This window comes from Alnus glutinosa, chromosome 9 (genome assembly GCF_958979055.1).
Source record: "Alnus glutinosa chromosome 9, dhAlnGlut1.1, whole genome shotgun sequence".
NCBI lineage: Eukaryota > Viridiplantae > Streptophyta > Magnoliopsida > Fagales > Betulaceae > Alnus > Alnus glutinosa.
Genome location: NC_084894.1, coordinates 10981604 through 11037421, shown reverse-complemented (window position 1 = coordinate 11037421; position 55818 = coordinate 10981604). Strand labels below are relative to the sequence as shown.

The window sequence follows — 55818 nt, the reverse complement described above, 5'->3', positions numbered from 1 at the left end:
AAAATTTAGAAAAAAAAAAAAAAAAAAAAAAAAAAAAAAAAAAAAGAACAATAACAAGAAGAAAAGAAAAAAAAAAAAAAAAAAGAAGCAATTTGAACAAAAAAATATATATAAATTAGGAAATAGGGTAAAAAAAAATGCAAAGAAATAACAAAATCATAGAAAATAAAGTATAAAAAAAAAAAAAAAAAAGTAAAATGATAACCACTAATATAATAGAAATAACTTCTTTTTTTATATATACTTTTTCTAGTTCAATGAAATTTATAAGTATAGAAAAAAACTCCGATCAAATAGATATTTTTTATTTCAACCATCATTCTTATATATAGCGTAAAATAAACTACTTTTTCAATAAAAATAAAAAATAATATATAAATTTTCAATGCAAAAATAAGGATAGAAAATCGAATCAGAAAAACAGAAGCACATAAAATAAATACAAACATATTATTTACAATTCTATTGAACACAGGCTCGGCAAACTTAAAAGGCAAACTAAAAAAACAAAGACTATAACAGTATTACAAACAAAAAAGTTTCAGCAATTGCAAAAATTTTGCTTTCTTTGCTTTGAGCACCATTCTCTGGTAATGTAACCAACATTGCAGTTTTGCATAGCCACAAACAATTACTTCTCCATATATTTATTTAAGAAAGCGAGAGATATTTGAGTGACTTTTGACATTTCTCAAAGAAAAAAAAAATTGACATTTGACTGTTTGAGGTTTAGTTTGTAATGGACATTTAGTGGGAGGGGAAACCATGTTTGAGTAAAAGATTTTACTTAAAGAAAGAGGTAGAAATTAGTGAGAATTTAATGATAACAAAATTAGACGTTTCTATTTATTTTTTATTCAACGGAAGAGAGTTAATTAATAATATTTAACGCACCGTTTATTTCACTTGAAATACATGGAGCAGTTCTGTTTTACTTTTTTTCTTTTAGTTTTACTCAGAAGAAGAGAAAGATGTAGAAATTAGTGAGAATTTAATGGCAAAAAAAAATTGACGTTTCTATTCATTTTTTATTCAATATAAGAGAGTTAATTAGTCATATTAAATGCACCGTTTATTTTACTTGAAATATATGGACCGGTTTAGTTTTACTTAAATTACTAGTTTTTTACTTAAATGATCGGTTCAATGTTTAAAAAGTATGGGTTCATGCCACGCGTCACTATTTTAAAGAAGAACTCGACTTTTATATATATATATATATATATATTTTAATAAAATTTTAATCAATTCAGCTGCAGAAAGTTTCTCGACACGGTGCGAAATAATCGTCCATCTGGAGATTTTTATTTTTTTTTATTTTTTATTTTTTTTTTAGATAAAAATAATAATAATAAAAAAAAAATAAATAAATCGGTAGAGGCAGCCCACGTGCCAAGACCACTTGTGCATCAGTTATCAAACTTTTCATGGGTATTGCCGTAGTGGTCCCACCTTCGCTTTCTTGTTCCTTATCTTCTTTAATTTCATCATTTTTCTTGTCTTTTTTCTATTTGGCCTTTTTATTATAGACTCAACACCTTTTTCTACTAACTCTTTTTTTTTTTTTTCTTTCTATTATTTAAATCGTTTGGTAAACGAAGTACTTTTTCTTGACTAAAAACAAAAGGAAAAGATGAAAAATAAATAAATTAATAAAAGAAAGGAAAAGAAACTTCAATTAAGGTATAACTTATTATTTTTATTTTTTATAAAATTTTTTAAAAAAAAGAAAAAAGAAAAAAGAAAAGAAGAAGCTACAATAATAGAGGGGTGGGGACCCAATAAACATCCCCAAAACAGTTATTACATAGCCAAAAACTAAGATTAATTTTAAAACGAGAAATGGGTATAATCAAATTCAGTTCTATAAGTCATTGACAAAAGGCCGAAAAGATGGCCACTTTAAAGGTGGTATGTGGTGCTGTCCGAAGACTAGACAATTGAGAAAAATGGTGCATTGTCGGTAATTGCGATAAGTCGGTCGATGAAGATCACCTATCCCGCTTCCTTTTACAAAGGAGCAAGCTGTACAACAGCTCCAAACAAAGGAGAGGACTCGATCCCGCTTTATTGACGAAGGAGGTGGGGAGGGACTCGTGGAGGGAAGACCTACAACTGAACACCACCGAAGAGGTGGCGCGTGTACCTCACACGATGGTGGAGTGGGTGACGCATGGGCCTTACACACCGGTGGAGAGGCGGGCTAACAACAACTCGTGGTGGATTTGGGGGTGGGAAAGCTAATGGAGGGGTGCATGCATGGCGAAGATGAACTAGTTACGGTAGATCTTGTTAGGGTTTATGCTTTAAAAACCAAATCCTATTGTATGACATTTTGGTTTATTCAATAAAGTTATTTATCCTTATGAATTTTAATAAGAACATTGGGCATATAATTGTAGAATGCATATTATTTTGTACATATACATGTAGTCCTTGAGTAATATTGAATATGGTTTGAGGTGTATTAATAAGATTTATATACAAAGATCTAAACCATAAACCTTGTAACTGGAATGTCAATACTGGAATTGGTGACATTCCATTTGATAAGACTATAACATATTAATCATGATAATTTTTCTTGATCACGAAAGTGGAGACTTATGATTGATGTGATGGTGTGGTGACAATGCACTAAATGGACTACGCGAGTTGTTATTCTTTTATAACTACTGTCAATATGAATAACTTAAACTCACGATTGCTTATAATATTGACTCTCGTTAAATCAGACGGAATATACGTTTATTTGACGTTAAAGGACGAAAATAACCTTAAAAATACAAAATTAAAAAAATACAAAAACTACAAAACTAAATTTTAAAAAATAAGAATTAAATAAAAAAACTAAATGTGTGTGTGTGTGTGTGTGTGTGTGTGTGTGTGTGTGTGTGTGTCTATATATATATATATATATATATATATATATATATATATATATATATATATATATATATATATATATATATATATATATATATATATATATATATAAGGGTGTTCGTCTACCCAACCCCAAGCGCTTTTTCTATGAGTTTAGGGGGTGGCTGATCCACCTCCTAGGGTATGGTTCCGCCACCAACCCAAATATATATATATTTTTTTAAAAAAAAAAAAATAATTTTTAGGGTATTTAAGTGAATTTAGTTTTCAAACTTGAGTATTTTCGTCATTTTACATTTTTTTTTTTTTTTAAAAAAAAAAAAATGATTTTGACTAACGAATTGGGGTTTTTGTCTCAAAAAATGATAGTTCAATACGGTCGAGTGTAACAGATGTCAAATCATGGGAGAAATGTAATTAAATGTACTAAATGAAATATAATTTAAAGAGTATAAGAATAATCAATAGATTAAATTGGCTACTTAATGATTAAGCGGTAGTGAATTAAAGTAACAGTTTTATTTATTACTTTAATTCAAATATGGATAATTTAATGGAGGAGTCAATTGCAATTATAAGATGTCATTAAGATTTTTGATCAATCAAAATAAATACTAAAATCCTATTACAAGTTTTTAGTAAAATAAATTGTAATTAATAGTAACCTAGGACAAGCCATGAGATGACAAGTGTCTTAAGCCTATTAAAGCTAGTTTTATTTTTCCTTTAGGTCCCTAGTCCATTCCCAAACTAATTATTATCCCTTATTGGGCTTGACCTAATTACACAAGGAGAAACCCTACGTGGCTATCTATTATAGTGAGTGTAGTTAAGTTTTTCAAGTCCTGCTTTCACAAGAACACTTAATCTTACATTGACTTGGAAATAAAAGCCTATTTAAAGGGTGTTTGTGTAGGCATTACAGCATACGCTCTTGCTCTCATAATTAAGGTGTGGGCATTAGAGGTCTCAAAAACCTAGCCTACACTTCTGGATTAAAAGAGGATTAAGATGAATCAAATCAGTCGCTACACCAAGTGCTTGCCAATTTTAGATATAGCTCTCATGTCTGTTCAATTTTTTTTTGCATGATCTGTTGCTATGCTTTCATGATTATTGTTCTTGGGTTTTTCCGATGTATCTTTGAGATATGAGAAATGATTTTTTTTATATCTCTTATAGATCTTATGTACATATCTTTTTTAAATTAACTATTGAATCTGTAGGACCTACATGTGGATCTTACAGATCAAATAGTTGATTTAAAAAAGATATGTACATGAAATGTACAAAAGATGTATGTGTATCATGTCTTTTGAGATATATTCAAACATATCTATCTTCCATCTTCCCACAAAATGAGAGAACAAAAAAACAAAAAAAAAAGAGAGGAAGAAGGCGAAGAGAAATAGAGAAAAGAGAGAATAGAGGAGGAAGAAAGTGGAGGGAAGGAGTGAGAAACAAAGAATTCTCCCTCCTCCCAAAAGCTTCAAATAGAAGGGGGGAGAAGAGATTCAGATTGTAATGTCCAAGACATTAATTAAGAGTTTAAAACATGAATTACTAAATTAGATTAATTAAGGGATTAAGATAAAATGAGGGAAAAACACTTAGAAAATGCTCAAAGGATATTTTCTGTGAAGCGTGTCTGGACGGACCAAGTAGTGTGTCTGGACGGGCTTGGCAGAAAGACTATGTCCGCAGCTGTGTCCGAATGGGCCAGCGGATGCAGTATTCAGTGAGTTCCAAACCTCACGTGTGTCCGGACGGACCAAACCCTTATAGAAAGTTCAGTTTGCGATTCCTCATGCTCGTGTCCGGACAGGTTAATTATGTGTCTGGACAAGCTGTGTTTTAAACCAAGAATGAGCTCTTTACAGCTCATTTCTTCGAAACTTCTCTTCCCTCATGCCATTTTCTCTATTTTTCTTAGGGTTTTGCTACAAAACCTTAGATTCTGGTATATTGAAGCGTCCAATCTAAAAGTCGACCCTGGAGACGTGATCCTCGAAGCAAGATCTACGTTTTCACCGTTTAGTTTGAGGTAAATTCAAAAATTCATGTTTCTCTAGATTTTTGGTTGATTTTTTAGGGATTGAGCCTAATCTCTTAATGTTCTTTAGGTATTGTGCGTCTTGGAGTGTTCTTAATCATCTCCAAACTTTGGGTCTCATTTTGGTGAAGATTTAAGGTAAAGGTCCCTAAACCCTAGTTTTGTCTAAGTGGTTTAAGTTGGTGTTTTTGGTATCTAACCCTAAGATAATTTTATGGGTTGGTATTATTTGTTGTTAGGATATCAAATGAAACCCTATAAATTCTATGGGTTTTCCATGAGTTAGCCCTTGAGCAATTCAAAAGCTAGTTGGGAGTTTACAGTTAGAAATACTAATGTGTTTTGTAATGTGATGATGCAGCATCACGTTGTAAGGCTTTCGTTAAGGATTCTTCTTTAAGCCTCGTACCGAGCAGCCAAAGTGAGTATATTACTCACTGAGAACTTGTTGTGATTTATGCTAAGAAAATAATATGTTTTAATTACTTCAAGCCAATGTAATTTTAGATAACTGCTTGAGATGTTTTCGATACTTCCAACTATATTGAGAAATTCTTTGAAGATGTTTACTAGATTTGAGATATGAACATGAAATGATGCTTTGAGTTATGATTAAGGAATGATATTTGAGACATGTTTTGAAGAGATTGATGTTAAGTTAAGATTTCATAATGTGTTGGAAAATATGTGAAGAACATGATGTTAGTTGAACATGACAGTATGGAAGCATGAGCATGAATGTATATATGTAATGATTGTGGAGCCAAAGTTGCCTCCAAGGTAAAAGTAAAAGTAAAGGGAACCGAAGTTATCTCCATAATGAATAGCATGGGCCGAAGTTGTCCCCTATTATGATGCTAATATGAGCCGAAGTTGTCTCCTATTATGACGGCATGCACGACATGAGTTTTAACGATGTTTTCTAAGATTTTGATGCTAGACGTATTAATATGTCTATGTGTCTTGATGGGACAAAGTTATTTATATATATATATATTTCTATTCGACTATTTTGCATATGATTTGAATGATGTTTGATTTGGATGTGCCTATATACGTGTGTATATTCTTTGAAGTTGTGGAATATATGTATGCTTGTATGACCAGGTTATGATGTCAATAATTTTCATATATGATTGATGTTATGTCTTGACGTGCCTGTATACTTATATTCTCCGAAGTTGTGGAATATCTGTATGCTCGTATAACCAAGCAATGAGGGCATTGATATATGAGTATGTGTGTATAATGTAGTAAGACTTTCCTATTTATGTGTACCTGTGTATACTCTTATTAGCTACGAAACATTTTAAAACAGAAACATCATGTTACCGGTAGCTATTATTGTAAACATACAGTAGAAATAAAATGATTGACTCATTGTGAAAACCAATGTGTATTATACTCCTGAGTTGGTGAACTCATGCTTTCACCTATTCGAACGTGACTGCCGCCACGATCGTGTAGATGCTGATGCTTTGACTGTAGGTACCGCAGACGTCTACGATGACCCTGTGGCTATGTATTTGGGATATTACGACTGAAGTTCCTCACTCGGATTGTAAATGTGTCGGACTTGAACAGTCCACTTTTATAGTTATTTTGTTTATGGCTTGTATCGTGTGTGACATGTATATTGTACAGACATTCTTTTGTGTAATTAGCACTCTTTTTAAGCTTTAAACAAATAGACAAATGTATGGCTCTGTTGTTTATAACATATCACCTTAGTGACTATATATAATGCATTCACTTATGACTAAATCTTCGAGTTCTTAGTCAAAAACATATATATATATATATATGATGCTAAAAAATTAAGAAAAATTACAATTTAACCCCCCAAACTACCAGCCGTTTTGTAAGTAGCCTCACGAACTACCAACGCTTGGACTCTGGCTCCCAAAACTACCAAAAAGTTTCAAAAAGGTCAATTTTGTTGAAATATGCCTATAATACCCCCGTCATGTGTCATTTTTTAATTAAAAAAATAATAAAAACTAAAAAAACTAAAATTTTATTTTTTAAAAAAAGAAAATGGGTGTTAAGGGGTGGCATGCGAGCCACCCCTAGAGGTGGACGAGAGAGCCAGTCGGGATATCTAACCGGTACACCACTTTTCCCACTTGTTGAAGAATCTGGAAAGGGCCATAAAAGCGAGGCGACAGCTTCAAAGTTTAAAGATGTGCGACAGACATTTGACGATATGGCAGTAACTGTAAGTAAAACCAAGCTCCTATGTCAAAATTTCTTTCCAAGCGCTTCAAATCTGCATATTTCTTCATGTGATTCTAACTATTTTCGTAGGTTCTGCTTTAGAAGATTCAGCAACTCATCTCGATTCTTCAACTGATCTTCAATGGCTGGAAGTTGAGTGGTACCCGGCATATAGGTAATGAGGCGGGGTGGTAAGTAGCCATACATAGCTTGAAAACGAGTAATTTTACTTGAATGATGATTTGATGTGTTATAGCAAATTCGGCCAGTGGTAGCCACTGAGTCCAATCATTAGGTTTATCATTCACCATGCATCTGAGGTAGTTCTCCACACACTTGTTCACTGCTTCTGACTGCCCATCTTTTTGATGATGATATGCAGTGCTGAATGCTAAAATTACTCCTTGCACCTTGAATAATTATGTCCAAAACTTACTTGTAAATTTTGTATCTCTATCAAAAATGTTGGAATTAGGTAGGCCATGTAATTTGAATATCCGTTTGACAAATATTTGTGCTAATGAGCTAGTTGTATTTGGATGTGCTAGAGATAGGAAATAGGCATATTTAATTAGCCATTCTACATTCACCCAGACTACACTATGACCCTTAGAGAGAGGAAGACCCTCTATAAAATTCATTGATATACTGTATCATGGCCTTTCTGGAATTGGTAAGGGTTGCAACTGCCTTGCATGTGAAATATTCTTTGCTTTGACCCTTTGACATACATCACATTCTCTAACAAATGCTTTAATATCTACTTTCATGCTTGGCCAAAAGAAATCCCTTCGAGCCCTGTGAGTAGTCTTATCATAACCAGCATGACCTGCAATAAGGCTAGCATGTACATACTGTAAAATTGATGCTTTAATGGCTCCCTAACATATAATCTCTTCTTATATAGCAAGATATCTTCTTTCATTGTATATCTATTGTCTGTGGAAGTGCCTTCTTGAATTTGTTTGAGTAGTGATAATATCTGAGGATCTTGATCATAGCTACTCTTTACGTCAGACAACCAATCCAATGTAGGATAAGATATGACTGAGAGAGATACCTCTTGTAAATTTTCCTCATCCTTGCGGGAGAGAGCATCAGCCACCGTGTTGTCCCGCCTTTTTTTATATTCCACCATAAAATCGTACCCTAGAAGCTTGGAAACCCACCTCTACTGCATTGGGGTTCTTATTTTCTGTTCTAGAATAAACTTGAGACTTTGATGGTCTGTTTTGATCTTAAATGGATGACCTAAAAGATAAGGTCTCCATTTTTTAACTATTGAGACCAAAGCCACCAATTCTTTTCCATAAGTCGACATTAAAAGGAATCTGCCTTTCAAGGCTTGACTGAAAAACGCTATAGGTCTTTGGCACTGCATTAGCACTGCACCAATACCCTTTCCTGAGGCATCACATTCTATAAAAAATGGTAGATTAAAATCTGGTAAGGCTAAAATGGGAGGATGAGTGACTGCCTCTTTTAATTATTCAAAAGCTTTTATAGCCTCTGTTGTCCAATGGAAAGCATTCTTCTTCAATAACCCAGTTAGGACTGCATCAATTGTACCATAACCCTTGATGAATTTTTGTTAATAGCCTGTAAGACCAAGGAAACCCCTTAATGCTTTTAAGAATTTAGGGATAGGCCATTCCACCATAGCCTTTAGTTTAACACCATTTGCCTTGACCCTTTCATCTAAAATGAGGTGGCCTAAATAAGCAATCTCAGCACACCCGAATATGCATTTGCTCTTTTTTGCATAGAGTTGATGCTTCCTTAGAATTTTCGAAGTATGTTCTAAATGCCATAGATGTTCCTGCTAGTTTTGACTGTACACTAGTATATCATCAAAAAAGACTAAGATGAATTTCCTCAAGTATGGTTGAAAGATATCATTCATCAAACTTTGAAAAGTTGATGGAGCATTCAACCCAAAGGGCATTACTAATGTTAGTTTTTTATTGGCAGCATTTTGTTGACAAAATCACTATTATGTAATGTTGCTGCTTTGAGAGAAGTCGGATCCCAAGAAACCGTCCGGACGATGTGGTGTTTCCGTCCGAACGCTCATCAGTTAGCAACATCCGTCTAGACGGCAAGAACTTTCCATCCGGACGCCCATTAGTGTCTAGAAACTTCGAACTGTTCAAGATTGCATCCGTCCGGATGTAATGGAAAATCGTCCGGACGCTATTAAGAGTTCGAGAAGAATCCAATGTTCAAGTGCATCCATCCGGACGACGTGGCAACACCGTCTGGACACCATTCAGAGTTCAACAAGCAATAGGGTTTCTGTCTCAGACACAGATATGGGAAGATAGTTGCAAACCGTCCGGACGATGTGGTGTTACCGTCCGGACGCTATCCTTGGTAAGGCAAGTCGTACAGCAGAAGTGCAACCGTCCAGACGCTAGGGCAACACCGTCCAGATGCGGCCTTGATATGGAAGCTTTCAGCGCTATTTTGAAAAGGCGGTTGCAGTTGATCGTCCGAACGCTCGGTCAAGCCGTCCGGACGCCCTCTAGTATTTTGATCATAACTTTATGCTCAAATATCGGATTGGGATGAAATTGGCGTCATTGGAAAGCTAACAAAAATATATACAACCTGATTATCCATACGGCCAAGAGAAATGTCTGAACGCGCGCCCAAAACCGTCCGGATACATTTCAGGCTTCCTGGAAGATTTATGCGAACGTCTCAGTGTTTTTATCATAACTCTCTGCTCGAATTTCGGATTGAGACAAAATTGGTGTCGTTGGAAGGTTAAGAAAAAATCATACAATTTGTATGCCTGGACGACGTCTGGACAGTCCACCTTCCAGACGGAAAGAGAGTAGCGTCCGGACGGCCTCCAGATATGCGCTGTTTCTGAAGGATATTGCAAAAATCCGTTCAGACGAGGCTAACTTCCGTCCGGACGCTCGACAGATAGAGTCCAACTTTCAGCAGTTTTTAAGGTCTCTTAAAGCCTATAAATTGGGGGCTCTAGGTCTGCGTTTTGAACAGAATTCGGTGGTGAATTCCATAGTACTTTGAGAGGGTGTTTAGGGAGAATCGAAGATCCGCTAGCTCTCAAGCCGTTGCCAGTGTATTTTCGTTGTTCGTGTGAAGTCTATCTTAGGGGTCGGCTCTAAGGTAAAGGAATCCATCAAAAACCCCTTCAGGTGGAAGATCTGGTTGGGAAGCGTTCGTGTTGGGCTACACGTCAGAGTTAAATGTATGACTACTGCATAGGATTATGTGAGTACGGGTGTCTTGTAACTAGCTTTGTTTTTGGATTGTGGATTTCCTGGGTTTGGCTGCTCCAGAGTGATTTTTTTTTTTTTTTTCTCTTCATAGAGTTTTCACTTCGTAACAAATATCTTGTCTCATTTAAATTTCGCATTTAAGATATTTGTTTGCACACAAACACACACTTGGTTTGTTTTAGAAGTCAATAAATTATTTTCAATTGGTATCAGAGCTTGGTACACTCTGTTTTAGATTTATTTCTTGAGTGTGAACTTATCTATTTTATGACTTCTATTTTTTTATTACACCTTTTTATCATGGATTTCTCTCAATTATCTGAAGAAAATTATAATATTGAACTCTCTAAAGTTTTTGCTAAATTGGATAAAATTATTTCTCCTAAAGAGCTCAAAAAGGTGAAGCAAGAAAAAGAGTCTTTGAATTATAATTATCTGAATCACATGTTTTGATTGACTCTTTGAAATCTGAGAATACCATACTTTTTGATATTGTTGATGCACTAGAGAATAAATTAAAAGAATCAGAGGATCTCTTGAAAAAATTATTTAGTAATAATTTGAAAAGCATGCTTTGTACTCATACAGATATTTCTAACAAGCCTGATTTAATTGTTAATTATTTAAGTACTTCTACTTCACATGCTTCTGATTCTGAATTAGATTCTATTGATATTAAACCTATGATAAAACATACAGCTTGTTTAAATAATTCTTTCTTAACTAATCATGTGATGCCTAACTCCAAGGAATCAGGAATACAAGGTAAGTTTATTCCTAAGTGTCATAATTGTGGGAAGATTGGTCATATTAGGCCAAATTATTATTTGTTGAAATCCCACAGACCTTGGATTAAGCAGGATGCTCTGAGGAGAAGTGAAGTTAAAGATTCTTCCTCATCAAAATATGTCCCTCAGCATGGGTGTAACGACCCAAGGAAAAGTGCTAGCCACATCTGCGCTATCACTCCAAAAGGACTAGTCAATTTGAAACTTTTCCAATAATCCATTATAAAGCCCAGTTTCACCTAGTAACTAGGCAATGTGGGACTTAACACCCATGAGTATCTTTATAAACTACTCACTCTGTGAACTATTCATCTCTTCCCAATATGGGACCGGGGTGTTACAAACTCCCCCCCTTAAACCCTTGACGTCCTCGTCAGGGCCATGTCATGCGGTGCTCTAGTACCACATGACCTGGCGTTACGAGGTGGCTCTGATATCATTTATAACGACTCAAGACTTGCTATGAATTAGCAAAGAAAAGGACATAACAAACATTAACTCTTATGTGTCTAGTACAGGAAAAGAAAAAAATTCAAACAAAGGACCCTTTGGGAATGACACTCGACTGTAGCCAAAAAAAGGAAAGGAAAAATGATACAAAATGATAATATCAAGGCAGAAAGCAATTTATGCCTAGAAACCTGCTATGGTTGAAAAAAAGGCAAAGGAAAAAAAAAAAAAAGAATAGAAAAGAACAACACTAGTCAGGGCTACACAACAAAGTAAATTCTCGGCTGTAGCAAAACTACTACAAGCCGACTGCAATACAAGAGAGAAAGAGAAGGAGAACAACTTCCAATATGGGACCGGGGTGTTACAATGGGAGACATATAAAAGGTAAGGACAATATTGTTTGTAAGAATGCTAACCATATTTCTGCAGAGAAAGTCAAGCAGCATTCCAACAAAAGAAGCTTGCCCACCTGTCATCACTGCGGCATCACCGGTCACATCCGACCCAAATGTCCACAGCTCCTAGCTCAAAAGAAGAAGACACAGAGGAAATTGCCTACTAAGACCACATCATGTACTCTACCTTCAGCGGGACATCAGGTTCCATGGCATCAGCGGCAACAACGGTATGTTCCGAAGAACACATCAAGGCACTACAAGAAAAAGCCGCAAAAGCCCAATAGCAACCATGCCTATGCAAGATTGCTGAGCTTGGTACAAGGGATGCTAAGGAGAATGGACAGTATGAGCAATACCTGATCACATCTTCCACAGGTACACCAGGGTTGGGTCAGAAAGGATGAGACCATTCACCCCATGAGGGGGAGTGAACTCACCTAGTATAGGTGCAGTCTCACCATGCTTAGGATTTTGGTTCCTAAATCTTAGTGCACACCAGGTATGTTTGCATTGCATTGATTGTTATATCTTATATCCTATTTTTGCCTTGGACTCTGTTTGAGGAACCACCTTTTCTATCCCAAGATTTTCTCTTGGTTACTTTGAGAATTTTCTGTAGGTACATTCTAGGAATGATAGAGAAAGCATGTCATTGCTATTCTGTCTTGGTATAGTCAAACCTCTCTCACTGAGGACAGGTTTGCTCTTACCTACATGCTTTGTCTAGACATATGTTCCTTTCCTTTTAAGTATGTCTTTGTTGTTTTTGTCTTTTATTTTTCAAAAAAAAAAAAAATTGGGGGAGAAGATGTAGAATTTTTATTTTTTTTTAGAGTTGCTTTTCAGATATTGTATGTGTTTTTGCTTGATATCTCAATTCATTGTGCATTAATTGAGTATGCTTATATATGATTGAGAGTTTATATCTGATATCTGCGAAGTTTTCCTGTGCATCTTAATTCTAGATAGTTGCTTTTCTCATGCGATGAAAAATTGTGCACTATCCAAAGCTTCCTTAAGGAATTTTTTTCTCTGACTTTTAGCTTCTAGAAATTCTAATGAGAGAGATTTTTTTGTTAAGATGGTCAAATTGACCAACTCACTAGTTGAAACTAGAACCCATAAATTTTGACATTCTTTCTAGGTTGAAGCACCAAGTGATAAAAAACATTCAAAACTGAATAAAAATAGATAAATAAAAAGATCCACTGCTTTTGTGCTATAAATCTGTTCTTGAACTTGTCCATATAGAAACAATCAGTGACCAAATCCTTGCGAAAATAGACGGTCACTAAAGGACGAAGTAAAAGAAAAGTGCTGCAATTTAGAGGGAGTGTATCGGATGAGGGTGGCTAGGCCTTAGTAAAATAAGGTTTGACTTTTGACTGATCTAACATTGATTTTCTCTCTTATTTGAAAAATCTGGTTGCTTTAAGTCATATCAGTGAACTTCATACTTTATTGAGAAAGTTTTCACACACACACGCATTGCATGAGTTAAGTTTACTATTGAAAAATTTCTATTTGCAGGGAAACTTTTGAGTTTATTGACTCTTAACTTTCAATTATATCTTGGTATATTTTTGAAATGTTATTTGACTATTTTATCAGTTATTTATGCATGCATGTTCTGAAGCTAACGTTAGGAAATTTTTGTTCTGCATATTTCCCTCTGCTTTTCAGCTTCTAGTGTGAAGCGTCTAGGCGGACACGTTCTTGCGTCTGGACGCGCTCGGCTCTGTCGATCTCTTATCTGATAGCATGCCGTCCGGACGAGTATGTACCACGTTCGGACGCGAGCTTTTTGCTTTCTCTGCCAAACACACACACAGTACTTTTTGTCTGTTCTATCATGTTGTGTAGTGTGTGTTTTCTCTTGGACTAATCTTGAGATTTTGGCATTCTCTGCACATCTTTTCTCATCCCCAGGTATTTCCTTTGACTTTCCTTATTCTCTTAAGCTTTGGTTCTTTTTAGAATATTGGAATCTTTAATTGATTATGATTTGAGAGATTGTGCATGAATATCTTTTTCTGTCTTTTATTTTGGATGGATATTACTAATCTGTGTCTTTTGGATTGTTATATCTACTTTTGTATTTCTTTATGCATCCAATTGATAGCCATCATAATACCACATTATTTTTGAAACTAACAAGATCTAATATTTCATTGTGGTGTTATTTTTGAATAGATTTCTGTTTAAATATTTTCAGGAATATGTTGTCCAGCGGCTTCCAGCATAGTGTCAGACAGAGGGCTCTTTGGAAAACTGACCAGTGTTGAAATCATATGCTCGAGAGATCTCAAATTTTAGATGAGCTCTTTCCCCCTGCTCATACAGAGTCTTCCATAACCTTTTCCTCTAGATCTGCACCAGCTAGAGATTCAGGGTTGAATCTTCTTTATCATCTTGCAGACCACTTGTCTAGAGGATTTATTTTTGCGGATGATCAGTTTCAGGCAAGAAGACTCAAGTGACTAAAACTTTTCAGTCTATGGTTTCCCGGCTTCAGGAGCTAGAAGTCGAAGTAGTCCAAATCCAGCTTTTTATACGGTTTTCTCTCAATTACTTGATTTCAGTGGATCAACAGGATTTGGTACTTGGAGGATTTTTGTTTCCTCTCTTTTGGGCCACTTGCAGACTCTTCTCTAGTTTCCTATTGTTTTGGATTTTAGAACGTTTTTGTCTGTGGATTTTATATACTCTATTTACCCTTGTTCTGTTGAGACATCAAGGGGGAGTATTTTATTACTGTGGTCCTTCTCATACTCTATTTTATCATTTGTCCCTTTGAGACAAAAAGGGGGAGTATTTGTTTAGTTTGGACTGGGAATGTATTTTTAATCGGTCTAGTGATTTTTGTCCTAGAATGGCCAAAGGGGGAGTTTGTTAATTTTTTATTGGCTGCATTCTGTTGACAAAATCACTATTATGTAATGTTGCTGCTTTCACAGGGATGTCGTATATTTCAGAGTTTTCAGATATTCAGAGTTTATTTCTCTGATGTGGAAAGAGCTGTATTATGACAAAGTTGCAAGTGTCACAAGCTTCATGAAGGCTATTTTAGTGTTCAAGGAAGATTCTGTACAGATTCCAACTCAAAGAAGTCGGATCCCAAGAAACCGTTCGGACGATGTGGTGTTCCCGTCCGGACGCTCATCAGTTAACAACATCCGTCCAGACGACGAGAACTTTTTGTCCTGACACCTATCAGTGTCTAGAAACTTTGAACTGTTCAAGATTGCATCCGTCTGGACGTTATGGCAAATCGTTCGGACGCTATTAAGAGTTTGAGAAGAATCTAGTGTTCAAGTGCATTCGTCCGGACGACGTGGCAATACCGTCCGGACGCCATTCAGAGTTCGACAAGCAATAGAGTTTCTGTCTCAAACACAGATATGGGAAGACAACTGCAAACCGGCTGGACGATGTGGTGTTCCTGTCCGGACGCTATCCTTGGTAAGGCAAGTCTTACAACAGAAGTGCAACCGTTCAGACGAGGCCTTGATATGGAAGCTTTCAGCGCTATTTTGAAAAAGCGGTTGCAATTGATCGTCCGGACGCTCGGTCAAGCCGTCCGAATGCCCTGTAGTATTTCGATCATAACTTTCTGCTCAAATATCGGACTGGGATGAAATTGGCATAATTGGAAAGCTAATGAAAAGATATACAACCTAACTATCCAGACGACCAAGAGAAATGTCTGGACGCGCACCCAAAACTGTCTGGACGCAATTCAGGCTTCCAGAAAGATTTATGTCCACGTCTCAGTGTTTTTATTATAACTCTTTGCTCGAGTATCGAATTGAGACGAAATTGGTGTCATTGGAAAGCTAAGAAAAAATCATACAACTTGTATGTCCGGACAATGTCTGGACGGACCACCGTCCAGACAGAAAGAGAGTAGCACCCGGACGGCTTCCAAATATGCGTTGTTTTTGAAGGATATCGCAGAAATCCGTCCGGATGAGGCTAACTTCCATCCAGACGCTAGACAGACAGAGTCCGATTTTCAACAGTTTTTAAGGTCTCTTAAAGCCTATAAATAGGGGGCTATAGGTCTGTGTTTTGAACAGAATTTGGTGGTGAATTCCATAGTGCTTTGAGAGGGTGTTTAGGGAGAATCGAAGATCCACTAGCTCTCAAGCCGTTGCCAGTGTGTGTTCGTTGTTCGTGTGAAGTCTATCTTAGGGGCCGGCCCTAAGGTAAAGGAATCCATCAAAAACCCATTCAGGTGGAAGATCTGGTTGGGAAGTGTTTGTGTTGGGCTACACGTTAGAGTTAAAGGCATGACTACTGCATAGGGTTATGTGAGTACAAGTGTCTTGTAACTAGCTTTGTTTTTGGATAGTGAATTTCCTGGTTTGGCTGCCCCGGAGTGGTTTTTTTTTCTTCATAGAGTTTCCACTTTGTAACAAATATCTTGTCTCATTTAAATTCCGCATTTAAGATATTTGTTTACACACAAAAACACACTTAGTTTGTTTTAGAAGTCAATAAATTATTTTCAACTAAAAACTCGTAGTGACCCTCATGAGTTCTAAATGTTGTCTTAGGCACATCTTTCTGATTAATTCTGATGGTGATCGGATCGTAAGTCCAGTTTAAAATAAAGTCTAGAGCCATGTAACTCATCCAATAGCTCATCAATAACCAGTATTGGAAATTTGTCTTTGATTGTCTCATTATTAAGTGCACGGTAGTCCATACACATCCTTTGAGACCCATCTGCCTTACGAACCAGTAATATGGGAGAGGAAAAGGGGCTTTGACTAGGACCAATGCCACTGATGCCAACAACTCTTGGACAATCTTTTCTATTTCCTCCTTTTGGAAATAAGGATATCGGTATGGCCGAACACAAACTAGCTTAGCATCATTTTTTAGAACAATTGCATGGTCATGAGACCTGCTAGGAGGCAGCCCTTGAGGCTCTGCAAAAACATCTTCAAATTGGCCCAATAATTCTGTGACAACAGTGACTTTAACTGGATGAGTAGAATCTTCTACATTCTCTAGAAGTTGTAACATAAGACCCTTGTGATTTTCATTTTGAGGACTGAGAGTCTTTGATTCTTCCCATAATATTACTGCTGCTAACCTTTATAAAAGACAATGCTGCTGACCAAATGTAAATTCCATGGTAAGGTCTTTAAAATTCCATAGAATAGAACCTAAAGTTACCAGCCACTGGATTCCGAGTACCATGTCACAACCGGCCAAAACAATAACATAGGAGTCTATGCTGAAAACATGGTTATTCATTTTAACCTTTAAACCACTACACTTTCCTTCACTCACAACAATATCACCATTGGCCACTTGCACTTTAATAATATTGTCATTGTTCACCAACAATTGGACTTTTTTGACAATGGCAGAATCTAAAAATTTATGAGTACTCCCACTGTCAATGAGAATAACAATTTTCTGATTGCCAATTCTGCCAATTATCCTCATTGTCTTAGGATGATTGCTACCAGTGATAGCATGTAGAGAAATTTTAGGGTTAGCTTCACGGTAACAAAATTCCATAAGATCTGCTTTCAGGCATTCCATTGCTAACAAACTGTCCACTGGAATTTCATTATCCAAAATTTCTGCAATCTCAATTATGAACAATTTAGGAACTACACATCAATGCCTTGGGCTCCATTTAGAGTCACAATTATAACATAATCTATTTTTTCTTCTCTCTTCCATTTGCAATGGAGAAATTTTCTGAACATGAACAAAAGCCTTCTGTGTACTACCCATTCCCTGATTTCCAGTATTAACCCCCACCTTTTGTGTATTAGAAATACTGAAATTCACAATAGAACTCCTATAATTCCTCCTTCCCGTGAGAACATGTTCCTTTTGAATTTTAGCTAGCCCGAAAGCTTCTAGTAAAGTGGGAGGGTTAAACATTTTAATTGGCAACTGAATTTCATCTTTAAGACCACTTGAAGAGCAACTCAACTTATTGTGATCAGAAATTCCCCTTAATATGTTACTAATTGCCTCAAAATTTTCCTTGTAATCCTCCACAATAGAATATTGTTTTAACCTCATTAAGGTCTCCATTGGGTCAGCATAAGAGGATGGACCGAATCTGGTTAACAATGCATTTGCAAACCCTTCCCATAAATTAAACAAATTTGATTCCGACATATCTTGGTACCAAATTAAAGCTTTCCCTTCCATATGAATGGCAGCCAACCTTAACATTTGTTTATAAGGTGTATTATGATAGTCTACAAATTGTTCTACTTCAGATGACCATTTAGACGGATCATTCCCATCAAATCTTGGAAAATCAACTCTAATTGACCTTGGTGTTATGCCTCATTGATCATCAATGTTTTGCTCCTTTCCTGCATATGTTTCTTCTTGATTTTGCAGCTAAGTTTGATTGTCGCCATGGAATGATCTTCTTGAAAAGAATTCCCCACGTTGCTACCAACCATCATATCTGGGAGGATGATGTTGAAATCCCTCATTCATGCCCTCCAGATGAGGATGTTGTTGAAAGTCAGCATTCCTACCTTTGTGATACTTCAATCAGCCATTTTATGCCCTCCTGGTTTTGGAATCTTGGTTCTTTGAAATCTTGAAAGTTATAACCCGTCTCCTCAACTTGAATAAAGAGATCATTCAGCTGAATTGGTGCTTTATCTTTTGCATTTCCAAAATGGATTGGTATTGGGTTTTCTTTGTCAGCACCTCCATTTGCAGCAATAGTTGGAATTGTTAGATTTCTTTCAACTGGAGCTTGAGAGCTCTTATCTCATAAGTGAAATTGGAGGTAATGGACTTCAGAATATCTTCAAACTTCTTGCTACTTTCTGCTTCCATTTGTCTTCTATTTTCCTTATTTCTTTCCACGGTTTTCTTCAATGTAGTCAAATTGTCGGTCAATTGATTCATTCTTGTTCTGTTAGTCATGGCAACTCATGTCTCCAAGGAAAAAACTTGCTTAGATTCCAATTTGTAACACTGTTGTAGTTACATAGGGTATTTTGGGTATAATTCTGTAAGTAAGAACAAAGGGAATTGAATGGAAGAAGTTGTGAAAAATAAACGACTTCTAATTTTAACAAGTGTGTGCAAAAGTGTGCAACAAAATATCACAATGCGGAAAATAAAGAAACAGATATTTTGTTGACGAAGTGGAAACTCAATTAAGAGAAAAACTACTCCGGAGCAGCCAAACCTAGGATATCCACTGTTCAGAAGACAAAGCCAGTTACAAAACAGTAGCACTCACATACCCTTATGTAGTGGTCGTACCTTGAACTCTAACGTCTAACCCAACACGAACGCTTCCCAACCAAGTCTCCTACTTGAAAGGGTCTTTAATGGAATCATTTACCTTAGGGCCAACCCCTAAGAGACTTCAGTTCAGCACAGCAACAACACTTGGCAACGACTTTGAGAGAGACTAACTTAGCACAATAACTCTAAAATATAACTCTCTAAGCACTACGGAATTCAATACTGAATTCTTATAATTCTCAAGCCTAGGGGCCTCTATTTATAGGCTACAGGTTCAAATGAGCATCTGACTTGAAATACCTAGGCGTCATCCGGACAGTAGACAAAAGGCGTCCGGACGGACAACTGTGCAATTGGCTTTCCAAATTTCGCAGAAATTCTTTCCTGAATTGAGCCACGTCTAGATGGTGTTGCCCTGTTGTTCGGACGGTCGCACTTTAGTTGCACGCAATTTCCATATCAAGCGTGTCCGGACCATAACATCTGTCGTCTGGACGGTTGATCTGATGCACGCAATTTCCATATATGAAGCTTGAGCGTCCAGACCATGAAAACTAATGTCCAGACGTTTGGATTTTGAATGCACGACTTGCCTTATGAATGAGCGTGTCCGGACGGGAACACACATCGTTCAAACGGTTGCAGCTGTCTTCTCATATCTGTGTTTTGGAAAGAAACCCCATAACTGATCGAACACTTGACGGCGTCCAGACTTGCTGCTGAGACGTCTGGATGGATGCAAGCTGGGGCAGTTCAAAGCTTCTCGACACAGGGGAAGGTCTAGACGGAAAGTTCTTGCTTGTCCGGACGGATGATGCTTGGACAGTTGAGCGTCCAAACGGTATAACACATCGTCCGGATGGCTGCAAGGGATCTGATTTCTCTAACTTGTAAACTGTGCAGAATCTTCTATATGAACCTTGAATAACTGAATCCCTGTTTAAAAAGCATCATTACATAGAAGTGATTTTGTTCAACAGATTGTAGCCAATCATAAACTAACAAGTTGTATTGTAATCAAACGAATGAAAAAAACAAGTATTGATCTGATTCGAGATAGATCATACCTTCTATTTATGAACTAAGCTATTACAAGTTACTAACAATTCACATGCATTTTCTATTACAGGGAAGCATGCTTTATATAATTCTTCCAAGCCCAAATAACTAATAGATTCCTATTCGACCAGCCCAGTTGTGATAACCGACCCAAATAGTTGCAGCCCATATCCAACTGATGCTCGACAATCTAACATACCAATCTCTGAATGACACATAAGCCACCTTATCCTTATCTTTATCTTGGAAAACAGCTCACTTGCACTAATTGATCTGCTATTGCCTTATCCCCAGAATTTCGCATCTGACGACACGTTACATCTTACAACGAATCTCTAGGTTTTGATTTGAATACCCTCCCCGGATGAACCTTCTCGAATGACTCTTCCACTATCCTTCTCCATACAAGATTGGTGACACATTCTTCATTAAAAATTTGACGATTGGAACAATCTTGGCCATCTTTCATTAGGAATTCAAAGATCAAAGCCGAGGTCACTAGACTAATCATATATATATATAAAAGCCGAGTTTTTCCTTAGAATGGCATAAAATAGTAACACGTGGCATGAACCCATACTTTTTAGTGTCTAAATCGGTCATTTAAATACTGAACCGGTCTTTTAAATAAAATCGAACCGGTCTATTTAATCTCTCTCTCTCTCTCTCTCTCTCTCTCTCTCTCTCTCAATTAATGATATAAGTATGACTCTTTGATATTTTTATATTTTTGGTTGAAATCTAAATATAACCGGTCTATTTAATCTCTCTCTCTCTCTCTCTCTCTCAATTAATGATATAAGTATGATTCTTCGGTATTTTTATATTTTTGGTTGAAATCTAAATATGTTTCCATTTTGTTTGTGAAATTTGTGATTGAACAATTCTTCATTTGAATGTTTATGAGATTTTTTTTTGTTCATTTGCTTTTTTGAATGTTCAAAATTATATAGGATTGAAATATAATAGAATTCACACCAACATTAAAAAAAATTCCTAGTAATTTTCTATTTTATATTTTGATAATCAAAATCGTGGTTTTCTTCTTGCTATTTTTCTTCTTCATACTTATTTTCATTCTAAACTACACCTATGTGAACAAATATTTTAACATGTTTTAATTTATATGAATTAAACTAAAAATAAGGGTTTTATGTATTAATTGATTTAAATGTTTTATGAGATATTTGTTTTTCTTTTATGTGATTTTTACGATTTTCACTTATTTTTTGTAAGTGTTATTCTGCTTTTGAAAGTCAAAAAATGCAAAATTTTATTTGATTATTGTGCACAAAAGGAATATAAATGCTTTTAAAAACACTAAAGAGTTAATTAAACATTAAATTTGAAATTTTTTTTTTTAATGTTCAAAATTATATGGATTTTATTTTTATTGAAAGAGTTCTAACTTAGAGTTGGCCTAGAATTAGGACACGTGACATGAATCCATACTTTTAAATATTGAACCGGCCATTTGAGTAAAAAACTGGTAATTTAAGTAAAACTAAACCGGTCTGTGTATTTCAAGTAAAATAAATAGTGCATTTAATATGACTAATTAACTATGTTATATTGAATAAAAAATGAATAGAAACGTTAAATTTTTTTTGTCGTTAAATCCTCACTAATTTCTACCTCTTTCTCTTCCTTTAAGTAAAACTGGAAAAAAAAAAAAAAAAAAAAAGAAGTAAAATTGAACTGCTTTATGTATTTCAAGTGAAATAAACAGCGCGTTTAATATTCCTAATCAAATTTCTTCCATTGAATAGAAAATGAATAGAAACATTTAATTTTGTTGTCATTAAATTCTCACTAATTTCTACATCTCTCTCTTCCTTTAAGTAAAATCTTTTACTCTAACACCGCTTCCCCTCCCATTAAATGTCCGTTACAAACTAAACCTCAAAGAGTCAAATGTCAGTTTTTTTTTTTTTTCTTTGGGAAATGTCAAAAGTCACTCCAATATCTCTTGCTTTCTCAAATAAATATACGGAGAAATAATGGTTTGTGGCTATGCAAAACTGCAATGTTATTTACATTACCGGAGAGTGGTGCTCAAAGCAAAGAGAGTGAAGTTTTTGCTATTGTTGGAACTTTTTTGTTTCTAATACTGCTATAGCCTTTTTTTTTTTTTGGTTTGTCTTTCAAGTAAAATAAATGGTGCATTTAATATGACTAATTAACTATCTTATATTGAACAAAAAATGAATAGAAACGTCAAATTTTTTTTTTGTCATTAAATCCTCACTAATTTCTACCTCTTTCTCTACCTTTAAGTAAAACTGAAAAAAAAAAAAGAAAAAAAAAGAAAAAAAAAGAAGGGTAAATTGAACTGCTCCATGTATTTCAAGTGAAATAAACGGTGCGTTTAATATTCCTAATCAAATATCTTCAATTGAATAGAAAATGAATAGAAACATTTAATTAGGGTTGGCAATTTTTGACACGACCCGCAAACCCGACACGAACACGACACGGGAAAATAGGGTTAGGGTTTACTGTAATCTGGTTCGGGTCATAATCGGGTCAACCCGATTATGACCCGATTACAATCGTGTCTGGCGGGTCAACCCGCGGGTTGACCCGCCAGACACGATTCTGACCCGGTTACTATTAAAAAAAAAAAAAAACCCACCCGAAACAAAAGCTACGAAATGCCCATGTACATTTGTTATTCTCATTTCTCATTCACTGTCCACTGATACTCACAATCTCACTAACCCTAGCCCAGGAGCCCGCCGCTAGCCGCCTGACCACCAAGTTCGCCAACCATCCGGACGGACCCGCCTTTTCCCCCTTTCTCTGTGCCAACCTTTTCCCTCCCCCCTCTCAAACCTACGAATGCCGGAGAAGATTGACTTGCCCTCAGAAGATGATAAACCCACGACCGCCAGAAGTGTTTCTGTTTGATTCAAAACCGGAGTCGGCAAGGGAGGAGAACGGAAGACAGACCCGCGTCTAATTCACGACTGGAAGAGCTTGATCGGTTGAACCATGAACGCCGGAAGACCCACGACTCGCATCTCATTTCTTTTCAATTTTTTGTTCTCACTTTCACAGTTTCACGCCTCCTTCGCGAATCAACCTTCACAGTTCACATAGCCTCACGAATTAACCTGTTTTCAGTTTTTTTTTTTTTTTTTTTTTTTTTTTTTTTTTTTTTTTTTTTTTTTCAGAGCTTAATCGTGTCGATTTAGGTGAATTTTCCATTAGATCTGTTACTGTTAGCGCTTGTATAGTTGTATTGGTTTTGTTTTGATAAACAATGGGTTCTCTACTTCTCAAAATCTCAGTCTTCTCTGAACAAATTGGGTTTGTTGGTTTGGTTGAAGGTAAACGTGTTACTCGGGTTGTGTTCGAGTAACACATTTTGCAGGTGGGTCGTGTTCGGTTTCAGGTTTTCAACCCGATTAATAATCGGGTCGGGTTCGTGTCTGACCCGATTGTGTAATCGGGTCATCCGGGTCGACACGAACCCAACCCACCGACCCGGATTGCCAACCCTACATTTAATTTTGTTGTTATTAAATTCTCACTAATTTCTACCTCTTTCTCTTCCTTTAAGTAAAATCTTTTACTCTAACATTGTTTCTCCTCCCACTAAATGTCCATTACAAACTAAACCTCAAAGAGTCAAATGTCAGTTTTTTTTTTTTTTTTTAGAAAATGTCAAAAGTCACTTCAATATCTTTCGCTTTCTCAAATAAATATATGGAGAAGTAATGGGTTGTGGCTATGCAAAACTGCAATGTTGTTTACATTACCGAAGAGTGGTGCTCAAAGCAAAGAGAGCGAAGTTTTTGCTATTGTTGGAACCTTTTTGTTTGTAATACTGCTATAGCCTTTTTTTTTTTTTTTTTTTTTTTTTTTTTTTTTTTTTTAAGTTTGTCCTTCAAGTTTGTCGGGGCTGTGTTCAATAGAATTGTAAATAATATGTTTGTATTTATTTTATGTACTTCTGTTTTTCTGATTTGATTTTCTATCCTTATTTTTGCATTGATAATTTATATTATTATTATTATTATTTTTTTGTTGAAAAAGTAGTTTCTTTTACGCTATATATAAGAATGGTGGTTGAATTAAAAAATATCTATCTGACCGTAGTTTCTTCCTATACCTACAAATTTCTTTGGAACTGGAAAAAGCATATAAAAAAAAATAGTTATTTTCTATTATATTAGTGGTTATCATTTTACATTTTTTTTTTTACTTTATTTTCTATGATTTTGTTCTTTCTTTACATTTTTTTTTGTCCCTATTTCCTAATTTATATTATTTTTTTGTTCAAATTGCTTTTTTTTTTTTTTTTTTTTTTTTTTTTTTTTTTTTTTTTTTTCCTTTTCTAAATTTTACATTGAATTCAAGGAAACCATGGAGAGAGAGAGTTTACATTAATTGTCGTTTGAGTACGAGGTATGACGATTTTTTAATTTACAATGTTCATTGATTTTTTTTTCCTGTATAATGCACATTGTTAACGTGCTTTGATAGACAATATTGATTTTCAAGATTTCATATGAACCGGAAAAGTATATGGAAAAGAAAACTCTAATTTATTCTGTTAGTATTTTTTATTTTTTGTCTATATTTTCTATGGTTCTCTTATTTCATTTCCTCTCTTCTTCTTTTTTTTCTTTATTTTTCTTTATTTTTTATGTAATTAATATATTATTTTTCATTCAAATTACTTATTTTATATTTTGTAAATTTTACATTAAATTCAAGAAAATGATGGTGAGAGAGAGTTTCCTATGGTTGTTTTTTGTACGGGGTATGATGATTTTTTAGCGTATTATGTTTATTGAGTAGTTTTTTTATTACTTTGTATAATACAAAAAAGATAACACTATTATATGGACAGAAATTTCCTACAAACCAGTTTGTAGGAAATTTCTTACAATCCACATATAAGATTGACATGTGTCATTTGACATGTGAGAATCATATGTTATTTAAATAGTATGTACTAGTAGCATTAACAAAAAAAAAAATGTATTTCTCACATGTTTAAAGGATACATGTCTTTTTTAAATGTGAGTTGTAAAAAATTTCCTATAAACCAGTTTATAAGAAACTTTTGTCCCTATTATATTATATTAGTGTTTTTCAGTTTTTATTTTTTATCTATATTTTCTATACTTCTCTTCTTCCATTTTTTTTTTATTATTATTATTATGAAACTAAATTATAAGAAAGAATCCCGTACATAACACGGGTTACGAGCTAGTAAATTCTAATCCATGAGTCTCTTTGGTTAGCCTCACTAAGGTAATTTTTTTTTGTTTTTTGTTTTTTTAAAAAAGAATTATATTCGTTAATGTATTTTAAATGATATTTTTTTATCTAAAAATTATTTTAATGCGACATAAATGTGAATTATTATTATTTTTTTTTGATAATTGTTTGTTAATTTGTTTATGTTAAAAAAAAAAATAGAAGACAAACAAATGACCAGAAAAGTTTGTTGGTTGAACAGTAAATTATTTTCCGCGGATTAAAAAAAAAAGAAGAAAAAACACATAAATTCCTGTGATTGTGACACCAGTAAGTGGCAGCTGGTGTGTACTGTTCAGTCTGTACTGATCTTGCTCTTGAACTTGTTAAAGCATCGAGTTCAGCAAGAGTTCTCAGCTTCTGTCTCTGAGAAATGGCGGTGCAGAGTGAAACCAGAAACGGTCTGGTTTTTGCTGTTAATGGAGAGAGGTTTGAGCTCTCCAGCGTTGACCCTTCAACTACCGTGCTGGAGTTCTTGCGTTCCCAGACTCGCTTCAAGAGTGTCAAGCTCGGCTGTGGTGAAGGTTGGTTTCTGTCTGTGTGTTTGTTGGTTTGTTACTTTATGTTACACCATTAGAATTCATGTGTGAGGGATGTTGGGTTTCATCTGGGTTACATTTCCTTGGATTGGATAATTGAGTTTTCTTCTTCTTCTTGTGATACCAAGTATATTGCAAGGTGTAATAACTGCACTCTTTGATATGGACTCTTAGTGTTTCATTTGGCTTGAATAATGGGCTTTTGACATTATTGAGAACATGGGCTTTGTTTTCTATGTCTTTGTATACGTATATAAGAAAGTTTTTTTAATCGATGGTTTGCTTCTGATTGATTTTACTCTTAGGCAAATGGATTGGAAGATGTTCTTGGTTAACTTGTCGAGGACAATCTGTGTTGTTCTTCTCTTACAGTACTGGATGGTTGTTTGGCCTGATCATATTTTTGTTTGTTTGCTAAGAAAACAGAGGAAAAAAAAGTGGTTATAATTTGGAATCTTGGATTATCATCATTATCTGGGACCTTAGGGACTAATATCCTACACTGTGCGTCTTGACTTCGTAATTGAGTGTTGAATAATTGAGGTGATTTTTTTTTTCCTTCTCTGCAAAGTAAAGTACGATAAAGCTGTAATTCAAATTCTCCTTTTTGTTTTGGTATTTCCAGCAACCAAGCAATCTGTTTCTGTTATTCTGATGATTCTGAAACTTGATTTATGTCAGCTTTTCAATAATCTTACTATGCCTGGAAATGGATTTGTTTAGCATATAAATTATCTCCAAATAACTTAGAAATGATATCTTTAGATGGTCTATAATTTATGATTGCAGGTGGTTGCGGTGCTTGTGTCGTTCTACTTTCAATGTATGACCCTGTACTTGACCAGGTTGAGGATTTTACAGCAAGTTCATGTCTCACTCTACTTTGCAGTGTAAATGGTTGCTCTATTACAACAAGTGAAGGCCTTGGAAATAGCAAAGATGGGTTCCACCCAATTCATCAAAGGTTCACTGGTTTCCATGCTTCTCAATGTGGGTTTTGTACTCCTGGAATGTGTGTTTCACTCTTTGGGGCCCTGGTCAATGCTGAAAAGACCAATCGGCTAGAGCCCTCTCCTGGATTCTCCAAGCTGACAGTTTCTGAAGCCGAAAAGGCTATTTCAGGAAATCTCTGTCGCTGTACTGGGTATAGATCAATAGCTGATGCCTGCAAGAGTTTTGCAGCTGATGCTGATATTGAGGATTTGGGCTTAAACTCTTTTTGGAGAAATGGAGATAGTAAAGAAGTTAAAATAAATAGATTACCTTTCTATAACCGGAATAAAGAGATTTCTACATTTCCTGAGTTCTTGAAGAAGGAAATCAGGTCTTCCATGCTTTTGGATTCTAAAAGATTTATTTGGTACAATCCTGTTAGTGTCAAGGATCTTCAAAGCTTATTGGAGTCCATCGAGGCTGATAATGGAAGCTTGATTAAATTAGTTTCTGGTAACACGGGAATGGGTTATTACAAGGAATTATATCGCTATGACAGATACATTGATATAAGGCATATTCCTGAGCTCTCATCAATTAGAAAAGAACCAACAGGGATTGAGATTGGAGCAACTGTGACAATCTCTAAAGCGATTGAAGCTTTAAAGAAAGAAAACAAATGTGAAGTTCACTCAAAGGGTGAGATGGTGTTCGAAAAGATTGCCAACCACATGGAGAAGATTGCTTCAGGGTTCGTCCGGAATACGGCTAGTGTAGGGGGAAATTTGGTGATGGCACAAAGGAGACATTTTCCGTCTGATATTGCTACCGTACTTCTTGCTGTGGGTTCAATGGTAGATCTAATGAACGGTCCTAGACGTGAAAAGATTATGTTGGAAGAGTTTCTGGAAAGGCCTCCGTTGGATTCCAAAACTGTACTTCTAAGTGTTAAAATCCCAAATTGGGAATCGATAAAAAATATTTCTTGTGAAACTAACACTATGTTGCTGTTTGAAACCTATCGAGCTGCACCACGACCTCTTGGAAATGCATTGCCCTATTTAAATGCTGCTTTCTTGGCTGAACTTTCTCGATGTAAACCTTCTGATGAAATTATTATAAATAACTGTCAGCTGGCTTTTGGTGCTTACGGGGCTAAACATGCAATCAGAGCAAAAAAGCTGGAGGAATTTTTAGCGGGCAAAATTTTAAGTGTAGGTGTTTTATATGAAGCTATCAAATTAGTTAGAGCAACTGTAATACCTGAAGATGGCACTTCCTCTCCTGCTTACAGGTCAAGCTTGGCCATAGGTTTTCTTTTTGATTTCTTTAGCCCCTTAATTGACAATAGGGGTGAAATTTCTAATGGTTTGTTGGATGGATATATGAGTAATATTTTGGTCAAGGATTCCAAAATAAACCACAATTATGTCCAGCTTGATCATAATAAAACCCAAACTTTGCTATCATCTGCTAAGCAGGTGCTTGGATTGAGTACAGAGTATCATCCAGTTGGTGAGCCAATTACAAAATCTGGAGCTTCCATCCAAGCTTCTGGTTTGTTATACTGCTCGTGATTATGTGCATCATAAACATGGTTTTCTTCTATTTATTTATTTAGATTATGTTCTATCATGTCATTTATTTCTAGCATCCTTTTGCTCTTTACTGGTGTCATGTTTGTTGTTTGAAACTTGACCCATGCATTAAAGGCTTGAATGGATTGGACAATTTTTTTTGATAAGTAAGTTTTGTTTTATTGAAAGCGTAAGGCGCCCCTACGTACACTGGAAGTATACAACATGAAACACCTAACTAGAACAAGAAAAAGAAGCAAGAAAATCAGCAAAGCTGATGGATAAAGGGTACAAAAAAGCCATCGACCAGAGATACAAAACACCTAAGGTTTCTTTCTCTCCAAATACACCAAAATAAGCATATAGACACCATCTTCCGCGTTGTAGCGCTCCTTGATCTCCCAAACTTCTACCAACAAGCAACTAGGTCTAGCACACTCTTAGGCATGACCAAAGAAATACCAAAGCGAGAGAAGATGTTGTTCCACAAAGCGGAGGCCACATCACAATGCAGAAGAATATGGTCCACTGATTCCCCATTTCGCTTGCATAGGCAGCATCTATCTACAATGATTATGTGCCTCTTCCTGAGATTGTCCAAAGTAAGGATTTTACCTAAAGCTGCAGACCATGTGAAGAAAGTTGCCCTCGGGGGTGCCTGAGACCGCCACACACTCTTCCAAGGGAACCGAGTTCCACCAGAACACGTCAAGGAACCAAAATAATTCTTAACCCTGAACACACCTTTCTTGGAAGAAACCCAACTAAGGCAGTCTGCCCGATCTCTATTCACCTTGGTAGAGTGCAAAACCTGAAAGAAAGAGGCCAAAACATCTACTTCCCAATCATGCGCCTCTTTAACAAAGCTCACATTCCACTGAATGGACCTGCCCAAAATCACTATATTCTCAGCCACTGACGCATCCTTCACTCGAGCAATACCAAAGAGATCAGGAAACAATTCAAACTTTTAACTTACAAGGTTCTCTAAATTTGCCTTTTCTCCAACTTTGAGCTTGTTAGAATGCATGCTATAATAAGTGGTACTATTCTGGAAGAAAACTAAGTGAGGTGTCCTAGTGAGGTGTCCCTACTAGCTGTAATTCTCAGAAATATTCCTCACACTATTGTAATTACTCTCTATATGGAATGAATAGCAGAGGGCAGGATATAGAAAAAAATCAGCTCTTCCTTTTGTACATTTTCTTCTATTTTGATTAACATGGAATCAGAGCTTGGGTGTCCCTACCAGCTGTGATTCTCAGGAATATTCCTTACTCTATTGTATCTACTCCTATATATATGGAATGATAGCAAAGGGCAGGATATTGAAAAAAATCAGCTCCTCCTTTCGTACATTTTCTTCTATTTTGATTAACATGGAATTAGAGTTTGGGATTTGAATATTTCCTTGTTTATGATAAATTGATTCTTCACATTTTTCCTTTTTTTCTTTTTTCTTCTCCCTGTTTTTTTTTTCATTGTTGCTTTTAGGTTGTTATGACCTTGGGTTGTTCGATTCCAGCATTTGTATAATGCTGGAAGGTGTATGAAGCCTATGTGGTGGCATGTAATCTTCATCACCATTGTTGTCGTTGGTCTTATGGTAGTGGAATAATAGAACCAATTTGATGTTTGCTAGGTTTATTGATTAGTTGACGTGAAAATTATACCCAGGTCGTTGGTTTTGGTTGGTCAGCATTTCTGTGGCTATTCTTGGTTAAATTGCGGTGGTTGATGGTGTTTTCCGATAGCTCTAGTATTTCGTGGCGGTCACTGATCGTTATTTGTGGTGTTTTGATAGTTGGATGGTTTGCAAGAGATTGTGTGAATACTGTAAAGGTGGTCGATGGAAGTCTCTGAGCATCGCTGGAGAGATTGCTCACCGGAGTTGACAGGGAAGCACCTTATTTGGCTACGAGTGTTACTTCCTCCTTATCCAGGATCTGAATAACCTTATTCGGGTTTGTTATTCTAGTAATCGTTGGGCTTGTTTGGTTGCATCGGCTTCCTTTGTTTATCAGTTGAGCTTTTTTATTTTTATTTATTTATCTATTGGGCTGTTCATCGAAGCTTGCGCCGCATTCCACTGTTTGAGCCTAGTTAGCATCATTCGCCCAGCGTAGCTTCTATTGGGTTATTCATTCAATTTGGAATAAAATCAAGTCAAATTAGGTCCAACCGTTCCATCTGAGTTCAACCCAATCCATCCGAACTCGACCCATCGCTGAACTTATCTTGTCTTGTCTCGGCCGATACAGACTGATCTGATTGTGTTTTGGCTGATTCATAATTTTGGTGACCGGTATTGATCATTTCTGAGCTGGTACAGTTCAAGTTTCTTCTGATTTTAACAAGTTTTTACCGGTTTAGTGGTTTCCCAGCTGATTCAGTGATTTTTTGGCCGGTTCAACGATTTTTTGGTTGGTTCATAGCATATGCCAGCTGGTTCAGGGCATATTTCAACCAGTTCAATGGTGTTCTAGTCCGGTTTACGTTGATTCAATTCAGTTCAGTACACTTGTGGCTGGTTCTTGCTATTTATTGGCCAATTCAGCAGTTTTCAGCCCATTTGACTGTAGTTTGAGGTCGTTTCTCAACTTTTTCTCCACTTGATTGTAATTTTGAGTTTTCTACTTGTTGATTGATACTATGGCTACTAGACCTGAACTCATCTCCTCCATGTCTACTTTAAATTCTCCTATGACATCTATTAAATTTAATTGTAAAAATTACATTTGTTGGGCACAATGAGTAGAGATATTCTTGAGACAAAAGAGATTATTTGATCACCTCTTATCTAACAAGCCGAAATCTTTTGAGTTGGCGACTGATACGACCTCAGACGCCTTGATTACTTCTTTCAGCTGTCTCAACGAGTTTTTGGGATCAAGAGGATAATCTGGTCATGCCCCTCATGCTTTGTAGCATAGAACCTAGTATTGGGACCACTTTGTTACACCTTTGATCTATAAAAGCCATTTGGGAGCGTTTGCAACATATCTATTCTGGAGTCGAAACGTCACTCGCTTGTTTGCAGTAAGCAAGCTGTACTTTGGTATTGAGCAAGGTAATCCAAGTTTGACGAAATATTATTCTCAGGTCATGGTTGTCCTTGAGGAGAGGAACATGTGTCAACCACTCACGAATGATATCACTAAAATGGAGAAGCAGCGCCATGATATGGATGTGGTCCACTTTCTCATTTGTTTGAAGTCCGAGTATGAGCCCGTCCGAGAATGTGGGATGTTGTTTGGGGTGGGTCGGTGTTGAGGTGTTTGTTTCTCGTATACTTCGTGTGTACTAGGGGCGCCTTACGCTGTTATTTATAAAATTTGCATTTACTTATATAAAAAAAGAGTATGAGCCTGTTCGTGCACAACTCTTATGTATCTTTGACCTTCCCTTTGTTCATGAGCTTTATTCCCTACTTTAGCGCATTACTCTTTTTTATGTGGACTTGGGTCCTGGTGAGTGCCCTGCCCTTGTTGCCTCTCGTCGTAATTCTTGTGGATCACGTGGAGGTCATAGTAGATGAGGTGGCCATAGTGTGCATGGTGATTGTGACTCCCGGGGAGGCGGCCGCAACAATCATTCAATGGATTACTATTGGGATCTCCTTGGCAAACCCACTGGGTCTGCCAATCAGACCTTTTCCCAAGATGATTCCACTCCCGCTTTTGGCTCCGCCACTTTCTTCATTGTAATTCAGAAGACCGAGTTGATCTCCATACTGTGAGATGAGTATGCTCAGCTCCTTGCTCATTAGAAGTGGGCTTCTTCTTCCTCCACAACAACACTTGCCCAGTGAGGTAATGCATCCCATTGTCTCTTATCCTCTACTTCTGACCCATGGGTCATCGATTCTGGTGTGACTGAACGTATGATTGGTGCGTCCACTCATCTTTCTGATTATCATATTGTCACATCACCTCAGAGTGTTCCTCTAGCCAATGGTTCCTTAGTGACCGTTCAAGGCTCTAAAACTACTCATCTTTGTCCCAATCTTGAGTAATTATCTGTTTTACACATTTCTGGTTTTCCCTTTAATTTGTTATCCATTGGTATGATCACAAAAGATCTTTAGTGTTCTGTTAGCTTTTTCCCGTCTCTATGTATTTTTCAGGATTTCGAGATGAAGATGATGATTGGTATGGGGCATGAGGTTGGTGGTCTCTACTATCTGGATTTTTCTCCCACCTTACCTCCACAAGCTCTTCAATCCTCGTTCACTCATTTTCATTCGTCTCTTGCCATTTTGAAGCATCAAGTAGGGAGTCTTGGTCATATATCATCTTTTTGATGTGAAACTTGTCAGTTTAGTAAACACCATTGTGTGTCGGTCGGGTCTCCAACCCATTTGAATTAGTTCACTCCGATGTATGGGGACCTTTTAGTGTTATACCAAACAAAATTTTAGTACTTTGTTAATTTTGTTGATGATTACTCCCGAATGACTTGGTTGTTCTTAATGAAAAATTGATACGAGTTAATGACAGCGTTTCAACTTTTTCGTAAGGAGATCAAAACTCAATTTGGCCAGAAAATTTGAATGCTAAGATCCAAAATGCCAAAGGATATGTTTCTCATTCCTTTGCTTCCTATGTATTTGATAAAGACATTATCCACTAGACCACTTGTCCTCACACACCACTACAGAATGGTGTTGCTGAACGCAAGAATCGACACCTACTTGATGTTGCCTAAGCTCTCCTATTTCATATGCATGTGCCCAAACGTTTTTGGAGTGATGCAACCCTCACTGCATGTAATCTCATCAACCACATGCCTTGCACTATCTTTGATGGACTTGCCCCTTACTCCATGTTGTTTCCTTCCTCTCAAGTCTTTTCTTTGCCTCGAGTTTTCGGGTGTGTTTGTTATGTCTACAATCTTGGACCTGGTTTTAACAAACTTGATCCTTGCTCCACTAAGTGTGTCTTTCTTGGTTATTCACAGACTTAGAAGGGATATTGATGTTACTCTCCAGCCTTACAATGCTACTTTACAAGCTCTGATGTTACCTTTGTTGAGTCTCAGTCCTATTTCCATGGTGTTAGTTCTCCTTAGGACTATTAATTCGAACCTCCTACATCTTTTATCCCATTTCCGGCCCCCAACCTTTACCTTTCTCTTCTATTGCTACACCTCCCATCGTGTCTCTACCTTCAATGGCCCCAACTCCATTACCAGTCTATTCTAGACGTCACGGCCGACAGCTTCAATGCCCTCTTTCTTATCCTCAGCGTCTAGAGATCTTGTATCATCTATTGACTTTGATTCACTTCCCATTGCTCTTCGGAAAGGTACCCCTTCCTGTGTTAGAATCACTAAGTATCCCATTGGTAATTTTGTTGCTTGTGAGTCTTTATCTCCTTCCCTTTCCCGTTTTATTTCCACCATTTCTAGTGTTTCCATTCCAAAGACCATTAGGATGCATTATCTGACTCTAGTTGGCGGAAAGCAATGGAATTGGAGATGATAGCTTCACATCAGAATGGGACATGGGATCTTATTCCCTTGTTGTCTGGGAAATATGATTTTGGTTGTACATGGGTGTATATTGTCAAGTTTCATCTAGATGGTTCTGCTGATCGGCTTAAGGCTTGGTTGGTTGCAAAAGGCTATACTCAAACTTATGGTATTGACTATGATTAGACATTCTCTCTTGTGCCAAGATCTCTTCTATTCGTGTTTTGATTTCTCTTGTTGCCAACCTTGATTGGCCTCTCTATCAGTTGGATGTCCGGAATTGACTTCTTTCATGGTGATTTACTTGAGGAGATCTATATGGAGCAACCACCTGTATTTGTTGCTCAGGGGGAGTATTGGAGTAGTGTTTGCAAATTGAATAAGGCATTATATGGTCGTAAGTAGTCACTGAGGGCATGATTTGGAAAATTCTCTTAAGTAGTAATGGATTTTGGTGTCCTCCATCGTTGTTAGACAGATCACTTGGTTTTTCACTTACATATTGATGTTGAGAACATATTAGTGGTTGTTTACATAAATGACATCGTGATTACTGGAAGTGACTTTGGGGGAATCACCTGATTGAAACAGTTTTTGCAGCAACGCTTCCACTCCAAAGTTTGGGAAAACTTAGGTACTTCTTGGGAAGCGAAGTTGCAAGATCTAAGAAAGGTATCATCAATATATGTACTTGATATCTTGAAGAGACCGGATTGTTAGGTGCTCAGCCTGTTGATACTCCTATGGATCCAAATTAGAAACTCTTGAGAGATGGGGACCTATTTCCAAATCCTAGCAGATACCGTCGATTGGTTGGAAACCTCAATTATCTAACTATCACAAGACCAGATATCTCATATGCAGTTAGTGTGGTGAGTCAATTCTTAGAGGCTCCGAGACACTCACATTGGGACGCTGCTATTCGTATTGTTCAATATCTGAAGATTGCCCTAGGCCAAGGCTTACTATTTAGGAGGACTGGTCATCTCAAGGTAGAAGGCTTTACTGATGTTGATTGGGTAGGTTCACTATTAGACAGAAGGCCCACTACTAGATATTGTACCTTTTTGGGAGGAAACTCATAAAATGGAAAAGTAACAAGCAGAGTTTAGTGGCCTGATCAAGTGTAGATGCAGAGTATAAAGTGATGGGTCATATTGCTAGTGAGCTAACTTGGTTTCAACATTTTCTACAGAAGATAGGCTTCCTAACACCTACTCCCATTCCACTACCTTGTGATAACAAGCTGCTCTATGCATCGCCTCCAATCTCGTGTTCCATGAAAGGACTACGCACATTGAGGTTGTCTGTCACTTCGTCTGAGACAAGATATTGAGTGGAGATATAGCCCCACATCATTTGTGAAGTTTGAGGATCAACTCGCCGATATCTTCACAAAGTCATTATGTAAGAGTCTATTAGAATTTATCTGTTCCTAGCTAGGCTTATATGACATATATGCTTCAGCTTGAGGGGGAGTGTTAGAATGTGGTACTACTTTGGAAGAAAACTTATATGAGGTGTTCCTACCAGCTGTCGTTCTCAAGAATATTCCTCTCTATTGTAACCACTTCTATACATATTGAATGAATAGCAGAGGGCTGGATATAGAACAAATCAGCTCCTCCTTTCATACATTTTTTTCTAGTTTGATTAACAGAGCTAAAGTTTTAACTGGTGTTAAAATCATTTCTCTTTTTCTTGGGAAATTACTGCAAGCAAGCATGTTCATAAATTACCCCAGATAGGAACTTTCCCCCATACCTCCTTATGTTACTGGTTACATAGGTTATCTGCTTCATTATGGTCAATTATACTATCTAGCCTAGACAACAATGATTTGTATACTTCCCGTGTATAAGGGTTGTGCCCGTCTGCGCTTTCAATGAATTAAATTGCAATTACTTATTAAAAAGAAAAAAACAGTGATTGATCAGACCACACTTCTTTTTCTTTTTCTTTTTGTTACATCCATTCAACTTCTGCTGCAAGCTCTTAAATTAAACTAGATGGCTCACTCATACCGTTCATTTTGTAGGTGAGGCTATCTATGTGGATGACATTCCTTCACCAGCAAATTGCCTATATGGATCATTCATTTGTAGCACAGAACCTTTGGCACGGGTAAGGGGCGTAAAATTCCAGCCTAAACCATATCCAGATGGACTGGCTGCTGTTATTACTTATAAAGACATCCCCACAGGTGGAGAGAATATAGGATCAAAGACCATATTTGGTACTGAACCCTTATTTGCTGGGGAGCTTACAGAGTGTGCTGGTCAGCGTCTTGCCTTTGTGGTAATTCCATGATTCCATTATTCTTGTCTAGGAACATGTGGTCTTCATTTCCATTAATTGCACCCCTCTGCACTTTTTAATGAGATTTTATTACTTATCAAAAAAAAAAAAATGGATAATATAGAAATGAATTTACTTCCTTTTTGAGGTTTCTGCATGATCTACTCATTAAAATGACTTTGTAGGTTGCAGATACACAGAAGCATGCAGATATGGCCATAAAATTCGCAGTGGTTGATTATGATATGGAAAATCTTGAACCTCCTATTCTCTCTGTTGAAGAGGCTGTTGAGAGATCTAGCCTTTTTGAGGTTCCTTCTTTCATTTACCCAAAACAAGTTGGTGATATATTGGAAGGAATGGCTGAAGCTGATCTGAAGATTGTTTCTGCTGAGGTACTCGTCATCTATATGCCATTTTTTTTTTTTGCTTCTCCTACCCAACCTGTTGATATCATTACACTGATTCAGCATCTTTTTAGTCACCCATCAACTAAGAAAATGCATTCTTACTGACAAAATTTTGGGGAATTGTAACATTCAGATTAAACTTGGGTCCCAATATTATTTCTATATGGAGACACAAACTGCCCTTGCTGTACCAGATGAAGACAACTGCATGGTGGTTTATAGTTCAAGTCAGGTCCCTGAGTGGACACACATTGTGATTGCAAGATGTCTTGGCATTCCTCATCATAATGTTCGTGTAATTACAAGACGAGTTGGGGGAGGCTTTGGTGGAAAGTCCGTAAAAGCCATGCCTGTGAGTATCTTGTTGTATAAATCTCCTTAGTTCAACATTTTGACAAGATTATATCTTCATTATTGATACTCTGCCAACAAGTCCCATCTGGAATTAAGCACTTTTAACCACAGTAGAAATGAATCAGAATTTTCTGCAGTTAAAGTGACTTCCTTTCTAGGAAGACAAATTTTATATTAATTTAGATGAGGAACTTCTTTTATTCAGCAAGATGAAGTAACCCGGGCACTCAATTCTGTCTTAAGTCTGTAAGGATTTTCTTGGATGCCTATCATAAAGTGCTCGAGACTTGCTTGGATTTCTGTTGGTTGAATTTTTTATTTTATTTATTTTATTTTCTTTCTTTTTAATTTGTGCGGTCCAGTTTTTTTTTTTTTTTTTTTTTGTTTTTTTTTTTTGGTGTTAGTGAGCTCTCTCTCTCTCTCTCACCACGTTTTTTTATTGACTTTTCAGCAAGATGAAGTAGTGCCACTCAATTCTGTTTTAGCCCATAAGAATTTTCTTGGATGCCTATCATAAAGTGCTTGAGAATTGCTTGCATTTCCGTTAGTTGAAAATGTTTATTTATTTTCTTCCTTTTTAGTTTGTGCGGTCCAGTTTTTTTCTTAGTGAGCTCTCTCTCTCTCATCATATTTTCTTATTTATTTATTTTTATTGATTTGGTACTCTGTATCATTTGATAAATCTATTGCTATAAGTTTACAAATTATCCATTGGCACAAGTACTTAAACTGTGATGTTTTAGGTTGCTACGGCATGTGCACTTGCAGCACACAAATTGCGGCGCCCCGTCAGGATTTATCTTGATCGCAAGACTGATATGATAATGGCAGGAGGAAGGCATCCCATGAAAATAACATACAGTGTAGGATTCAAGTCTAATGGGAAGATTACAGCATTACAACTTGACATATTAATTGACGCTGGGTTGTCTGCAGATATAAGTCCAGTGATGCCTCATAATGTGCTGGGTGCGCTTAAAAAGTATGACTGGGGTGCTTTATCTTTTGATATAAAGGTGTGCAAAACAAACCATACAAGTAAATCTGCAATGCGGGCACCTGGGGAAGTACAAGGATCATTTATTGCCGAAGCTGTAATTGAACATGTAGCATCTGTACTTTCGATGGAAGTGGATTCTGTCCGAAGCATAAATCTCCACACATACAACAGCCTTAACTTATTCTATGAGGGTGGTGCAGATGAACCGTTTGAGTATACTCTACCTTCGATATGGGATAGTTTGGCCACGTCTTCAAGCTTATGCCTTAGGACAGAAATGGTGAAAGAGTTTAATAGTGACAATAAATGGAGGAAAAGGGGCATTTCTCGAATACCCATTGTGCATGAAGTGATGTTAAGACCGACTCCAGGAAAAGTAAGCATTTTAAATGACGGGTCTATTGTCGTTGAAGTTGGTGGGATTGAACTTGGCCAGGGGCTTTGGACAAAGGTAAAACAGATGGCTGCATTTGCTCTCAGTTCAATCAAATGCGATGGAGCTGGGGATCTGTTGGATAAAGTGCGGGTCATACAATCTGATACCTTGAGTTTAATTCAAGGGGGTTTTACTGCAGGGAGCACAACGTCTGAGTCCAGCTGTGAAGCAGTGAGGCTTTGCTGCAATATTTTGGTTGAGAGACTCAGGCCTCTCAGGGAAAGGTTGCAGGAGCAAATGGATTCTATCCAATGGGAGATGCTTATTGATCAGGTAGCTATTTGCACTGTGGACAATCTATTTTGATATTTTCCTTCTCCTTTTGAGAATGACATGTGTTAATCAAGACCGTATCTTACCAAGTCTTTATGATACAATAGATATTTGAATAATATTGACTACCTATTATCTTAGGTCCTATTATGTTTTCAGAATTTCAACTTAAAGTTGTTGCAAAGTTTGAACTGAAGAGTTTGCAAAATACTATGTTTTGTCCGTAAAATGTTTTAGTTGGGGCATAGATCTTAATTTAAACTCTTTGAGCTAAAGCAGGACTGTAAACACAATTACCAAAATCTGATATGGGAAGGTAATTGATGTGAGACAGCTCCTTAATTGGGAGATTTGGTTTTCCTACAATCAAAATCAATCGTTAAGAGAGTTAATATTTTAGGTTTTGTTTATTAGGTTAGTTTAAGAATTATGGAGGATTTGGATTTAAAACAATGCAAGCAAACTAAGAACCAAGATGCTGTCCAGGTGCTGGGAACTGTAATGAACAGTAGTGTGAAGAGAAACCTTTTTATGCTAATTGATAGTGCTAGAATATTAATTAAATTCGTACTTTCTTATTAGCTTAAGATTTTCGAATAAGTGGAGATTTAATTTTGTATCAGAGTAGAGGCTCGGAGTTCGAATCTTGACGCTACAGTTTACCTCAATTCAGAAAAATATTCCACATGTTGGGCCTTACCTGTTGAGAGTTTGAATCTACATGTGAGAAGAAGTGTTAGAATATTAATTAAATGATTAAATCCACACTTTTCTATCAGCTTAAGTATTCGAAATAAGTATTGATTTAACAGATAGGGGGCTATCTTACGGTTTAAGGATTTTTAGTATTAATTGAGGTTTGAAAATTGGTTTGCTGGAGGCCTGGTTGGCGACTTGAACTTAAAGAAAAAGAAATTAAAGGGAATCACAAAAAAAGATAGCAAAGCTTAAATCTCAACCAGGCCTTCTAGGATCTCACATAGAAAAATTTAGTTGGAGTCTCACTATTAAAAAAATGTGAGTATTTTGGGAATTTTTCATCCCTCTGTTAAGATTTAATGGAAAATCCTAACAAAGGGGTGAGATTGCAAATTTTTAAAAGTTTGACACTAAATTGAGAGTATTTGAACTTTGAGGGAACATTATAAAAGTGATGGAAGTTCAAAGAGGGTTAAGTGAAGTTTTCCCAAATACTTATTTTATCCAAAACAAAAAAGATGAATGTTTACAGTTTTTTGACATTGAGTGAGGTCATACATCCAGTTACAACTTGTTAGTCGTATATGGAGTTGTGGACATGTACAGGATGCATTTTGTCTCTCTTCAAAAGCACTCTAGCTCGGCAATGAACCTTTGCATTGAGTCCTTTTTTGTGGTTTAGGAAACTTTAAATACTGCCCCTGAAATTGTAAAATGTCAATGTCTTTTATTTCTATTTTTTCAAAAAGAAACTGTTCAGTTTTTTTTTTTTTTTTCTTGGTTATCTTTGAGTACATGGATGCTCTCAAACCTTAATATATTATCTAATCTGATTAACAGTTTTTGGAGTGCCTGATTCTTTGGTTCAATGATTTATCTTGATTAATAACATTAATTGGTTATTAAAATGTAATTTAATTGGGAGGTGGATAGTGCTGAGGACGAGGATCCATCCTTAGCGATTCTGGATGCCTCTGAAGAGGACTTTCTTCGGGAAGTTAAGGTTGCGCGCCTAAAGTCCGAAGGCAAGAGGGAGATTTTGAATTTGGTAAGCTCCATCAACTACGGTGATGCAAGTGCGTCCACTCGGCATAGGAAAGGCAAGGCTCACGTGCGGTAGTGGGGGATGCTTCTTGAGGTTTCGGGTTTGAGGGTTTGTTGGGTTTTTTTTTTCTTTTTTGTGGGCTGATTTTTGGCTGTTCATATACTTCTTGTGTGCGCCTTACGCTTTTTTAATAAAACTTTTTTACATGTGAAAAAAAAATCTAACCAAAATGTAATTCAAGAAATTTCATTCATTGGTTTTGGATCCCATTGTAAATTTGGTGTCTGAGCAATAGGAACTTTCCCTGGATAAAAGGCATAATTTTGTAAAGTAGGTGCATGCTGTATGAAGAATGGCCCATATGAAACCCTAGGAGGCAAGATATTAACTCTCACTTTTCTTTTGAAATATTCTTGATTTGATACATTACATCTTTGCCATCTGACTCAAATCTATAAAAATGTAGGCACACCTTCAAGTTGTGAACTTATCGGCAAGTTCTTACTTCGTCCCTGACCTTACTTCCATGCGATACCTAAACTATGGCGCTGCAGTGAGTGAGGCATGTTTATTTCTGACACCATACTGCTTCCACATGTGCTTTTTTTGAAACTAAAGAAGTGCTTCTTCAAGTAAAGTTTCATGTGGGCACTATGGCACTGTTCCAGTGTACCATATTGCAGAACAAGTCCTACTACAGTGAAATTTATTAATATCAGTTGAAACACTAACACAAGCCTATGCTGTCGCAGGTGGAGGTAAATCTTTTGACAGGAGAAACCACAATTTTGCAAACTGATATTATCTATGATTGTGGAATGAGTCTCAACCCTGCCGTGGATTTAGGACAGGTTTGTCTGGTTTTGACCCATGTGCTACTAAAAAATTCTCTCTCTCACACACACACACACACTAAATGGGTGTTTGTGTTTGGATGTGTGTATTCTTATTTAGGTGTCATACTTTCCTAGCAAAATGAAGGGGTCTCATATTTCATGTAGTCGACATTCTACATGTTATTGCTTTGGAAAACTTAAGTAGAATGCGTGAAAAAGGATTTTTCATGATGATATACCAATCATTGTCACATCTTCATAGCTGGTTCTGAATCTTGGTTGTTATTACTGTAACGAAATAAGACTGAGGAAATTGAAATGGGAAGAAAGCTAGGGAATGGTATGGAGCTACATATTCTACGTAGCTCATTCCTACTTCATTTATTAAATAGAAAAGCCAAATGAAAAGAATATTATGTACTATGAAAGCTATAGGAGACAGCTCACTAGGAAAGCTGGCCTTCTTCTAGAAGGTTTAAATATTACTCCCTATACTTTTAAGAAATTACAAAATTCCACAAATATTCATATATTCACTCTTAACACTACCCTCTCAAGCTAGAGCATATATATCATATAAGCCCAGCATGGAACAAATAAATTCCAATCAGCTACGAGAAAGAGATGTTGTGATCACATCAACAAGTTGATCTCCAGATCTCACAGAAGTTGTTGAGATATCTTCACTCAATATTTTATGCCTAAAGAAATGACAATCAACTTCAATATGCTTTGTTCTCTCATGGAACACTGGATTAGTAGCAATGTGCACAACATCCTGATTATCGCAATATAGAGGAATAGGTGTAGGAACTAAAAATCCAATTTCTTAAAGGAATTGCTTTAATCATGTCAATTCACTAGTTGTATGAGCCATAGCCCAATACTCGGTCTCTGCACTAGATTGAACAACCATTGTCTATTTCTTGCTTTTCCAAGTAACAAGGTCCCGGTAGTAGATCTTCTATTGGAAGGGGATCCTTCCCAATCTACATTAGTAAATCCTTCTATCCTTAGATTTCCACTCTTCCTATATAGAATACCATGACTTGGGAATTGCTTTAGATATCTTATAATACAAATCATATCATCCCAATGTAAAGTTCCCATGTGCTTCCATGAATTGGCTCACTACACTGATTGCATAAGAGATATTTGGCCTGGTGATAGTAAGATAATTTAATTTTCCAGCTAGTCGCCTGATCTACTAGGATTACCAAACAACTCTCCATTAGCTTTCAAAAGTTTCTGGCTTGGGTCCATAGTACGCTTGAAAAACCGGTTACAGTTAGTGGTTATTACCTCTAACTTCTAATAACCGTTAACCAGAACCACCTTAGGTAGTTATTTAAAGCTATAACCACACCGCATAACGACTTTTAAATTTGGGCATTTTGGGCTCTTTTTTTTTTTTTTGATAAATAAAGTATATTTCAAAAAGAGGGGCGCAACCCATGGTACACAGGAAGTATATATGAAACCCCTAATTTAAAGAGAAGAGAGACCACTTATCTAGAAAATCAGAATAAGAAGACTCAGTCATAGACTGTCTCACTCTCCATAAAAACAAAGTTTGTATCACTAATTTTTTCAAGTTAATCAAATTAGTCTCACAGTCTTCAAAATAGCTTGCATTCCATTCCTTCCAAACACACCACATCACACACAAAGGAGCCATTTGCCAAATCAATATCAACGTTTGGTTGCCCTTTTGCCCCCTCCAACTCCCCAACATATCTTTCACCGATTGCGGCATTACTCACATCACACCAAACAGCTACAAGATCATACTCCACAACTCTGTAGCAACCATATAATGCATGAACAAATAATCAATAGACTCTCCAGAAGCCTTACACATATAACACAACTCCATCACAATAATGTTCCTCTTACGAAGATTGTCCAAAGTCAGTATTTTTCATAAAGTCACCGTCCACACCAAGAAAGCCACTATCAGGGAGACCTTAACTTTCCAAATACTTTTCTATGGAAACGAAGACTGTACAAGATTAGATAAAACCTTATAGTAAGACTAGACTTCAAAGGATTTATGCTGCCCTGGAATCCAACACAGTTTATCCTCTCCTTCACATCTAATTTTAAGAGAATATAACATCTCAAAAAATCTACTAACCTCTTTCACCTCCCAATCATGCACAAGTTGAATAAACAAGACATTCTACAGTATTGAGCCATTTTGTGTTTGCATATTCTCCTCCACCCATGCATCCTTTCCACATGCAATAAGAAACAGCTCTGAAAAAAAGAGTCTTCAAAGGTAACTCCCCACACCACACATCATGCCAAAACAAGACTTTCGAACCATCCCCAACCTCATATCTCACATGTTCTACAAAAACATCACAACCCCTCCTAATACACTTCCAAACCCCTACTCCAAACGAACCCCCAACCTTCTTAGTGCACCAACCACCCCTCATACTTCCATATTTGATAGCCACCACCTTTCTCCAAAGCGCGTCCCTATCCACAGCAAACCTCCATCGCCATTTACCCATCAAAGCTCTATTAAACTGAATCAAATTTTTCACTCCTAAACCCCCCGACACCTTCGAAGAACAAATCGTAGGCCAATTAACCAAATGGAATTTAAATGCATCTTCAATACCACCCCATAGGAAATCTCTCTAAATTTTTTCCAAAGGATTAGTCACTCCCACTGGAATAGGGAAGAGAGACAAAAAATATGTAGGTAAACTCGATAGAGTACTATTAATCAAAGTTAACCTCCCACCCTTAGAAAGATACAATCTTTTCCACCCCGCTAATCCATTTTCCATCTTGTCAATAAGGCTATTCCAAATATGAGAGTCCTTTTACTTAGCACCCAACGGAAGACCCAAATACTTGATAGGAAGCAAGGCCACACCGCACCCCAGAATGCTAGCCAATTCCACCACATCTCCTATTTTTAGGTGTTGGGCCTTCATTGGACCTTTTTTTTTTGCTTACTTTAGATTTTTTTGGCCTCTTTTTTTTTTGGCTGAATGTATGGTGTCATTTAAAAACCCATACGAAACTACGTCGTTTTGCATATCTAATATATACATATATATGGGAAGGCGGTTAGTTATCGCCTTCGCCTACCTCTAAAATCGCCTAACCGCCTCACCCTAGGCAATTAGCGGTTTTTTCCAACCGCCTACAAAAACAGTTAGCAGTTATTAACTGCCTGCCTTTTCACCCCTAATCCATAGGGACATCAACAGGATGAGCACCCAAGTGTCTTGTTTCTTCCAACAACTCTAGCACATATTTCCTCTAAGATAGACTAACTCCTTTTTGAGATGTAGCAACTTCAATGCCCATGGAAGTTTTCCTAGGTCTTTGGTCTGAAACTTCTCCTACAAAAACTATTTCAATCTAGCAATTCCGCCAGTCATCCCCAGTAATCACTATGTCATCCACATAGACCACAAGTAAAATATATTCAACATCTTTAAACAAATGGAATACCGAATAATCAATTTGACATCAAAGAAGACCAAACTCCATTACCACATCCAAAAAATTGTCAAATCATGCTCGTTGAGATTGTTGATGTCATATTGTGCTTTCTTCGATCTACACACACTTCCCTAATGCTCTCCCTGAGCAACAAACCCTGATGGTTGCTCCATATATACTACTTCCGGAAGATCACCATGAAGAAAATCATTTTTCACATCTAGTTGATACAAAGGCCAATCAAGATTAGTTGCTAAAGAGATCAAAACTTTAATTGAAGAGATTTTTGCAACAAGAGAGAGTCTCATTATAATATATCGCATAGGTCTAAGTATAGTCTTTAGCAACTAGGCAAGCTCTCAACCAATCAAGACTTCCATTAGGATTAAATTTCACAGAATATACCCATTTGCATCCAACGATCTCTTTGCAAGGAGGAAGAGGAGCAAGTTCCCAAGTGGCATTCTGATGTAGAGCGTCCATTTCTACTTCCATGGTGTGCCTCCAACCAGGATTAGATAGTGCATCCTTTAACTGTCTTAGGGATAGACCCACTAGAAAGGTGGGAAATGAAAGAAGAAAAGGAGATAATGATTGATAAGCAACAAAGTTACCAAAAGGATGCTTGCTGACACAAGATTGAGTACCTTCCAGAGAGCAATAGGTATTGAATCTGATTTTGGACGAACTGGATCTAAAGACTTCAAGGAACTTGGTGGGAGCACGAGGGGGGATGGTCATCGACATCAAGTGTACACCTGTAGGGGAGCAGATCTATGAAGTGGCAATGTCTTTGAAGACCAGGGGAAAGAGAGTTGGGTGTAGTGAGAGGGGTGTCAAAAAGAGAATCCCCATGAGATGAGGTATCAGAAAAGTAGGGTTGAGACTCAAAAAAGGTAACCATCAGTACTAATAAAGTATTGTCGAAGAACAAGACTGTAGCATCGATAACCTTTCCAAGTCCTAGTCCAAGGTTGTGAGTACAACAAATACAACCAAAAATCCTAGGAGGTAGGAAAAAGAGTGGTGAATGGGGAAATAAAATTGAATGTGGAGCTGCCCCATTTAGAACAGAAGAAGGCATCCAATTAATGAGATAACAAGCAGTAAGAACAACATTGCTCCAAAAGTGTTTCAGAACATGCATATGAATCATGAGAGTCCAAGTCACATCCAACAAATGACGATTCTTGCGCTCAGCAACTACATTTTGTTGTAGAGTGTAAGCATAAGAGGTCTGATGAACAATACCTTTTTCAATAAGAGAAGTGGTAAAGGGATGAGATAAATATTCTTTAGCATTATCAGACCATAGAGTACAAATGTTCTTGGCAAACTAAGTCTTATCTCTTTACGAAAAGGCTGAAAAATGGAGAACAACTAAGAATGATTTTTCATTAAGAATAACTAGGTCATATGAGACTGATCATCCACGAAGGTTACAAAATAATGAATTGGGGAAGTGGGTATGGTGCTATGCTATTGAGAGAGAGGCTCTTTGGAGAGTGGTAATGGATTCTAAATATGACAGCTCATTGGGTGGAGTTCTAATGAGGGTAATGGGTCGCATGGAAAAATATCATGAGGGGCTAGGGGGGATTTTCTAGATACATTAGTTTTGCGGTGGTGGGCAGTTCTAAGATTAGATTTTAGCATGACTGTTGTGTGGGGATCAGGCCCGTAAGGTAGCTTTTCCAGAGTTATTTGATATTGCCTGCCTTAAGGATGCTTGTGTGGCAAATCACTTACAGTTTTCTAGTGACTCATTAGTGGAATGTCAATTTTATCATAGCGGCGCATGACTTGGAGGTAGATTTCTTCTCATCGTTCTTCAATTTGTTGTATTTCATCAGGCCGAGACGAGATGTGGAAGACAAGCTTTGGTGGACCTCTTCTAAGAGAGGATTGTTTGAGGTAAAATCGTTCTATAATGTCCTTATCTCCCATAATAGTGCCCCCTTGGCGGAACCTTTTGATAAAAAAAAAAAAGGTCTTAATGGAACCTTTTTTTTTTTTTGAGAAAATTGTACCATTGGTCTATGTGATTGGCCTAAATTACAAATCACTCATTGTGGCATAAAAAGTAATTGTAAGGTTTTGTGGTAGGTGAAAATTACAAATTACTTCCTGAAGTCGTTTTTCGTCCACAAACTTAATGGAAACCATTAGGTTGCCACGTTGGTCCAATAAAAACGCGATACGTCACTCTTAATAAAAAAAAAAAAAAAATTAAAAATTAAAAAAAAAAAATTGAAAAAGGGGGTTTGGGGGGGGCCACCCCCCCCCCCCCCCCCCTAGCACCACCTCTGGGGTGGCTCGTCGCCTCCCTATGGGCCAGTAGTGGCCTGCGGCCACCCTAGCCCCCCCCAAAGCAGGGGGTTGGCGGCGAGCTTCTCTTGGCCTATTGGGAGGCTGTGCGACCACCCCCATGGGCTGGGGGTGGCTTGCAGGCCACCCCTAACCTGCTCTAGGGTGGCCTGCGAGTCACCCCAAATGGGGCTAGAGGTGGTGGTGAGCCACCCCAGGCGTGGCGCCAGCCACCTCTAGGGTGGTTGGCGCGCTACCCTTGGCCTATAGGGTGGCCGCGCGGCCACCCCCAACCTGCTCTGGGGTGGCTTGTGACGGGTGGTGGGGCTAGGTGTGGCACGTTGCCACCCCAGGCCTAATGGGGTGGCAGCGAGCCACCCTTGATAGGGTTAGGGATGGCGTGCGGCCACCCCGGGCCCATGGGTGAGGCGGCGAGCCATCCCAGAGGTGGCACTGGGATTATGCCTTGACAGGTGGTGGATCTTTGTGCAAGTTGGAGAGAGCAGTTTGGTAGTTTTCAAAGTGCAACAGTGTGGAAGATGGTACCGCCTTGCTTAATGGTGTATTTGGAGAGAGAAATGGTCGAAGTTTTGAAGATTGTGAAAGGACAATTGTGGAGCTAAAGGCTGCCTTCTTCAAAACTCTTTACTAGTAGACAACTGCCTATGATTGTTTTCAGATTTCTAATTTCCTGATTTTCTTGATCTTTTGTCTTTTTGTAGTTAGGTGTTTCTCTCATATACTTGTGTATTTGGGTTGCGCCCTCGAGCTCTTACTAAATTTTGTTAACTTATATATATATATATAAAATAAAAAAAAATTAAAAAAAAAAAGCACTTTCTGGGCATTGAGGTAACAAGATCGAGGTATGGTATATTAGTCTCCAAAAAAAATATTATGTTTTTGATCTACTCAAGGAAATTTGAATGCTTGGTTGCAAGGTGTTGACAACCCAATAAAGCAAAATAAGAAGTTAATAGAGAATGATGAGAGTCCTTTGGTGGATAAAGGCAGGCAATGATTAGTTGGCAAGCTAATGTACTTGTCCCATACTTGTACAGACATTGCCTATGCAATTAGTGAGTGAGCCAATTTATGCTTTCACTTAGGGAATCTCGCATGGAAGCAGTTATAGAATTCTTTACTGTTTGAAATCTTCACCAGGTAAGGGTTTGTTATTCTCTTGACATGATCACTTGTAACAAAATCCTATACAAATGCGGATTGGGCTGGATTAGTAATAGATCGAAGAGCCACTTAAGAATATTGCACTTTTGTGGGAGGAAATCTAGTTTTCTGGCGTAGTAAGAAACAATCAATGGTTGATAGATCAAGTGCAGAAACTGATTTTCAAGCTTTGGCACATGGGATATGTGAATTATTGTGATTAAAGATATTGTTGAAAGAACTTGGATATGATGCTAAGGATCTTATGAGATTGTATTGTGACAATGAGGTTGCAATCAACATTGCTCATAATCCAGTCTAGCATGATTGAAATAAACATATGGAAGTTAATAGACATTTTATCAAAGAAAAGTTGCGTGTAGGATTAATTTGTATACATTATTTGAAGACGGGATAACAACTTGCAAAATATTTTGACTAAGGGTGTATCCAGTAACGTCCTTCATACAGTCTTATGCAAGTTGGGCATGCGAGATATCTTTGCCTTAGCTTGAGAGGGAAGTTACTTAATACCAGATCTGATTTTATTACCTGAGATTATTGTCATTATAACTCTGATTTTATTGTCATTATTACTGCAAGTTGCATTAACCATATTCCCACAATAGTTTCTATCACTTTTCTATTTAAGCATGTATGGCTGATTATCAAGAAGAATACAATCTTTCTTCTCCCCATGTTCTTCCTTTCTTTTCAACTTTTCCCTGGAACACTAGTCATGGAATTTCCTGAAAAAAAAAAAAGAAGAAGAAGAAGAAGAAGAAGAAGAAGTGAACCTATGGAACAACATATTTGGTGAAAGAAAGAGCAGTTAGGTCAAAGCGTCTATGACACACTGCAATCCAATGAAGAAGCACATAGGCTAGATGAATCTGAGTCCTCTTTCAATACTCAATTATGCAAGTTGAGGCTAAAGCATATACATATAGAGGTGCCAGGGATTCCTCCTGATGAAATCCCCCCCTTGTATTTGTTTCACTGGCTAATGAGATCTACATGGACTTGCTATAATTTAAGTTACTTCTTGCAGATTGAAGGAGCTTTTGTCCAAGGAATTGGGTTTTTCATGCTTGAAGAATACTTGACAAATTCAAATGGATTAGTGGTTGTGGAAGGCACATGGACATACAAGATTCCTACACTTGATACCATACCCAAACAATTCAATGTTCAAGTACTGAACAGTGGACATCACCAAAAACGTGTTCTCTCTTCGAAAGGTATGTTCCTTCAAATATTTGCATCATATACAAATGGCTTTTTATTGAAAAAGCTTCAAGATGTTTCAAAAAAACTAATTAAAAGATTGAAAGAATAAAATTAACCATTTATCTCAATATAAGGAGACTTGTTACTGGTAGAATTTCATAGGTGTTTGAGGCTAAAGACCATACCTGGACTGAGAACGTTTTTGCAAGACCAAGATTTCAGTAAAATATCGTGTTCAGTGATTTCGATATCTAGCTTCTGGTTATTGGCTTATTCAGTCAATTGAGTCCATAGTAGGTAAGGTTTAACAATATAATAAAATCCTATGTTTGGGCGTAGGGAGGGTTCCTCAGGGCATTCTTCCCCCTGGTATAGTTGTGAATTGTGAAGAGACAATCAAATTACGTCTCCTAATAAGCATCCACCAGACTTTTCTCTATACAATTCATCTTTAGTCAGTTATGTCATTTTTCTTAAACTGCCGACTCTGAGCATTTCAACATGCTTTTTTTAAGTAGACAGACATATTCCTGTGGTGTCCCATCTTAGTCAAACTCCTTTATGGAAAAGAATTTGGAAGCTGTCTACTTTGACATGTTTGGTGAGCTAAATGTGGGGAAATAATGACTTAGAGCATTGCTAGTAGCCTTACTAAAATTTACCTATTTTGGTGAGCCAATTTAATGGAAACACTAAAAAACCACTCCCAGCAACCTCACCACTTTAACCAAAAAGTTTTAGTGAAAGAAAATAGTCACAAATTTTGATAAGTACTATTCACTCACCAACTCTTACCAATTTTGTTTCTCTTTTCTCTCTCACACGACTACAGCCCACTTTTATCCTTTCTTCTCCCAATTGGCAATTTTTTCCTTTCTTCTCCTATTTTTGGTCCATTTTGCAATGACCTCTCTCTCTCTCTCTCTCTCTCTCTCTCTCTGCGCAGAATTTTTGAGACTTTCAGAGAGAGAGAGAGAGAGAGAGAGAGATTGCAAGAGCAGTGAGACGTTGAGCGTGTCCTCAAGTGGCCGCCTGGCCTCCATCCCCACATCTTCCTCGCGCTTGACTTTTGAAATTTTTAGCACCCGAACAAACTAGCCGTTCCTATCATCCTCTCCGCAACTAATTCTCATCATCCTGTTTATATTAACTGCTTACAAAAAATTTCTCCACACTGCAACGTTGCCCCTCAAAATATGGGTTTCCAAGTGCTGGCCGGAGGCAACAGGGCCCTTCAACCATGCGCCGCCTATAGGATGCTCCGCCGAAAATGCAACAGTAATTGCTTGCTTGCGCCCTACTTCCTAGGTGATGACGTGGAGAAGTTTGCTGGTGTGTGCATAGAGTGTTTAGTGCCAGCAATGTCACTAAAAAGATTAAATAAAGAAAGAATAAATAAATCTAAAAAATATTATTTAAATAGAATAATGATAGTGAATAGTTAAAATGGTGAGGTTGCTAGGGAAATTTTAAAAAAGTGGCTCACCAGAATAGAGAAAAGTGGTTTTTAGTTATTTTGGTGAGTAAAATTTGGTAAGGCTCCTAGGAATGTTCTTTTAGGGCTTGTGAATTGATTGGAATTCTAGAGTGGCTTAGGCCTTGTTTGTTAAACCTTTTTCCTTCTTCCTTCTTCCTTCTGTTTCCTCTATTTAAAACAAAAACAGTAACAAACAGCCACAAAACACTCAAAACTGTTTTATCTTTATATCTCATCAGATCACTTTGAAAAAAAAAAAACGCATTCCAACATATTAACAAACATAGTTTCTTAGTCAAAGTTTCTTATATTAACAAGCTTGCTAATTGAGGAAGATTCCATGTCTTGGAATAGGAAAAATTAAAGAATCTATAACTGCTACAGTGTACTCAAATGAAAATCAAATCTAGATTAAATGAAAACTTTAAGAAAGGCATTGTTGCTTAATTTCCTTCCTGTCTCTTCTGCTGCTTCTTCCTTTCCCTCTTGATTTTATTTATCCTTGCAAATACTCTTCTTAGAAACTCTTCACAGACCTGAAAGCACGTAAGTTTCAGCCCCAACAGCATACAACCATCCACATCCCTTTTAGAAACCCTGAACTCAAGTTCTTATTACTCGTTAGCCCCAATAAACCAATCAAAACCAACCTAAAAGCTGTCCAGTAATAAAACTTGTTTCCCAGTTGCTCAACATTTGCTTTTGAGATGCTTTAAGCCCATTTGGGATTGTGTTAAAGGGCTTAAAAAGTGCTTTTAGTACATTAAAAGCTACCGAACAAAATTTGGTTTGTATGGTAAAAAACTTAAAAATTAATTAATTAATTTTTTTATTTTTTTATTTTTTATTTTTATACGTTTTTGCTCTAAAAATGCTCAAAACTATATTTTTCGGGAAGCTTGAAAATGAGACTTTTTCTATAGATAACAGTTTTATTTTCCAACGAAATCCCAAACAAGCCTGGAATGCCAAACACTGAGACGACACAACTTAAAACAAGACAAACCTACTTCTTTAATGGGACCTCTTGCCCATAACTATGGCATCAATGCAGTGCCATCAGGGACAGTGATGAGTTGTAGTCTGATAAAAAAATTAAGTAGTTAATAACAAACCAAAAACTGTTTTCGTGCAGCTTCAGGTGAGCCACCATTACTTCTAGCAGCTTCAGTACACTGTGCTACTAGAGCAGCGATTAAAGAAGCCAGAAAACAACTTCTCTCTTGGAGCAGCCAAGATGAGTCTACCACTAATTCAACTACATTCCAGTTGGAGGTTCCCGCTACCATGCCTGTCGTGAAGGAGCTCTGTGGGCTTGAAAGCGTGGAGAGGTACTTGGAATGGTCAATGGGCACAAAGTGAAGGATAGTGAGACAGAATTTATCATTGTTAATTCAATGGAGCATGATGTAATCTTGGTGGCATGCATGTGAATATGTGATTATGACTAAAACATTGTGTTCCACCGTCTTTATACTCTTTTAGCATTTAAAAAATAAACGTTGAACCTCACTTTTAACGTTACTCCTCTTGGGTTGCCCACTGACAGGCGCCCTATTAAATCTTGTAAGGACCAACATAGCAACATCCATAGAAGCATCTCATTATGCTCAAACTCATTTGGTCCTATCAAATGAAGCAACTCTAATTCCTTTCAGGTTTGCTATCTCAAAACAATGCTTAACCTCCACAAAACATTATGTACTCACAGTTATATAATAACATCCAAGAGGAAACACAACTTATTGGCTGTGAGTACAAAAACATTATGGATGTGTTATCAAATAGTATTTCCTTCACCCTCATGTTAGTTACAGTCGCTTTTCCAGCAATACCTCTTTAGACCGCATCATACATGTCATAGGCAACATGCTAAAGTAGCAAAAATTAAAACATCAACTTCGTAACATAGTCAAATGTCACATGGGGCATAAATAAGGTCATTAACAATGACCTATGAAACTCTCACGGTAAGGAAGCAGGGATCGATTCACCCACCTCTATTGTCGGTCAAACAGGCACATGTAGTACGATTACATGTATGGTGGAGTTTTCTTTCCAAAATAGTGTATGTCTAAGCTCAATACATCGTACAGAACTTAGTTTAGACGCTATCAAAGCGCCTAACCCACGTCTTCTATTGGCTCGCCACTTTAGGCACCAAATTAGAGTCTTGCATCTTACTAATCACAAGCTACATGAATTGTGGGCTATCCATGCATAGTTTTAACCCAAAAAAAAAAGACCTCATCTTAGTCTTAGCTAAGGCGACATATTTATATGTCAACCAACTCTACGTGCTACATAAACATCAAGGGACACAATGTCTCATATTTGCTTGCTACCTAAGCACTAGAGGTTGTTGCTCGTGTGAGTGAGCCAACCTAAACCTGTTGACATACATTTTTCACCATGTCATTGAATACATGATAAATATGTGTGCGCTTTCCAGATGTCCATAGTCACACCACAGTGATTATAGAACACATCACTATCATTTACATTACCTTTTTTTTTTTTTTTTTCCATTTGCACGACAAGCAATACCATCATCTAGGAGAGAAATCAAATCATATGGTCAACTTCAAACACTTCAACCAAAAAAACTCAAGTATTGTTTTAGGGCCATTTCTCTCTATTTGTAGCTACACATGTAGTGACTTTAAAAAAATCTTGCGCCTACTATAATAAATCAAGAGATTCAACTTCCATCCTTAAAATGCCTTTATATCTCAGTAAACCACCACACGACTCTAATTGTGATTCTCATCTTCAATCAAACTCATAAGGTGTGACCTTAGATTTCAATCAGCAGATCATATTGCTACTTAAGGCATTTTTAAAGGAATCTCATTTATTTAGTAGCAGCATGTGAGATAACCAACTTTGTAATTCATTTAGGGTAAAGTGATTAGGACTATGTCACTAAGGACAATCACAATAGGCTACCCATTACCTCCAATGATGTGTCCAGATCACACTGGAAATTCGCTATACTAAAGCGAAAGAAACCATGTAAAGGAATCTCTTTTATTTAGTAGCAGCATGTGAGACAACCAACTTTGTAATTCATTTAGGGTAAAGTGATTAGGACTATGTCACTAAGGACAATCACATTAGGCTACCCATTACCTCCAATGATGTGTCTAGATCACACTGCAAATTTGCTACACTAAAGCGGAAGAAACCATGTTTACCTTCTAATGAAACTCAAACTGCTAACTCTCATGAGCAAAGATACAATGGAACACAAATAACACAAAACTATATGAGCTATCTCAGCGACAAAATGCATACTATGGATTCTTTGGCATTCTTCATCTCACTTATTATCTGTGAGTTTTGAATGCATGCTACTATAAAGCATAAACCATTCATCCTCAAACAATTTCAAAAGACCTAAAATTTGAGCTAAATTTTACAAACTCATGTCCACTTTCTCACAATAAGGGCAGTCATACCTTATGCGACAATTACCAAACCAAGATCCGGATCGTCACTAGCATTGACTTACTTAAGAGGATACTTTCCGAGGATTGTTGATAGTGTTCAAAGACCCATTTTTTATAGTAGAATTGTTAATGATAACGACTATGTATATTGGGTATCTTTGTATACATGGTTGTTTTAGGCCGCGTGAAAATGTACGAGTTGCAATCTTTGTACTCTTCATACTTCGTGTCTTAAACATCACAAAGACCAACCATATAATTCTCTTATGAGAATTAACTATCCAACTCCTTGAAAAGTTCAAGATGTTCGACTGATGATTATTCTAAGGCAATTCACCCAGTGCCATGAGATGGATTTCTACATTCTACCAAGTCCACTTTACCGGCGTTCAACTATTAAAAACTTCTAGGTAAGGTCAACAACCTTAGGTCAGATCAATCAAGTTGAATGAAACTCGTATTCTTTATTAATTATTCCTATCACATGAATTCAATACTTTTGGCAAAGCACATATCATAAATTCTCTTCTAGTCTCTAAGTGACAAGAGAATAAATTTTACATTGCTACTACGCTACTCTATAAGGATCCTATATTCTGAAAATTTGGAAGTCATTCCTCCTACACTCTCACTCAATGGTAAACTCCTACTAGGCAAAGGGTTACACCCATTATTCTTGACGGCCTTTCATATAATTTTTTTTAAAAAAAAAAATATTAGTATTGGTGGGATGAAACGTTTTTCCAAATTAAAACATTTTCTTATACAAAATATTGTAAAACATTTCGCATTAAAAAAAAAAAAATTGTAGATATTTTTAAAGACAGAAATTTCCTATAAATTGGTTTGTAAGAACTTTCTTATAAATTTTCTTCTAATAGTGACGTGTTTTTTCCATGTGAAAAACACATTTTTTTTTTTAATTGCATGTGTTTCTCACATGCTTTTTTAATAGCTTAAATGACATATGTCATTTTTAGAGACTGATTTGTATGAGTTTTCTACATATCAGTTTGAAGGAAATTTGTGTCCTACTTTTAATGTGTTGAGATTTGTGTATAAATAGAATAAAAGTGGAATAATAGCGGAAGCAAGAAAGGGAAAAGAGACAAAATTTACGTGGTTTGGTCTATGACCTACATCCACAGGGTAAAGCCCAAAGAGCTACATTGTGCTCAATAACTTGATTGTTTACAATAT

At 36.8% G+C, this 55818-nt stretch overlaps 1 protein-coding gene across 2 annotated transcripts; it reads left to right on the top strand.

Moving 5' to 3' along the window:
• Nucleotides 1–25926: 25926 nt before the first annotated feature.
• LOC133877548 (abscisic-aldehyde oxidase-like) lies at nucleotides 25927–52823 on the top strand. 2 transcript variants are annotated; one of them, XM_062315892.1, is made up of 10 exons: nucleotides 25927–26166; nucleotides 26971–28629; nucleotides 36202–36461; nucleotides 36647–36856; nucleotides 37005–37223; nucleotides 37969–38934; nucleotides 41145–41240; nucleotides 41431–41529; nucleotides 49511–49700; nucleotides 52302–52823. In XM_062315892.1, the coding sequence occupies exons 1-10, from the start codon at nucleotides 26016–26018 to the stop codon at nucleotides 52526–52528; spliced, it is 4077 nt and encodes a 1358-aa protein (XP_062171876.1). In that variant the 5' UTR covers nucleotides 25927–26015; the 3' UTR covers nucleotides 52529–52823. The 2 variants fall into 2 exon arrangements, with proteins under 2 accessions (XP_062171876.1, XP_062171875.1); XM_062315891.1 differs by having other exon boundaries at nucleotides 26971–28671.
• The last annotated feature ends 2995 nt before the right edge of the window (nucleotides 52824–55818 follow it).

What these genes read in the sequence shown, in the direction of transcription:
- LOC133877548 (XM_062315891.1), top strand. Translation starts at nt 26,016, where the DNA reads ATGGCGGTGCAGAGTGAAACCAGAAACGGTCTGGTTTTTGCTGTTAAT. An exon ending in CTGCCGTGGATTTAGGACAG is followed by an intron (nt 41,530 to 49,510) that starts GTTTGTCTGGTT and finishes TACTTCTTGCAG; the next exon opens with ATTGAAGGAGCTTTTGTCCA. An exon ending in ACGTGTTCTCTCTTCGAAAG is followed by an intron (nt 49,701 to 52,301) that starts GTATGTTCCTTC and finishes GTTTTCGTGCAG; the next exon opens with CTTCAGGTGAGCCACCATTA.